Source organism: Haliaeetus leucocephalus, unplaced genomic scaffold (assembly GCF_000737465.1).
Source record: "Haliaeetus leucocephalus isolate CR32 unplaced genomic scaffold, Haliaeetus_leucocephalus-4.0 Scaffold373, whole genome shotgun sequence".
Classification (NCBI taxonomy): Eukaryota; Metazoa; Chordata; class Aves; order Accipitriformes; family Accipitridae; genus Haliaeetus; species Haliaeetus leucocephalus.
In genome coordinates this window covers 1920715-1992628 of record NW_010972809.1, presented here as the reverse complement: position 1 = coordinate 1992628, position 71914 = coordinate 1920715, and the positions used below count along the sequence as shown (strand labels likewise).

At 41.9% G+C, this 71914-nt stretch overlaps 1 protein-coding gene across 1 annotated transcript; it reads left to right on the top strand.

Annotated features, from left to right (window-relative positions):
- The first annotated feature begins 18575 nt into the window (after positions 1-18575).
- On the top strand, positions 18576-67120 carry RNF144B (ring finger protein 144B). The gene is made up of 8 exons (XM_010573160.1): positions 18576-18753; positions 35677-35865; positions 48983-49087; positions 57384-57444; positions 63002-63206; positions 64369-64513; positions 66246-66335; positions 66532-67120. Exons 2-8 carry the CDS (start codon positions 35701-35703, stop codon positions 66670-66672), a joined length of 912 nt encoding a protein of 303 aa, XP_010571462.1. The 5' UTR covers positions 18576-18753; positions 35677-35700; the 3' UTR covers positions 66673-67120.
- Positions 67121-71914: the final 4794 nt, after the last annotated feature.

The window sequence follows — 71914 nt, the reverse complement described above, 5'->3', positions numbered from 1 at the left end:
ACAGGCAGAGGGGTCCACTGTACCGAGGTCAGGGTGGGAGGAAAGGAGGGAAGGAGGAGAAGAAAACCTGCTATGGGCTCAAATCGTCCCTGAGGGCTCCTAAACCTTATCGCTCACTCAGAACCCTGTAACTCCTTGCTGGTACCCACTCCCTAGGGATATTCGGGAATCCCTCCAGACCTCTTTCAGGTCCTCGCCCTTACTCGCCTGCAGTCCAGTAACTTCACCACCCACCATAACCCCCCTCCTAGCACCTCCACCCCACCTATACCCCTGCTCTGCTGCTGTTCCCAAATTGCATATTGCTGGCCCAAGAATGAAGACAAAATTACTTAATTTCTTCTGATCCTCAGGGCAGTAACATTTAGTTTTGCCTGTCTGGCTGGGAAGCCTTGAAGTGATTCCATGGAGGATAGCATGTCTCTCTCTCCCTAAACACTGCTGATGTTATACCTGACAACTAGGAGAATCAACGTAATTTCAGTTTTCTTTGAGAATGAATGCATGGTCTGTGTTGAGTGTGTATGTGTAGTTGAGTTTGCGCTACACAAAATGAATTAGAGCTATGGACATTAGACTTCATTAAAATGTCTTCTGGACACTATATAGCTGAAGACATGTCCGGCTGCTATATTTCTACTTTTCATCACTGATGAAGCATGATGCATGTGGTGACTTAGATTAGAAAATGACAGGGTTGGATCTGTCTCAGCTGCTGCTTCTAGCTATCATAGAACCAAAATAGCATGGGCTGCAGCACAGTTCGTAAAGCTTGCAAAACACACTCGGCTAGTGAAAATGCCAGACAGGTATCAGATACTTCGGCAAGGAGAAGGTTCCTTTGCTATAATCAGCAGTTTATCCCATGAATGCAGTCTAGGATTTAAGGAGAGCCTGTGTTGGCACTGAGCTGAACAGACTGAATGCTCAGTGAAAAGAACATATCTTTAAAAATTATTTCAGTCTTCTGTGTCATGGTTAGTTATATTTGACTAGGCTTTTTTTGAATACAAAATAGAATACAAAATACTGTGATTTTGGAAAGCTTGAGCTCATTTGTTAACTTGCTAAGTTCTTGCTAGTGTGAATTAATATATCTACTTCCTACTTGAAAAAGCGTATTTTAATATTTTTAGCTTTTGCAATTCTAGATCTCAAGATCTAGAGTTTGATCTAGCAAGATTCAAATAATTGCTGAGAATTACAACATTTCAGGAGGAAGCTAAATTGTGCCAAATAGAGTCAGGAAAGATTAATGTATTTCACATTATTAGAAGATAAAGGCTTATGTTTAGAAGAGTCAAGTAATTCTAAAATGCTGACTTGTCTGAGGATAAATTATAAACTACTACCATTAGTTATCATTAAGATTGATACAGGACTCTCTGAAGGAGAGTATTTTTGTTCTGCATTACATAACTTCTGACACAAAAACTGCTTGTAGACAAGGAACATTCAGCAACATTTCTGTTAAAAACATTTTGAAAAAATAATTAAATGTATCATTTTGACATTTTGTAAATAATAAAAAAAATTATGCCACGCTTAATCGTCAACAACAAGCCAAAAACTAAAAGCACATTCAGAGCTCTGTCTTTCTGATGAAAGTAATTCATTGGGGACCTTAACAAATGTGGGGAGTCCTTTTTCATGTATAGTATTATTTGCCTTAATGCCTCTTTTCATTTAGAACAAGTTATGTTAATGGTGTCCTCCGAAGGCATGGCTTTTTCTAGAGGAAAAGGTAATGTGTTCCTGGGTTGTAGAGAGGGGATGAAAGAAAAGGAAGGGAAGAAAGCACTGTGCAGGCAGTGTGTTTGTGTTAGGCCCTGACTTCTAAGGCCAGAAGAAACTGGTGGTAACAGTCCAAACCCAATTCCCATAACTTTGTGTACCAATAGGGGTGGAAATGCTGAAGAGGTCTGTGGTTCTGTGGTTTTGATTAAGTTTATGAAATCCACAGATATCTACTAAGCCATATAAACAACAGTAATTAGTGCTAATCCCTTTTCATAGAAATGCAGCTTGTTGATAATCTAAGAAAGTAGGTGTTGGCCACTATACTCACAACTAAACACTTTTTGATGACAGATATATAGATATGTTTCTTTCTACCCATTATCTAAAGTTGGTGGCTCCCAGTTTTCAGCTGAGTAGTTTAGCTGGAAGTGGGAAATTTTATGTGGGTGGTGGTAAACAATAACCTTTCATCCAATGCAAGACATACAGGCACACTCTCTAAACCCAGCATTTCCACGACTGTGTCCCCATTTTTCCGCTCCTGCCTTTTATTTAATTTTCAATGGACAGCCTGTCCAAAGATTCCCAAAGACAGAATAGATCCTGTAGGCTTGCCCCCAACTATCCACGTTGGTTTTGCCGAGAGTCCATACTTTTTTGGATTGCGTGTTTCCTCCACAGAGCAAATTTTGCTTTAGGCTCCATGACGCAATTTAAAAACACAAATGCAAAAACTATTTGAGTGCTATTGAGCACTCTGTCATAACACAGCAGCCAAAACCATGTTAAATCTCTTGCTGATATCACCGTGATCTCTCGCAGCTAGAGGAAATAAAAAAACTTGCCACAAGCCCATCTTTTTTTGAGGAATCGCATAGTACATCCTGTTCTGTCATGCCGAGGCCTTTGTGTAGGTGGAAGATAGGGCTGAGGACATCAGTCTTAGGCAGCAGCACTAATATTTTTAGATGGCTTCTTAAAGGCTTCAATAAAATGCATAAAACTCAGCAACACACTTACTGGCTATTTTCTTTCCTTTGAGTTAACTGTGTAAATAAGCTTCCAAAAGCAGAAGTTGTGCGATGAAAAATAATTATACCGGGACATTTTTGAAAGATGAATTTTCTGATAACTCTGTCATGCTGCTGTGTTTCCTGAAAAGGACCGCCAAGCAGCATCCCAATAGCCTTTGGAGTAGACTAGATTTGTAGCTTCCAAAGAAAACATAGTGTGTACAACCACCCTGTCTATTCCTTTGTCCATCCATCTTCCTTCTAATGATGTTGGGACTCACTGCCCAACTTACAGTGGTTTCTGCCAGACTGGAGGAGACAGAGCTCAGGTATAATTCATTATCTTCAACTGTCACTGGTCACCCATCAGTGCAGACGTAGCACTAGGCTGGCAGTAGCTGGGTGGAAGAGGGAGGATGAGGGTGGTGATGGTGTGAAGAGGAGGTTGTAGAAGAATGATGTGGGAGGACACTTGGAAGGAGAGAGCTGCATGTGTGATGGAGAAGTTCAGGTATTGTGTGAGTAACAACTGCGACTGCTGTGAGGGAGCTTAGGGAATACAGCTGTGTTTCACTAAAGGGCTCAGGGACCATGTTACACTGTGGGTGCTAAACGTGGGACATAATTCCATAGGAAACCAGGCTTCGTTAGTCCTGCTGCTCCCAGGGTGACTTACAGAATGGTAGGCATGTTTCAACATATGGTGGTATTCTTAAGATACTAACAAAAGTTTCAATGAATGGCTCGATGACTGAGTGCTTTCTTTTGTTCCAAAGAAACATTTTCATTTCCACAGAAAATGGAATTATTGAGGGCCCGCTGTGTATAGAAAGCCTGTAATTTATTGGGGAGCTGCACTGGTAGGCATATCTAATCCATTGGCATTAGCATTGAATAGACAAAATGTTGAAAGCATACCTAAGCCCACTGGTGATATAAAAGCATCTACAGCTATAGATTTTTTTGTTTCTTGAGATTTATAGCTCACATATGTTTGCTATACAACAAACTAAATTCAACTGAATAATGTCACTGTAACTTAGAACTTTCTATTGACAGTATAAATCATGAGGCAAAGCTAGATTCCCTTTTATGTGCCTCTAGAATATTGATATAAAAATATAGCCTTCAGTGTTTATATTTCTTCACAATAGTTTAAAAGAAAGCACAGGCAGTAGTTTTACTGAAAGGGAGCTTTAAAATCAAGACTGGTAGGTAGTTGCATCAAAAGGGAATTTCAGAATCAAGCCTGGTATGCACCTGTGAAGAGCCACAATTTCAGAGGGGATGGAGAGAATCATCTTTGGTCCTTGTATGCAAGTCCTCTGCTGGTTCCCGGCAAATGAATTCAAAAGGATACTTTAACATTCGCAAATGTAGCTGTTCAACAACATTATACTGCACGTTGTAATATAGGGGAAAAGAGGAAGCTAAATAAAAGGAAGGCAGAAGGAGGGGTGAATGAGGCTTAGTGAGCAAGCTACAATCAGTCTGGCAAAAAAAGGTAAACTGGAGTTCAGTGCACTGTTTGGTGCTCTGGATCTCAAAGGCATTTATCCCGCAAGTGGGCAGTTGGGAATGCCAGTAACTTCCTCCTCCAGCAGTGGCTATCTGATTTCAGTTAACAAAGATCCTCATGAACCTGTTTGGTGGAGTCTGAAGAGATAATGTGTTAAACCCTGTGATATCTGGTCCTAATTGCCCATCTTTTCAGACATTATACCCCTTTTACACAGCAGCGTGTTTTTCTTCAGTCTCCTGATGCCAGACACTATCTAGTTATCACAACAGCTCTTAATTTGCACTTTCTCTTTAATGTTTTCTGGTTCTTTACTGTGATAGCTTTGACTAGGTAGTCTCCTATTTTATTGACTATTCCCCTTTTAAGTTAGGGTAAATATTAAATATGAACAGTGTTCTAAAGTATTCAGTATTTATTTTGTTCTTGAAGAGCCACTGAATAACTGGTCAAAGCTGCTTTTCAGGTGACATTAGCATGTTCATTTAACACTTTGGTCAGCAGCTTTTTGAAGGAGATGGGGTGCAGGAGCAAAGGGCTCTTTATTGCTTTTTCCCCCCTTGGAAAGCCTATTGAAAATTCCCACATACTGCTAGCGTGCATTAACAATTTTGCCTTTACAGAAGTTGAAAAGCTCATTAGCAACCATCGGATTTGTTTTGCGCCTGATAGTAAGACAAATAATGCAATTTTATAATCACAGTACGTAGCATATGTACTTGACTAAAGGTTGTCTAACAATCCAAATGTTGATAACATGCTGTGTGAGCCTTTTGACTTTCAGGCTAGACCCTGCAGTCAGCTGTTGCTAGTTTTACTGTAGTTTTATCCAACATGGGGCAATTTTCCTGAGAGGAAGTCTACAAATGTAGCACAGCCCAGAAAAGGCTGAAGAGCTGCAGGGAGCACAAGCGGACTGATCCAGTGTTCTTGTAGTGGGTGTCAGTATGGTGGGGAAAAAATAGAAAAAAGAAAAAAAGAGGAGAGCTTGTTCAGTTGGGGCTGGCTGTGAAAAAGACAAATTGTTCTAACTTGGAAAGAGGAGGTGGAACTGGAGGGGGGCTCTGGAGCCTGTGACACTTCTCAAAGGCAAAAAGCTTTCCCAGAGTCTAAAAACATGGCAAGACAATGCTCAAGAGGAGATCTGAGCTTTGGAGGAGTGGAGGACCCTTCTGCACACCTTAGGTTTCAGCTGCTCTGCCAGGTGGTACTGAGAATCTGCCACTTGACTGAAGGCAGGCTTGATAAAGGCAGTGTTCATGATGATTAAATGGCTCAAACGGACTTTGAAAAGGAGAAACGTATCTAGCCAAAGACTGGAGTATTTGATCCCTTGCTGATTGAGTTAGCAGGGTTTGGGGCTTTGTATCTGTGGAAAGGTGGAGCTTTGTGTGACTCTGCAAGGGGGCTGAGTTAGGGGATCAGTAACCTGTCTGCCTGGCCGCTGCCAGACAGAGAGACAGGCAGACAGATGGAAGCTTTCTAGAGCCTGGTCTCTGCATCTTTCTATGTCTGTGTTTCAGGAAGCAGATCCACACAGAGCTGCTCTTCCAGAATGGTCTGTGGAGCGCTGCTTGATTTCATGGCATTTAAACACTCTGCTTTGTTTCTAGCTCCTAACCAAGAGCTAATCCCTCCTAGAATAGTTTCTTCATATCATTTTTCAGGACAATCAGTTACCAAAGCTCCAATTACAAATGCCAGGGAAAGTTCCTTTCAGTTGTGAGTATCAGCAAAATGCTTCTTTTATTAAGGTGGCTCGCATTGCGGAGGAAGGCTAAACGGCAAAATACAGACTCTGCCAGAAACACCTCCGCAGTGAGGTGTTGGCAATACCTGTGACATGATTAAGCAAGTGGAGCACCCTGCTGATTACTAAAACAGGTTCTTCACAGACCTGTCTGAAACAGTGAGGATTTTTGAGGGGGAGAGGGCAAGTGGGGAAGGGGTCAGTGGCTGAACGGATAAAAGGTGAAAAAGGGGCAAAAATCTCCCAATAATTATGTTTTAGTTAATGCCATGCAGGAGCTGTCAGCTTTGTGGTAAAATAAGGTGACTGAAAAACGTTTGAGATCAACTGATGCAGAAGTGTTTCATGGGGCTCTTGGGTCCGGAAAAGCGTTCTGCCCAATTCATAAAATCTGCTTGAAAAAGCTTTTTTTTTTTTTTTTTTTTTAATTTTTTGAAGTGACAAAATGAGCAATTCTGGAAACAGTGAAAGGAAATGTGTGGTTTTGGTTGTTAGTGTTTCTCGGGCTTTAGGTGTTACCATCAACCACCCCGTGGCGGTGGCTGTGGCTGTTCAGCTGTGGCTGCCCAGTTCCTACGCTGGCCTGTAGCTCATGGCAAGTGCCCTCTCTCCCATAGCCCCCCAGCAGGGAGGGTTGCTGCTTCTCCTCTCTACCTTTCAGGTCCTCCACAGCTCATTGCTGCTCCCTTCTCTTCTGCCAACGTCAGCCTTGCTCATGTTGCTACGATCCTTTATGTGGCCCCTTCTGTAAAAAAAAGCACCTTGGCTTATTATTCATAAGGCAAACATTTTCTCTTCCTTCATCTTCTTCACTTCCTCTATGACTTCTACCTGTGGCTAGCCAACAGCGATGACTAGTTAATATTGATCAAGAATTGCAGTTATTTATTTTCTTGATGAGGGGGGAAGGAGGCTGAAAAAGAAATGTCAAATGTTTTGTATCATTTCATTGTGTACAAAGGTAGCTTGTATCTTCTTCCAGTCACACCTTTCCTGCCTTACTTTTCTTGTTTCACAACTCTTCCTTGTTCTCTCTGATTGCAGCTCAGGCTATGAGCTCTTTCTGACAGTGCAGCTTCCTGCGTGTTTGGGTGATGCCTTGCAGGGGGACCACGATTTGAAGTAGGGTACAGAAAATCCATGAGATAAAATGTAATGGTATTGGGCTGCTTACGTTAATTTAGCACATAGTCTCACAAAATACAGCCTCTTACCATTACTTCCATTTTAACAGTAGAAATGTTAGCAGTTAGGAATTGTCAAATACGTGTTAGCTAAAGGAGTTACCTTCTGATAATCCTATGCACACATTAATGACAAGCATAAAAATATCACGATCGTGCATATTACATTTCCAGTAAAACAGGAACTCAGATGTGTATACTAACAGAAAAACTGTTGGTTCAACGCATTTCACAAAGAAAGCCTTTAAGGCAAAAACAAAATCAAACACACTGGAGCGTGTTATATATTTCTACAGATACAAAAAATCATAAACTGCTGCCATATTCACAGTGGGATATTTGGGATTTTGCTGACTGAATGAAATAACTATTCTGAAGAAAAGGTGAAAAGAGTTAGACTTTTAGGGTAGATTTAGCCAGGTTTCAGACAGGTAGCACAGGGATGACCAGTCAGGTTTTAGGAACTGCCTGCCAAAGTCTTTGTGTGGCTGAGATAATAAGACATACATGGCATACGTTGAAGAGTCAAAGGGAAGACGGTGGGAAGTTGGAAGGAAGAATTCAGGGAGAGATTCAGAAATGAGAGGCATCAGTGGCCCCTCGTGATCCCATGGCTCCTCCACAGGCATTTAGTATTAAGCCTGTATTAGCATCTGGTATTCAAGTGGTTAGAGTGAGTGGGGCATTTACCTATTCTACCTTAACTAAGGCAAGATTGATTGAAATAAGCCACATGTAGACATTTTGTATTGTTTGAATGATCATTTATATTATCTTCCAAACAAATATAATCTAGTTCATCAGATCAGTGATGTTCACTAGAAAACTTTTTTTGTAGTGACTTAACTTTTCATTCTATTAATTCACTTCATGTTTCCCTGTTGAACTTCTATGTTTCTCTGCTTTGTGCCTGAATCCACCTAGCCTGGAAATGCGAGCCACTTTACAGTCTGTAACAAAGTATACAAGACACCTGCAGCACAAGTCAGTAAGGGTTTTTTTGTGGTGTTACAGATGATAAAATTAGTGTACTTTTCCAAGGTCAGAGGATGTTTGTGGCAAAGCCTAGAAAAAAAATCTAAATCTTGTATCTGTGCTGCAGGTATATTTTGTTAAGGAGGTGGAAAGCCTGTTGCAGAAGTCCTGAAGTTGGCTTTCCTTGGTCAAAACCAGAACATCAAATGAAATCTTTTCCTCTTTGCTTCTTATTGTGTATAATGAAACCGAAAGGTAACCACAAAACATAAATGTTTTACTTAGTCACAAGTCTGAAGAGTACCCAGTAGAGTGCACTGACTTTTGCTATGATTTTGTGAAGTGATCAGTCTAATCCTTAAAGGTTTTAGCTGAGTTAAGTCTTCTGCTTAACCGAATTTCTTAGGGAAATAGAGCTCATGTGGATTACACTGTTTGTCTGCTGGTACACTTGGCAACTTTTTGAACCATTGATGTAAAAAGGCAAGCAGCGCTCTACTATTGTACATTTTCTGGTAGCATCCAGTCAGAAAGCTAGCATCAAATATGAGGCTTACTAATCAGCATGCATGTGGGTCAATGCAAGACACAACTTGTGTTGCCCTTGGTCCAGGGGCACATTGTAAGCAATATCAGGGAGCTGGGGGTTATTGTTTTAGTAGCGTTAAGGCACACAAATCCTTAAAAACCAGGCTTCATTAGCTTTGCCGCTCACCTATTTCTTCACATACAAGTTTGGAGCATAAAATCTACCTAATTAATAAATCTTCATTCCTGAGGAAAACCATAGTTTACAGTACCTTCTGAATGAGGAAAGTAATTTTCTCATTGACTTTTTTCCAGCAACATGCCTGGAAACACTTGTACAACAATCAAACTCTTCATTATTTGAAATTCATCAGCATTTTGTAATCTTCCCATAGAATTTTCAATTGAAAAATAAAATTGTTTGGCAGTTGATGGTACAGAGACAGCAGAGACCTTCGTCATCAGTTTGGGGATACTCTAGCATGAGGGAATCTTAAACCTTGGTACAATGCCAGTAACACACTTTGGGGGTCTGGACAGGGTGATGGATGGGCCTCTTGGCCCATAATAGTATCCAAACTCAAAACATCATGGTATGTGAAGTGTTGCACATTTGGGTTATTAAATGTCAAAAGATTTATTGTGCACTTGTTGCCAGTTGAAGGAAGCTAAAGTAACTTCAGTGTTTCCTGGACAGACAATCAAAGAACTAAAGCTGATTCTTGGAATTTTTACTTCACCATCACTATCCTCATTCATGCCATACTCTGCTGTGTTTAGTGGAAATTAACTGCAGCAGAACATCCATCTAATTTCCTATAAAACATTAATTTTATTTATTCTTCCTACACGTTTTTCAGTTCCCTCCTCTCCCTCCTAATCCCATTGACAACAGAAGAAATGACACAAAAGATCAACTGTTGGCTTTATGTAAAATGTTGTTTCAAAATAGTGAGTCGCCAGAAAAAGATTTCCCACAGTCAACACACACACAAATATCCACTCAGGTCACAGACAAAAATGTTATCAATAAGGACAAAGGAAGTTGTTATTTTAGTTTTTAAACAGTCTTGATTCATGCTTCCTGTCATTTTGCTTGGGGGGAGAGAAATAACTATTCCTAAAAAAACAATTAAACAGAACTGCCAGAAACTCTTCAAATCCTTAAACCAATATGATTAGGAATAAAACCATAGTGGAAATAAGTTATCTTATCCTGTTGTCCAAATTCTGTTTCCATGGACAGCATTTGGGTGCTACATATCACATGATCTGATAATTTTTTTAATGCAAAGACAAGAAGCCATTATTGTAAACCCTGTTTCTGTGTCATATTCTGATGATCACCATATTTCAAAAGGATCTCAGGTGGAACTCCTTGGTACTTACCAAGCTGTGCTGGGTAATTTTTCTGAGGTTTGCTCAGTAGGAAGCAGTGTATTTGTTTCAGTTTCGACAGCCCGGAGAGGTGCTTCCTGGTGAGACGTTTGTGATCACCAAGAAGGATGCTGGAGATGCTACATGTCTGGATTCCGCCACTGAGTTTGCTCTCTGTGAGGCTACTGGGAAATGCCGTTTGTCATCTTTTTGGTTATGTTGCTCAAAAAGCCATGAAGTTATACAAAGCTAAAAGCTTATTTTGAGAGCTGGTATTAGAAATGAAAAAAATCAATTAGCAGAATTGAAATAGCTTTTCCTTTTTTTGTATGTTTTTCATGCAATGTTAGAAATATTCTGTAAATGTGTTTGATTTTTCTTCCCTTTCACTTGCTGCTTTGTCAGTACAGCAAATGTACTCTATGTATGAACCAAAAGCAGGGAGAGAGACAGGAGAGTGTTATGCTCAGTCCTTTCATGCTGTTAATTTCATATGCAAGAGAGTCAGATGGTTTCCCTGCCTTTGGCCCCTGTTCCTCCTTAAACTTCATGTTCTCTCATACCTCCTTGGCAGACTTCAAGATCCTGGAAGTTTCTTCCCATCTGCCTCCTGCAAGTGGGAGCTGACCTAACTTTGGTCATCTGGCAAGTGAGAGAGATGTCAGGACTTTTTCCATGCAAGTAGGCTAGTTGTTTCTACTCTTGTCTAAAGCTTCTTTTTCTTCTTCCACAATGCAGCATTTCCACTCCCTGTGACTTGGGAAATTGCCTTTTCCCCAGATTTGTAAATTGCAATCATGTAGACGGTTATCCTAAGGATAACGTAAGGAGCAATTCAGTTATTTACTCCTTGGCAGAGTTCACTGGGCACGTTTTCTTCACCTTGAATTCATATACGCTGGTCACAGAAAGATAGAACTCATGGAATCTATACAGGTTCAGAATTCACACTTCAAAGTTTGTTTATATCATACAATGCAAAGTGATTCTCTGTAGGAACAAATTTATTGATAAATTTTGCTCCTGACTGGTTTGTTTTGTCATATCCCAGGAAATGCACATGTATGTATAAAATAAAAAGTTGGAGGTTATACCTAAATCTGTTTAAATTTCTTCCTGACAAGTATAGGGTAGTTAAGTGGAGCCAGTGGATTTTCACAGATGAAGTTAAGCTTAACAAAAAGATGAGTTCAGTTGTCATTTCTTCAGTGACTGCAGATAGCAGTGAAGCAGAAAACACTATTTGCTTGGATTTTTAGCAGTGTTTGGGAAAGCAAAGGTTTTGGTATGCCTCTTGCCCTTCTGCCCCTGCTCAGTCTCATAAAACTCATGTTTCTTTTCCTAGAGATTGTCTCTGCCCAAATGGGTATACCTAGTTTTGTAAGAGACTTTTAAAAAATTACTAGGTTAAAAGCATGTATTTTTAATAAACTTAACTGGCACTTGAATGTAACACACAAAAGTAAACAACATGAAGTTAAAAATCCCCAAATTATTTCAGCACAACGAAATAAATCCTTACGTCACTTGCAGCAAGCAAGCAATCTGCTTGGTTTTGAGCTTCCACTATGCTAATTTTGGGATTGTTGAATTTAACAACCGCTTGCTAGGTAGTGTGTGTTAAAGATGTCCTTTCAAGCAGATTATTGTAATTGCTGTCTTCTCTGCTCTGAGCAGAGGAGGGGAAAAAAGTTTTATTGCTACCCTAACAAGGGACCGAATGTGGAGCAATCCTGAATTTTGTTACTACAGCTGTGATATGATAAGATGACTGCCAGCAAACAGTTGCATGCATTTTAATATGTTGCTTCTTCTCATCTGGGAAGTGGTATTGTGTCCTTGTTGGATGGTGCCACTGCAAAGGTGGCCAGCCTAAAACAGCAGGGAGAAGATAGGCTCGCTCAAACAGCCCTGCTGTGGCACGCCGAGAGGCTGACATCCTTAAAAGCTCTATTAGTTGAGATTATCTAACCACATAATTAAATTCCATGGGGAGAAAAGTGAATCTGGACAAACCTTTTCACATCTAATCTCACCATAAATGGGTGAGATGTAAACTAGGATAGAGAAAGGAGAATATAAAGATGAGGGGAACGGCGTGGGGAACCCTCCCTGGAAGTCGAGTGAGAAGAGGGGTGCAGGGAGAGAGGGGCAAGTTCTTAGTTTTCCTATATGGGTGTGTTTCAGTTCCAGCATTTCCCTGCATAAACAGTCCATTGGAGTAATCCATCTTGACTTGGAAATCATTTCTCAGCCTAAATTAATCAAAGGGTAAGACTGTGTCATACCTAAATACTAAAGAAAAGGTATGAATCAAAGGTATGCTTTAGCTCCATACCTTGGTCCTGCCCATCAGAGGTCTGTAGAAGTCCTGTTGTTGGCTTTTATAGCCATAAAATCAGGTGCCTCAATTCTATCTCATCTCTGACCTGCCCATCCCCGACTCCAGAAGGAATAGTTAAAAGAATAAGGTCTGGGCTGCAATGTATTATTAAGCCCCCCCCCCATTCTACTGTCTTTTAAGCCTGTAGATGGAGCCTCACCAGGCTAAGGCAAGGCCATCACCTAGGAGACTGGCTTGGGTTGGAAGGAATAAAGCTGTCTCTTAATATTACCAAAAAAGGGCAGTTAAGAGCTTGAGGCAGGACAGAAAAAGCAGTAGAAATGGAGAAGTGAAAACAGCATGCACATTTTTTTCTCATGACAAGGACAGGTTGGTGACCTCCTCTGTTACAGAGGAAGCTTCCTGTGTTGGCTGCCAGGATGGTTTTGTCCTCCCAGTTTTTAAACTGATGGTGATTCCGATGTCTGGAATCACTGCAATTCTAGGTACATTACCAAAACACTTGGTTAAAAGTCAACAGATTGTGTCACTTTGGGCACACAGTCAAAAGGAAAAAAGAATCTGTGCATAATTGAAAGTCTGTGCCATGCTCTGAAGCTAGCTGTGAGCACAGTTAATAGAAAATAAATTAATTTAACCAGGCCTTAAGTTTTCCCCATGCAATCTTTCTATACTTTTGTTAAAAATGTGTGCTTCCTTTTGGAGAGAGCAGGAGAGGAGGACAACTTCAGTGTCTCCTCTTTCATGTGTATGTAATATGTTCCCCTCAACGCTACTTTGTAAATTACTCGTTTCACAGCTAGAAATTCTCACCTGTTACCTGATCCTCAGAAGAACTGAGGGACTCCACATCTGTATGTGTTACACATGAACATGAGAGTGAGGCAAGCTGTCTGGTTTTATTTTATTTTTTTCCAGCAGTTCGTGAGGGGGTGCTGGTTTGGGGGAAGCTACGTGTGCTGCCCAGCCGGGGAACTGGACCTGCTTGCACAGGGTGGCCTCTGAGCCCAAGAGGTGCCCTGCATCTTCTGCTGCCGTGTCACTAGAAGCAGCGCCGGTGTCACGTCCTTGATGTTCCAGCCCTTCTTGCCATCCAGAGGGTTTGTGTCTGTGCTCGCCGTGTGCGCGGGGAGGGATGTGACTGCTTGGTGAACGGATGACCGACACGTCTCATGTCACAGGAGAAGGTCAAGGGGAAGGGTGACAGTAACCCGGCTCTTCCCTGCGTCTGAGCGCAAAGAGGTGGCTGAGGATGGGTCCTAGGCTGAGGATGTGGCGCTGGCTGCCCCTGGGCTGGGTGTTTGTCATTCAGTGGCAATTCATCAGCGTTTTACTTATGGCAGACTCATATAAACTCAGCTTCTTTTCTTTTTGCAGGCTGGTTCTTCACACACTTAGTGAACAGGAGTTAGCAGAAGTTAAAAACTGATGTAGAGCTGTTGCAGAGCTGTTCAGTTGCTGGTGGCAAAATGCCTGCTCCTGGTGGCATTACCAGTAGAGCTCTGCCACCAGCAGGGTTTCCTATGGGGGCAAATAAACTTTCTCTTAATGCTTCTGGGTCCCAAGAAGACAAGTTGCACTGGAACTCCAGTAATGTGCTGTCAAAGCCATCGGCCTTGATCTTTAAGCTGAGTTTTCTAAGCACCCCAAACCCAGCTACCCCACTGGGGTAGCAGGCTGTCTTCTCACTGTTTTCTGGTGAGGCTGTATGTTTTTTTCCTCTAGCAGTGCTCTGTATGGATGAAATACCAAAAGCTACTTTCCAGTATGTCAGGAAGTACTTCAAAGTATAAACACAGGAAAAAATATCTATGGGGACGAAATACAGAGCTTTATGGAAGCCATATGATCATGTTTTGTTTGGAGATGGTCTGCTGTGCCAACAAATTTTAATGAATATTGCATTTTGCCTTGTTCATAGAGCAGGATGAGTGTAAGTCACCTACCACTTTTCCTTGTGTCTGAGACAAATCTACGCACTTTGAGATCATAATGATTATAAATGTTCAGTAGGCGCTGTGCCACCCCACTCACTTTTTTCCTGTAAAATAAAAAGCTCTTTAGATTTGTACCTACTATTCTTTCAAAATAATTTAACTTGATTTATTTCACTCCAATGTAATACACCTTATAATAAAGTTTTACTGTGTTTTAATTAAAGGGAATAATGACGATTTCAAGCCTGATTTGTCAGCCAGTGACTTGCATACCAAGTCAGAATTGTAGAACAATAGGGTTATTTAAACAGGAAAAGATGTGATCCTGATTTTCTTGTAGCTATTCTGAGTAAAGCTTGTCTGCATGCAAAATAGTACACAGCTCTATATTTTTTGCACTTACATCTGATTTCTAGTGTTGTGTGATTATATAAATCACACATATATTGAACAGAGATTCCTTTTTTAAAATATTAGGTTTATGAAGGTACCACAAATGACTTTTGATGGTGTAGTCCCCCTTTAAAATAGTTCCCATTGAAGAAAACTATTCTTAGCCCGTGACATCAGGGGCGTCATACTTGCCACTTCAGATAATATATGTATACTCACTGTACAAAAACCCTTCCTGTTTTGTTTTCAGCATTGGTTATGTTACACATACACATTAGTATCTATTTTTGTTGTGAAACTGTCTCTCTTGCATATACAAATACTTTTTTTTTTTTCTTGCATAGGAAAAGGGATAATTTGCATGTACAGTAAGTAAAGGGGATAAAGACACATTTTTCTTACTTAGCTCTGGTTTTAGAAAGCCTGTTACAAAACCTGTTTTTATTTTGCAACTATGGATAGCAATTATTTTTCAGGATGTTTGTGTTTTATTAGTTGAAAACTGTGAATCAGGGTAGTGAAAATGTCTTTCTTCACAAGCTAATCCTAGTTCTTTCTGTAGAATTATAATGAAACTGTTTGTTAGTTATACACTAACTCTGTGTTTTCATTTGCTGTTAATGGTATTCTGTTTGTGGGATGTGAGAGATCTTTTCAGTGGTCATGCTGTTACCTTTTTACCCACCTACATCATAAATTAATTAGTAATTTTAGTTAATGCCAGAGTGGCTTAGTCACTTTGTATTTCAAGTAGCTGCAAGGATGACACAGCAATGTTAGTAATTAACTATGCCAACCTTTATTCTTATTCTGGCTAGTAACTCAACTAAAAATTCACGGTGGTGTTGCATTTTGGCATGTATCATCACAGAGGCTCAGCCATTCCACCAGCCCTAGAGTTAGAAAAGCGTCAGTTAAGAGTGTCCAAAAAATTAATTGGACCCTCTCAGTTTCATGCTTTATATCACTGTTATTGAAGAAGAAGGCAAATGGGGAGGGCTTAGCTTGTGCCTTGAATGGTATTGCGTGACATTCTGAACCTGTATTTTTTACTTATTTGTTGGCTTAAAAAGGAAATCAATCAATCTGGGTTAAGAGATTCAGGGATTTGAGCTGGGTAGCAATTTTAGCATGACTCATAACACTTCACAGAATTAGCTTGCCAAGAAGGTGTGCTTCTGTGAAACTATGAAGTACCTGGGCTCAAGGTATAGCCGGAAGAGAAATCATTTTGACAGAAGAGCTCGTAACAGTCCAGCTCATGCCTTTTGGTGATGGCAATGGAAAGAATCATCAGTATTGATCATCTCAAGTCCTTATAGCCTGTGCTCTTGCACAGTGCCACGTCACCTTCAGCTCCTCTTTGCTGCGGAGATCCTGGATAAGCACAGAAGTAGGAGCAGATACAGAAGTGAAGACAGAAGCAGGGGAATAGCCAGCTGTCCACAGAGCATCATTAAGTGATTGTCCTGCATGTAAATCCAGGGACCACAGTTTGGGATTTGATACTCTGGAAGTGGAGTGCTTGGAATGAGTACATCTTAACATTTTCCAGATAATTAAGTGTCTTGAGAAACATTCATGATGTTTCTCAGCAATTTTGTGATGTTTAAGGGAAATTAGTTTTGCTGTAAGCAGTTTTGCACATTTGTGCAGTCACATTATAACTTTCATGCATAGAGATACATAGTAGAAAACCAGATAAAAGCATCACGTGATGTTTGCAGCTGAAGTTTCCAGAATTTATCTGCATTTTAATGGCCTAATCTAGTTTTCTTAATTCAAAAGAACAGCCCCCCTAGATACAAGCTGGCCTCATCATTTATCTGAAGGAAAGATGATTAGCCTTTATTTGCAGTTTTTTCTCTTGACTGGTGGAGGCTACTGCAGTGAAGCTTGTTATTGTTTTATTGTGCCAGCAAGGAGTAAGTACCAAACCAGATGCTACTTTTGTTGCTTTGCTGCTGGCAGCTACCCTGCTCTACTTCTGGACCTATTGCCTTGCCATTTTCCCTACACCTGCATGAATGACTTGATTTCCTTCATCCTCTCTCTCTCGCCACTCTCCTCCTTGAGATCATTGTCCTTTTGCTGTTCAAGTGCTGTGGTGCTGATCACAGGAGCTGAGAGCAAGAAGATTTTTCTTGCTGCACTTCATCTGTGGCCTAACGAGTACCTGGGTGATGGAGGCAGAGTAGCAAAGGTAGCAGCTGCAGGAAGAAAATATAGGAGCTGGAACAGAGGGAGGGAGAAGAGAGGGGACGTAGTGGAAAGACAGTGATAGAGGCTTAAACTATTTCATACTAGAACAGAAGATGGAGGATAAAAATGTAACCACTGAAGCAGACTCCTTTTCTAATCATGAAGTTTGAAACAGAATTCCACATTTTCGCTACTGCTCTGCAGCCTCAAAAATAGCTCAGAGCCCCACGTGTTTCTTGAGTACTGTCTAGGATTGGTCACTGCTGAGGATAAAAGTCTGCTGCTGCTGGGAATTGCTCTACCAACTCAAGTGGCAAGGTCTGTGACATGGCTCTAGGTTGCCTAATCTTATTGTAATCCTATTGAGGAGTACTGCAGGGATCAATGTGATTCCACATGTTGGAACGCCTGTATTTTTTCTGGTTATTTCCCTCCCTCCCCAGATAGAAAATTATATGTAACACCCAATGTCAAATAGATTGATAAAGTTTGTACTTATTCCAAGGGGAAAAGACTACGTGATGATAATTCAAGCAAAGCTGTAATGCATAGGTGCAAAGAGGCTGAATTAAGGTTGCACGTGCTCTCTGCCTTTTCCTTAAATTAATCTGGTGCCATATAATTGTCTGAAAATAACTAAAAGCTCAGCTGTGGGCTTCTGTGCAGCCTGGAAGAAATGCCTATACATCCGTCTTCACAGAAAAGTACTGAAGGCAAAATGCCAGCAATAATTGCATGAAGTACAAAGTAAACTTATTTCATCGGAAAGAGAAAATTATAGATCAGCATCTATACTTTTTCTCCCTCTGTTTTCCTGCACCCCCTGGACTGAGATACATCTGTACTTCTTATCTGTGGGTGTGGTACATTTCCTACAGCAGGAAAAGTTCTTGAGGGTTTGGTGTCTTGTGGCACAATAATACCTTCTCCTGCTTCTTGGTTGGTGTGAATCACACCCGTAGGTTTTGAGTACGCAACTGCAGAATTTCCAGCCCCTCTTGCACACAAGCCCAGCTTAAAGAGTCAAAATTTAGTATTGGCACCGTCATCATTAAGCACTCGGATTTGAAATGACACTGATACTTTACTTGTGCATTTAGATTTTTTGCTCCCTTGCCCTCCAACGTGAAGAAATCACTTTGCTTTTAAATGACTTTTTTCACATGTGGAGATAAACAGAAGCCAGCAATATTTCAGACATCATCTGCCAGGAGGGCAGCTGCTACACAAACTGCTATCCCAAAACAGGTTAAATGGTAACTGGGAGGAGTGTCACATCTAATGCCTTGTCTCTTTCAGTTTTATCTTGCCAGGGCTCAGATGGGAGTTGTGATTAAAAGCAGCACAGATATCCAGATAAGAACGTAGGGTATGCGTTGGCTGGAAGCTGACAGGGTTTAAGTAATCACCTGCAGTTGAATTGAGGCTCGGATGGGAAGTAGGAAGTGCTGTACTCAAGCTTCCTGTATAAGTAAATGCAGCTTTCCCACAGCTACTGCATACAAGCTGTGACGTGCTTTTAAGATATAATGGCAGCATGCTCTTAATAGCAGGGAGGGGATGATTTATCAGAGTGGCAAAGGGGCTGGGAGACAAGTCCTGCTGCAGTCCTAAAAAGTGTACAGCTGTCAGATACCCGGAGAGGAGGAAGGGCGTGCGAGAGCAATCTGCCTCCGCTGCTGGTTGCGAGCTTTAGAGGTTTGTGACATCGTGGTTCTTGGGAATGCTGGAGTCTGAGTGCAGCTACTGAAAAGTCACACAGCTGGCAGTGAATGCTGCTTTCCTTTCAAGGTATGTTGGAATACAGCTTTCTGTCTGCTTTTTCCCCTTAAAAGCAAAGGATACCCTGAAAACAACAGAAAGCCAGCATTTGCTCCTGATGGAAGAAAGTAGAAAAGGCTTAGTTAAAAAAAAAGGTAAGAACTAGAATGATTAAAGAGCTAAAATAAATGTTATTTGTGGTTTGGCTAAAATCAAACTGTGTGGTGCTTAGAGCTGAGGCAAACAGAAATCTTGGAGTCCCGACTGTTAAAGGCACAGAAAATTAATTAGACATCAAGTACTTCCCAAAAGGGTGAAATTACTCTTGTCAATGTAACTTTTAAAGAAATATCTGTGTGAAGTGTTTGAAAATGCTGCAGTATTAGGACATATCTGTATGGAAAGCAGTTGCTAAGATGGCATACTGTCAGTCAATGTATCTGTTTTAGTTTAAATACAAGAACTCTGTTCATACTGAAAACACATCTGATTAAGCTGGAGGGAGCCCGAGTTTAAAATGCAGAGATTTCCTCCTGGTTTAAAGGCATTTCTTCTGCCACAGTCTTGTACAGCTGGTATCGGGAAGGAAAAATATGCTGATCTGTATTATAAGTGTTAATGTACACTTCTAATCTGTTCAGGGTTTAGGGTTATGTGGTTTATGTAAGCACATACTAAATATACAGTACATTTGTTTTCTAGTTTGCATTTTTAAATTTTTTTACACTAAGAGCAGAAAATTGCATTTTACTGATATGTTTGCACTGCTTTCTCAGCATAAGGCTTTATCAGTACAAAGCTGCTTCAGTAATGAAGATGTTTCAGTCTGACTTACTATAACGCTCTGTATTTTCTGTAATACAAAGGCATGCTGCTTCCTAAATGTATACAGGAATATCAAATGCCTTCCTTCAGAGAGCACTGTAAGTAGTAAAATATTTAGGATAACTATAGTTAAGGAAGCATTGCCGGGTGACTTCCCATCCTCTTGGTAAATAGACACTGCATGCTTTTAAGAAGTAAATTTTAGCAGAGATACAGGCCGTGACTGAAATGCCCCCATGCAGCTTTCCAACGAACTGTGAGCAGGCACAGGAACACGATATGTTTGGCTACCCTCAGTCTGAAGGGCAAGTGGTCTCAGTTAAGGGCAGGCACTGGGTTTGGGATGCCAATATTTCTGGAAACAGAAGTTTCAAAATCCTGTCCTTAAATATTTTCCTAAACAAATACATTGACCTGATTCTTGTCCTGTTTAGGACTCGTCTATGTCTGAATGTGAGTGAGTGTATGGGTTGTTGTCATAGCATGAAAGTGGCTGAAACCCTTCCCTCGGTGAACATAAGCCAAGTTGGAAAAAATACAGCACGTTGATAAGGGGATGGCTGCTGTTATGCTCCTGAAAGTAATGCTTTAGATTATGGATTGAGAGGAGTGTGTTTGCAGAGCGTCTAAAGCTGTGGTAAAGTGGGAGGCATTCCTTCAAAATAAACTGGAGCTATTCTGGAGCCAAGCCAGTATGATGAGAATCAGACTCCTTTTCTCCCATGCACCTTACTGTCCAATGGGGTTATTTAACACGAAGTGCTGTCTGCTTATACAAGGACACAGGAACCTTCATACACTTCATGTAGGAATAGCATTTGGCAACCTGGTATAGTTTCTGTTCCCCATGCTGAACTATAGCCTGCGTGCTCCTTGCTGATAGTCACAGTCTTCTTTCCCACAGATGGTGACATTTTGGTGATTTTGCTTGTGTGGTGGTATACTTTGGAGCAAAAGTTAATAATATAAATAGCAAACAATATGGAGTTGTTTCTCTCTAGCTAGGTTCTTGGATTACACTATATTCTCTAAATGCTTCATAAGTTTTGTAGAAATAAATAAACAGTGTTCAAGTAGTTATCTGGCCTTTCCCTTCTGGTGGAGAAGGAAAGTATGTACTTGTCCTTATTATCATCCTAAGTTTAAAATGTGACTGTGAGAAGAAGCAGCAAGTCACTTTACAGGAAAATAAGCAGCGCTAATACTTAACCCCGGTTCATTAGTATGCCTCTGATAATATCTATGGTATGAGTCTGAGCCCTGTGCCTGCAATCCACCTTGTCCAGACCTTCCAGTGACTTTCAGTGGTGAGACCCAGTGGAGTGTATTGCTCTGATGTGTAGCTCAAAAAACTGCTGTAGACTTGCTGTCCCTCTTCTTTGAGTGGGGAGTTTTCTTGAATGTGTCTGAAACTACACAGTGCCTACAGATTGTATGTATCAGATCCATAAATATCTCCTGGGCTAGTAGTACCATGACATCTGAGACCGTAATTATAGCTCTGGGCCCATGGATGTCACAAGCGCATGTGAACAAAATACTGTGGCAGGCTGCTGGTGTCGCTGTGAACTGAGTCCATCGGACCTCCTTGTACATACCAAAGCAGACATTGCCTTCAGCTTCATGAGGCTGAAAATGGTTCTGGATCTGTCCTCTTCCCGTGCGTGCTTGCCAGGAGGTAGGTACAGTTCCCTCCCCTCCCTCTGGCTTCCCATGCCAAAGCCCAGCTCTGTCTAATGCACTTCACAAATTCTCTTCATTACCCAACAGCCAGGAATAACCTTACATTCATTCCATCTCAAAATTAGTCTTCTTTTTGTTTGTGAAGGTGAATATTGAACCAAACAAAAAAGAACAGGTCCAGAGGGAAAGACAGCAATGATACTAAGCTCAGCCTCTAGTATTTTGTATTTCTGCTGAAGCACAGCTGAGCTCCAGTGCTAGACTATGAGCCTTCTCACTTGACAGAGAGAAATACAGGTCTGAGGGCCATCGTACACTGCAAATTTACCCAGTCTTGGACAAATATTTACAGAGATGCTCGTGCCAAATAACTTTGTGCTGATCAGTAAGAAAATAGTGTTCGGTAATCTTTCTCTGTGTCTCTTGTAAATGGTTTTGACTCAGTGGGAACTGAGTGGGCATTATGTTCATAAAGTAGATCATTGCTAGCAGATACTAAAACACTCATAAAAAAAAAAGATAGCATCTCAAATTACAAAGGACCTCATCCTTCACTTCCTGCTGAAGTGGGACTTTTCCAACTCCTAGTCTTCCAGGGAGGAGCAGAGGTGCTGAGGGGAAATTTCTAGGCTTGAGAGCACAACTAGGTTAACGGCATTGCAAACACACTTTCAGATAAAAAATGTAGCTATATAAAACACATTTTGTTGATGCAGTCTCCTGGATCTCTTTGTATGTATTGATACTTGCACACAATGACATGTTCCCCGTTTCTGGTTCCTCTTACTCTATTTTAATAAAGAAAAATTATTGTGGGTTGCCCAAGACCTGGGTGGTTTTTCACGGTATTTCCAGGGGAATCTGCTCAGCCTCCAAGGGAAAATCCATAATCCGTAATTAGAAATGCCATCAGCTTACTTGATTCTTTGAATGTCCTTGGTGCCTGCAAGTACAGTTTTGGCTTCAGTGGAGTTTGAGCTGCTCGACTACGGGATCTACAGGCATCCTTGTGGCTCGTGTTTCCAAGCAGGTCAGTATCTCTGGAGTCCCAAAGCCAGCCAGCACTGGCCACAGCGATTTGGGCCATGTGAATCTGGCTCCTGCTGGAGAACTGTTAACCTCTCTGAAGTAAGGCAGTCTCAGACATGCTGTAGTGAAGGGACTGTTTGTATAAATTATGTTTATATAAAACCTAATGAGAAATTCTGTACCTGTCTGACAGACTTCAAAGACCATAAATAAGGGCAATTGGGTGAGTCAGAGTGGGCTCCAGAATTGGGACTTGATAAGGTGTATTTTCTGGTGTTGGTCTGGAGCTGTTAGCAGTGAAGATGGTGAAGTCAAGACGTGCTGTTCGTGAAAGCTATAGCCAGCATATTACTGTGGAAAAGTCCAGCTTGTGAATGTGAGTTTGTGCACACTAGAACACATCCCCTGCATGGGGTTTCTTCCTGTGCACTGGAGCTTGTTGTAGACACAACCATTCTACCTGCTTTTTGTCTGAAGGAGAGACGGGAGATGCTGATTAGGAGACAGAGTACAAAATTACTTTTTACTAGAAGAAAAAAAATACCATTTTACCGTCATGATCATGTTTCTCCCTTTTAATTGAGAATGTCAGTATTTGTGTCTGTTGCAAGCTTTTCTGCCTTTCACTTTGCTGTAATAACGAGGAGAGGAGGGAAAGCATATGACATGAGTCATTACTCAAAGAGTGGACGCTTGTCTGGGTGTCTAACAGAAGCTTTGATATTCATGTTTGGTTATACAAACTATTGTATCTTCAGACTGCCAGGGAGTAAATGTGCAGAACTGAAAATTTTTATGGGCTTTATATGTTTGCAAAAAGGAAAACAAATTGCAACGGAAGAGCTGTATCTCTGTGTTCAGGGCATGAAATGGGTCCTTCAAGGCTGCGGCTACTTATGCTTTTATGTACTATATGCTGCTGTGGCTTAGGGGTCAATTCCCTGCTCATGTATATATAGCTGCAAATCATTCAAAATTGCGTGCTCTAAACCCTAAACCCTATGTACATAGAAGGAAAAACACATTTCATGACAGCTAGTATGTAGGCGAATCATTTGCATGCAAAGAAAGTTCCAGGTTTAAGAAGAAGCTGTGACGTACAGGCTGACACTGGTTATGTCAGCAATAGATGGAAAAGTTCATGTGTTCTCCCTGTGCTTAATTTTGGAAGCATTCTGATGGGAGAAGGTGGGGAGATGATAAAGGAAAACAAGCTGGTCTTACCCCCTTCAAAAAAAGAAGGTTACAAAAATGTAGTCAGTGGGGAAAACAGGCTGATCCTGTGTGCTATTTACCATTGCACTCACTTGGAGCTTTTTCACAGCAGTGGACCCTCGGCTAACCACTGCTCTTGGAACCCTTCCCAATGGGGTTTTCCCATTATAGGGCTAAGATAACATCCACAGGGCCAGCAATAACTTGCTTGCTGAAGTTTTGCACAATGGAGAGGATGCAATCTTGCACCCATCTGACCTCTTCACAGTTACACTGATGGGTTTGGTGGTGGGGAATCTCCATCACAGTCTCCGGGGAGGATTTGTGGGAAAGGCAATCATGCCCTTTGCCTGGAGTGGAGTAAAAGCCACATATATGTATATATAATTTATCCAATACTACTTTAAGGACATGTATTTTTTGGATTGGTCAATGTTTTTATTGCAAATACCCAAGCAGTGTACATGGCTTGACCGGTTTCAACCCCCTTGTTGACTTAACTTCCCACATTTTAAGAGGATGGGCCAACAAATGAAGGAAACATGTAGTTGTGGGGAAAGGAGTAGAGAAGGAGTCGAGAATTCTTGCCATAGCTCCTTTTCCTAATTCTTAACAGCCAGGGCAAAATGCCTATTTGAGGGGCATTAGTTGTCGTGGTCATAATTAAAAGACCAGCTAGCAGAAAGATATCCTTAGAAAGGTTTCTGTAAGATTGTCACCCTATAGTATAGTTAGTCTATGAGTTCCTTCAGTGCTGTGTTCTAGATACTAATTTTTCTGAGTGTTTGGGAGGTGGGGCAGCTTCTTTCAACTGCTCCTAGTTGCTTATCTTTGCACACATAAGCAGGTCCATTGGAGCCATTGGAAACCCTCCCATTGGCAGGGCTTCGACTTCATGGCTAAGATCATGTAGACACCAGCCAGTTGTTAACAGATACTAAGGCACATGAGGCTGAAATCTTGTATGTTTACAGGTTGCTGTTCTCTGAAATTATTTCTGTAATGAAGGTTGAAATTTGGAACTGAAGGGAGGGGATGATGAATGCAAACTTCTAACTGCATTTGATGTACGCTTCTGGTTTATTATATGTCTTGCAGTATCATCCGGATTTGTAAGTAGTTGCATCGAGCACCTGAGAAACTGTGTTCCCTGTGCTTGACACTGTACAGGCAAAAATCTTCTGTCAGCGCTTAGAGCCTGAAACACAGAGACAGAAAGTGGATGCAGAAAGTCAGGTGGGAGAGGGCAGGGCAGCAGTGAGATGACAACATTGCGTTGCGTGACAGACAGTGTCATCAGCCGAGATGCTGCAAAGCTTTTTTACTCAAGTTTAAGAAAATGTCATATTTGTCTTATATAGTTAGTAAGATGCAGAACAAAACAGATCATGCTCTGTTTATTTATAAAAGTAGGAATATATAGGTGATTTAAAAATATGTAGCTGTTAGTGAAGAGCATAAGACTAATTGTAGTTGAAGCTATTATTGTTATTCCAGCACAGTTTGCAACTTCTGTTCAGTAGCATGTACGTGAAGCCTGTCAGAGGTTAGAGACGCCCCATAGTCACGTCCTGATTGATGGGGTGGGCACCGTGGGGCTCCTCCGTGCTGGGGCAGCAGGCAATGTCGAAAGAATCGCCTGCAGCAGACGCCCTCCCAGGAGCCGTCCCCCTCCCAGGAGCCACCTCCCAGCATGCTGGGCTCATTGCGCTTCCCATGTGTGGGCTGGAAAAGAGGGAGAGCAAATGTGGATATTGAGAGGACAAGCAGAGGGAAGCTCAGTTAGGGGATTGTTACTGGAGTTTACTTCTCTTTTTTACCTCTGCAGATCTGGCCAGAGGTGGGACTCATTCAGTGCTCTGTCCTTTCCTCATCTCCGGTTGCAGCTGACTTTGGTAGGGCTTATTCAGGGACTGGCAGAGGAGTGGTTCGGGGATACACTCTGATTAGTTTAATAACCAGTTGTGAGAAGCAGTAGTAGTTATTTCAGTAAATGCATGTGTTCAGTTCCAAAACAACCTGCTCACGTCCGGATCCAAACCTCTGCTATCGCTTCTTAATGACTGTATTGTTTCTTGTCAAACTCCAACATAGTCATTAGCTATTCACGTTGTTTTCTTAATGGAAAACGCCTATATTGGTGGTAGTGACTTCCCCAAGGTCTGATCTTCAGAGTTGACTCCCAGTCTTTGATGTACTGAATGTCATTGTAGCTAAGACGTGAAAGTTACCACTGGGTAGTGTGTCCCCCCCCTCGCTTTCTAAGTCATCAAGAGTTATTTGGATCAAGGGCAGTTTTCAATGTTTTACCTGTTTTATCTTGGTTACCTTGCACAGCGTGTTTCTTCTATAATAATGGGCAGCATATTCGACTGTGAGATTAGATAGGGGCAAATTAGAACATTATACTTATTAGTTTTATTCACTGAGCAGTCAGACAAAAATTGTTATAAAAGGAAAATGAACTTACTCTTTGATTCCTGTTGATGTAAATCTAAGCTTGTGTGAAAGTGCTTTTCAATGCTTGTAGTGAACAAAGACTGTAGGACCATAATCTTGCAGGTTTGCCATTTTCTTGGCCTGACGAAATGACAGGGATGTTAAAGGTGTCATCTTATTGCAAGCACTGAAAAAAACATTTCTCAGATCATCCCTTATAAAAATAAATACCTAAATATGTGTTAATTTTTTTCACTAGATGGTGTTCAGTAACTTTTTTTAGTATATGGTGTTTTTGCAGAATTCAGTGGAAGATCAATTTCATTGTTTCAGTCAGCTGAGTTCTTCTTTGGCTTCTGGCAAACTCTGCACTCTTCCCTTGGCCCTAAGAAGTTTCTTGCTGTCACTTTTGAGGCCTGGCTTTGTGTCACGTCTCCACTTGCCTTGACCTGCTTGCCTTGCAGTCAGGACACTGCTTGCTCCAAACGCAGCACTGGCTGCTCTGAAAAAGGAGCCATGTCCAGCCTGAGGAGCCCAACAGCCCAGTTAGTTTCTTCTTAGAAGAAGCGTACATGCAATGAACAAACAGATCAAGTTGGTCTCTCTGTCAAATAACATTCCATTGCTTTCACTTTAACAATGCATGTTTACAAATATCTTCTAAAAATCCTTGTGTTAGAACAGGCCAATGTCACAAATATCTTCTGAACATGCCCTATCTAAACTGTACACATTCCAGCTCAAGGAGTTAACATATCCCAAGGTTTCGTTATCTGATTAACAAAAATAAACTTTTTTTTCTGTGTCAAAGGCGAATTATTACATCTGACTTCCTATTCCTGTTTCAGCTGAGACAGCTAGCCAAGTTATCAACCTGTTTGACCTCCCAAAAACTCAATTCCTTTTTACTTAGTAAATGCTACAGTTACCAAAAGGTTTCGTGTGGACAGAGAGGAAGACCGATCATTTGCTTTTGTCATTAATGTCACGAAGAGTGTGTTTTTATTTAATAGTAGTATATTACCTCTCGTCAACAGGAAGTTAAAAGTAAAGTGCACCAAACTAGTTTGGCTGGGAATTCCTTGTAGCTTAGCATTAACAGATGTTGTATAGTGTCATTAAGAATAGGGGATGTTATTTAGATAAGCTTTAGAGTCTAATCTTAGACCTGGTAACCAATACTTGGAATTCCACTTGGTATAATTTTGTTGTTTTGATGTGTTTTGGAAATATTTGGAAATGTTTGATGCCAAAATACACAAGTTCTGTTGTCTGGCTGCACTTTGCCTGTTTCACTGCATTTTGTGCTGATCAACTTTCTTTAGCTCTGTGACTGCCAGGGTGAACATAAAACTTTAGGGGAATCCTGCTAGGGACCAGACGTATCACCCTGGCCTGCTGCCTGTGGCTGACGCCATTACGCTGCTCAGGCAGAGTAAGTGTGACACATTGGGGTCCTCCCGAACTTGATGCCCACAGGCCTGCCCAGGACTCACATCCACTTGGTCCTGGTGCCGGGAGCTATGGCTTTCCAGCCTGGCGGTGTTGACAGAGCTGTGTCCTGAACTTTGGTATGTCCTAGTTCAAGAGCAGTGCCATGAGAAGTGAGTGAAGGTGGTGGCTTCTGCGATGCGACGGTCTGACCTCGTTCCATGTAGAAGGGCTTACTCCCTTTCTCATGGATTCAATTAATACTGCCATTTTGTGGCTCCTGTCAGTATTGAAAAGAAACGAAGACCATGTTTTGATTATGCATTTCAGCTTAGTAACAGGCTCCATTATTCCTTTTTCAGTCTTCATGTTTTTATCTTTAAGTGATCAGAAAGTGCTTCTTCTAGCTGCCTGTCAGCTGGGAGTAGCAGCATTTATTTCACCATTAGCTATTAGATTCCCTTTTCTTCGACTCCCCAGCTTTTTAGCAATGGGAGGGGGAAAAGCCCACATTTTTCCCCTTGCTTATTCTAAAGCAGTATTGCAAGGAAACACATAAAGGATTCCCACAACTGCAGTCACATCTGTTTTGGAAAAAAAAAAAAGTGGTTTGTTATATTCAATTAATATCCATGGTCTTCTTGCAAAGAAACTCCCCAAAGACATATTGATGTAGGGTTGCTAGAAGTTACTGTAAAGAACTGGTGTTTTAAAATCTCAAAGTTATTCATACCTCATAGTATTACAGTACAGTAGAGGTATTACCTGACAAGTGTACTCTCAAAGACTTGTGGAGACTGATTTACATGTGCTCTAATGGTGTTTTGATTTATTAGAATGATTTGAAATTATTTGGTGCATGTGAGATTTGGGAAGCTGTTCAATGTGTGTTTTAGGCATCCTAAATTGCTGGTATAAAAATGCCTGGCAGAAAGCTGGATGATATTCTTAATTAGTGCAGTCTGTCCCTTACATTTTTTTTTGTGCAAGAGGCTTCCCACTCACTACATTCCTTTCAAAGTATTTGATATATTTATTTTTTGGTTGCTAGCATGATATGAAAATACTCCATACAGCCAGTGCTTCTTGAACAGCAGCTCAAGGGCTCTTTTTTTTTTTTTTTTTTTGCCCGGCATTCCAATGAAAACAAGTGAGAGAAATTGCCTTCAGTGTGTTCTCATGTACCAGACAGCATGTTTACTTAGGCTGCTTGTTCTTTAAAGAAGTTTTCATAAAATAAAAATTTTACCGTGCAGAAAGCTGTCATAAAATATTATACATCTGACTTTTCTTAAGCCCTGCTCAAAGAGAACACATATTGTAATACTTTTATTCTCTCTAATACTTCGTCTTGGTAGTATATTATGGTAATCCAGAAATGGGTTTTCCTTGTACATGCATGTAATCAAGTGCTTGCTGTATTAAGTCAGAGATGTAAAACAGTAATTCTGAATATATTAAAAAATGTATTTAAAATTAGACCTTCTATTTGCAGATCTGGTTGCTTTTTTTTGACACCACAATTTCAGGAAATCTAAGTAGTTGTTTAACTTGTTAATAATCTCATTGCAATAAAGCAAGATATTCAGGCTTTGATACTCAGGAGCCCTTAAACATATGATTAAATGTCCTTCTTGAAGATGAAGGCTTTCCTGAATTGGAGTTTTAATCATACGTTTTACAGCCTTAGTGAATCACTGCTTGATAAGTAATGCTGTATGGACTAGATAGGTAGCTCTGTGTAGGCAGTGCATATCAAAAGGAGGAGAAATTAATGCATTGTGGTTTAGTGGTCAGTCTATTAGACCACAGAAGTACTGGTGCGCTTGATTCAGACTAATTCTCTGTGCAGAGCTGTTGAGGTTAAAAGAGCTGCCTTAGAAGTGAATTTTGAATAACATTGTCTTGAGAGAGTTGGGACAGCTAAGGACTTGTAACCAAAACTGGTAATGATGGGGTTTTGCTGAAATTGATAGAAATGTGGTTTCTGACAGCTGTCTTCACATGTCCTAATTTCATAGTTCAGTTTATATCTTCTATGATCTGACCCCCTTATCTTAATACCACTCTATTTTTTAAATCTTTCTATAATTATTCTTTTTTGCCAAGGGCCTGATTTTTAGCATTGGTTTTGAACACTTGTATTTTTCAGTAGTTTTCTTTTTCTATTTTATTTTGAAGGGGGGAACCTTAGTTACAGCAAACAACAGAATCCTGAGCTGAACGATGTCAAAACAGGTTTTCGTATGGCATTGAAGTAATTTCGTAATGGGTGGAGTACTTAAAAAATCTCTAGGGCATAAGAAACAATTACAGTGCTTGCAAATGTTTCTTCAGGGAAGTTCAGTGAGTACCTGGGACACTAAGTAGGAGCTTAGCACAGGTGCTGTGTGTTCGTTCTGACACTAAAATGTTTTTTGTAAACTGGGAAGTGCGATGTTATGTGTTAGACCCACACGTGACCTCTTTACGATGCCACTGTGTGTGTGCAAGTCCACGCCTGGGTGCTGGTTTATGGCAAGACTGGGGGGTACTGGGGTCGAGGGGACTGTCGGGGCTCAGCCTGCCCCACAGAACGGGCTCAGGCACACGCCAGCCCGCGGGGAAAAACACATAAAGGACCCTTTTTATTCCGTGAATGTTTCCTGGAGCAACTTGTCTCATGTTTGTACATTTCTTGACTCCTTTAAACTCCAAATTGAGCTAAAAGCGTACAGCTCTACTAGCTTCAGCAGAATTGTTTGTAAACACAAGGCTTGAAGTAGCTTCTCCAAGAACTCTGTTGTTGCTTTTGGATGCAGCATGTGAAAAATGAAAGGATGACTTACAGTGCTGAATATAATCCATTCATTCTCTTCCAGCTTCAGTGCAGAAGGCTTTCATGATTTTATGTGATGTTTCCAAGTGGTGAAAGTCACATTCAGATACGTTTTTTTAACTAAGTACAGTGACTTGATTGCAGGCAAACAGACAATGTCCTTCTGATGTTGTAGCTCAGACTGTCTGGCTTGTTTGCTCTATCTCATATACAGAGTAACTTCTGTTCTTTGAGCCTGGTATTCTTGGTTTGAGGCAGCTGGGCAGACTCAAGTGAGCCTTTGTGTGATTGTAACAAGGATGTTACCTTACAATGCATGCTCACAGGGAAAGTTTCAGCTCTAGGTTGCATCAATTTTTAACACCTTTATGGAGCTGTGGTGGCTTGACCTTGGCTGGCTACCAGACACCCACCCAGTTGCTCTCTCCCACTTCAGGACACTAATACCAAGATTTGCAAGGGGTACCCGTCTAGAAGCCAGCACTGCAGATATTTGCTGTTAGGAAGTCGTTTTCTAAGCCAGACACCGGACACTGTGGTGTCAGGAGGCCCTGAAGGCAGACAAGTTCTGTACTCCTTCCTCCAGTGCTTTTGTTGTGTTTTTCATATTTCGCTCAAGACCTCCACTGCTTTTGTGTTAGTGTTTCTGCTCGTACTTATCCTTCTGACCCCCCAAGCCCTTCTCTTTCTGCTTTGAGCACACTCTAGTGTTTTCTTGCTTATGGATAGTGTTGAGACATTTCAGTGCTACGTGAAAGCACAAAGCTTTGTTGTCTCCCAGAGAAAAAGCAAAATTGGTTGCAGGCAGATGAACGAAATGGAAACGTTGACAGGTCTGAGCGCTCAGCAAACTCTGGTCCTGGTGACTGTGCAGTTTATGCCCTCCTAGGACTGACCCCATATAGCTCACTCACATTCATTCAGACTGTCTGGTCATGCCTTATCCTGTGGCATCAACACCATTAGTGTGAGAGCCAGGGAAGGATGAGTCTTCCCAACAGTTCTTCTTCCTTATAAGATGGGCAGCATACCCCTTGAGGAAATACGTCCCATTTCCTGGAAATTCTGTGCAATGTAAAAGGAGTATGATCTGTATTTGTGTGTGTGTGTGTGTGCATGTTCATGGCTGATAGAAGTATGTAAAAACACTTGGATCTTTACAGTTCATGAGTGTTTATGCACACTGGGGCCAGTTTGAGCCTTCCTCGTCACCCATTTGCACTGGTGCAGAGCTTAGTTTATTATGTTCCTCCAGGTTATATGTCCCTGAGATATGTTTATCCTTATTCCACAACATCTCATGGAGCCTTTGTTGCTGTTCAGTGGAGGTTTTTGTGAAGAGTTATGTGCTGTATTCCAGTTTCAGTGATACATTTCTTGCTTTATTTGGGATTCTATCCTAAATGGGTCATTTGTGTTTGTGAGCATGAAAGGGAAGATCTTAGTGCTTAGAAATGTATTTTTTTATATACGAGGGTCTGGTTTTTTCAGGGACTTTCTATTTATTTTTATTTCAGGTGACTTTTATTAATATAAGCAAATATGGAATGGTGTTTTCCTCTTTGTCCCCAACTCATTCTTCAGTGATTCCCTCTTCCCCTGCACAACACATATCTTAGGTGTTTTGTTTTCAACTTAAACTGTTGCCAACTCACTTGTAATTACAGAAGGAATTTTAAGCTGCTGTAAAGAGAGCTAATGGATGTATAATTAACTAATGACAGTTTGTGGGACTAAGCCTAGCAAAGTGAAAGCCATAAAAATTTGGAGCAACTGAGGTGGAACTTCACAGCTTCTCTGCAGTGTTTGGAAAAGTCAGTTCTCCCAGGGTAGTAAAGTTGGGGAGATGGTTTGAGAGCTTGGGAGAGGACAATATATCTTGAAATGTGCGGAAAGAACAGGAGGAGTAGAGGGTAAGAGCAGGAGGAAGACATGTGTCCTTCTCTCCCCATCATTTCCACCATCTGATCTGATCATGGGGATGAACTTCCTCCGCAGGCCTGATTTCTCTTCGGAGCCCAGTTGCCACTGGATGGGGCTACCCTTTCCTGTAACCATTAACTCTTCCCCACTGCATGCTTCCCTTGGCAGCAGTAGAAGTCACAATTCTGGCGAGCAGAAGCAGAGACCAGCTGGTTGGGTTGCTCTGGGAAAAGGAGCAGTCCGTGCAGGCCATGCATCCTCTCTCTCTCTGATGGACAGGTTTTCGGGTACTAACAGGATGGCTGTGCCTCTGCCAGCCTGACCTGGAGGGCCGCTTACGGACAAGCTGGACCCTTATGGAGCACGGAGGGAGTGCTGCTGCCGGTAGCCGTGGTGCCTCCTCCAGGCAGCTGTCTCTATTCAGGTTCCCATCCTTTTCGCTTCATTTGCTGAACCCCGCCAGGGTTAATGAGGCTGCGGTGAGATGAGCCAGCCCGGGCTGTGTGGGGGCTGGATCCTCTGGTCTGCCAGGTTTGCTTGGTGTTGTCTGCTGGAGATTTCCAGAGGGTGCTCTGCTCGTTCTAGGTTTAGATGCCCCGCTCTGGCATCTTGGTGTGAGGGAAGGAAGAGTGCGGGGACGGGGGGGGACAGGGAGCAAAACTGAATTTAACCTACAAACAGTCTTCAGGGACAAGGGTGCCTGCGATATCATAACAAGTCCCCACGGCCATCACACTGTGGCATCTGATTGCTAGTAGGGCAGAGCGGTTAATCAGGAGCCTACTCTTCACTGTGGCAGTCTTTCTTGCTATCACACTGAGAGCCAGATTTAGGCCATCTAAAATTAGCCCCTAGCCCTAAACCTCAGTCATAAACCTGAGTCTTTCTACTGCTGCCTTAATAAAAGCATGCAGTGTTATAACCCTTTTGGTTATAAAAAGAACACTGACTTTGGAAACAGCTGTATCCGTTTTATATCCATTCCCACATCTTGAAATATTCCTTTGTACATCTCTCCTCTTAACATTGCTACCTTTTACCGTGTAAATGAAGAAATGTCAGATCCATGCAGCGTGGGGGTGAGTAGCTTACCTGTACAGATGCAGCTGCTGTTGAAAAGCACACCTGAGTAAATGTGTTACAATTCCCCTAAATACTGAGATAACGTCTAGCGCATTTTAAATAACAGGTAGTTCTTGATCTGTTGTAGCATTTCCAGTGACTCACTGTTCCCCCCTCCTCCGCCCTCCCTGTTGCAGTAATTACAGAAGAGTATTGCAGTTCCTGACTCAGAGGGAGGCTTCCTTCCAGGGCTTCCGCCCATGCTGGAGCTCCAGCTCTGCAGCCGTATGGAGCAAATTGTGGGGACCATCATGGTAGCAGGCGGGGACTGCGCCAAGAATAATGCAGGCACGGCATATGTTTTGAACTAGCGATAGCAAGCCATTAAAGGGAGAGTTTGCTTTGGATTCGTGGCCGGGAATTTGGTTGCCAGAATCTTGGCTATGTCTCTAAAACTGGATGCTTACAGGAAGGGCATCCCAAGGGACGCGTCTGGTGGCTTCTCTCTCAGGCTAGGCTAGGAAACTGCAAAGTGTAAAAATCAAAAGGGGTAAGTGTGCTCCCACCCAGATTTGTTGTGGTTCCATGGCTTTTGAAGAGGAAGTGTCTTCCTGCGGTCCCGTGGGAGCACAGAGCAGGAGGGTCAGGGGACAGACCTGGGGATGGGGCTCGGCTGTGCGTCAGGTTGTGAGGTGGGAGCTGTGGGATGAGGTTTCACGTGTGCTGACCCCTCGCGCTCCATGGACACCATCATTTCTTCCTCTCAGGAGGAATTCAGCAGGTAGTGCAAGCTGGCACGTCGTGTACTCGCTGACTGGCTGCAGCTGGCCTGGCCGCTCCGGGAGCAGCAGAACGGCAGCAGTGACACGCTGCCAAATCTGACCTGACAGCCCTGCCACGAGGACGCTCAGGACTGGGGGGGAGGCAAGCAGAGGTGGACCAAAGGGCTCGAGTCTCCCGTTTGCCTTGTGAGCCGTTAGATCTGGCAGGCACACGGACAGGTCTTGATCGTCTGTTGTTTTCATGTTCGTGCCGCCTCCATTCGTGATTCAGCTTTTTAGATTTAGCAGAGCTGCACTCGTACTTGGCACTGGTGCAAGCAGCTGTGTGCAGCTGGCCACCAGACCTCTGCTTCTAAGAAATGTGTCTGAAGGTCTTCTTGCCATCAGCTAAGTGTATTCATAAGCAGAACTGTGCAAGTTGAGCCAAGTTTCTTGGAGATGGGAATAGATTCTTCTGTGCCTTAAATGCTGCACTGAACCCCGCTGTCTATTTTGAGGTGAATAAAATCTGCAAATTTGCTTTCCATTGTTTTAGCTTAAGCATGAGGAAATTCTCTTTAATTTCTCTTTCAGTGTTACTGTGTAAGAATGAGGGTCCTGAAATTTTTTATGGCTATGGTGCAGTGTTTTCAAATGCTTAGGTCAGAAAACATTACATGTGAGCACAGTATTTCCATCTGTTGCTTCTCAAAGGATAGAAATTTCATCCCCAAGTACTGCTGTGACATAATGCGTGGTAGAAGCATGGCTCTTCTGAGCATCTCCTTGTCAAAGTGCTAGTGCACTTAGTTCATGGTTCACAAACCTCAGTGCCTAAGAGCCCTAGGAAACAGAAGAGCTGGTTGCTAGTGAGTGGGATGGACAAAAGCTACAGACCTGAGCAGGCAGCTCTCTGGCATAGTCAAGGCAATGCAGAAAAGAGGACTGCACGTGGAATACTCTTACGAGCTTGGATTTAAGCTCCAGCCCCATATGAAGTAGGACATGCAATCTGAAACCCTTTCCTGGGTTTAGATGCCTTTGCCACCTCTCTTGCGATGGACTGCTATCTCAGTGACAACCCACAAAGAAGGTGGAGTTCATGGTACCCACCAATTATGTCACAGGCTAAACGTTTGAAGTGCTTGCCTAGGAAGTAGGAATCTGTGCTTGCTGTCGCACTGCCCAGGAAAGCTCCCGAGCCACCAGCTGGAATGGAAAGTGGGAATGGAGACACCCATTGAAACGGTGTGGGTGCAATGAAGACTGAGGGTTTCATAGGGATGGGAGGGGAATGACTCTGCAACTCGTTTGAGGGGGCACAGTGATACATGTATATATGTACTTATGAACACAGTTTACTTTTTTAATTAAAAATTCATTGTCCCAAGTCAGATCTCTGCTCGTAGGACTTTGGTGAGGGCTCTGACCACTATACTATTGCATATAACATAGGTAATGTCTCATCTGTGTGAGTTTTAGTTTGTTTGTTTTTTAATATGATGATAAGTGGCCTGACAGGTGCTTTGTGCCAGCAAGGTGAATGTTCTCTGAGAATCCAACCCAGGTCAGGCCTTTCGAGGTGGTGGGCTCTCAGGCACCTACTTTGTAAATTTTGAATGGCCTGAAGTGTGAGATTGGCATCAAGATGCTAAAGTAGTATATTTGGGTGTGCAGGTGCTTTTATGGATCTGAGCTGTAAATTCTCGGGTCAGTGAGAAGCTACATGGCTTGTGGGATGTTTCAGCTCTTGATTTCTCTTTTCAGGCTGAGCAGACAATTAATGATTGAATGGGCTCTGCTGGGAAGGCTTGTCCTCACACCATGACAGCTGATGAGTCAGAAGCTGGAGAGTTAGCTCTGGAGCCCCTGCTCACTTGCAAGCTATGTCTCTGTGAATATTCCCTGGATAAGATGACCACTCTTCAGGAATGCAGCTGCATCTTTTGTACATCGGTAAGGCCTAGCAGTGCCTTTACGTTACAGAGCGGGGTAATGGGAGACAGAACTGTGAGATGGCATTGCTTGTCCTGTATGAGAAGCGTGTGTTATCCATGCTGATAGGAGATGCTTTCCTAAAGAGCATTTGGTGTTAGTGTGTCTTTATTTAAAAGAATGACTCTGTCATTCTGCTTTTGATAATTCATAACTCTAACAGATAAATAATAATAAATCACAGTAGAAAATGGGAAAAAAGATGCATTTTAAGACTGTCAGAGAACATACACAGTCTACATGCAATCTCAGTATTTATTTTTCTGAAGCAAAATCTTGAAATGTCATGGGATAACTGTGAGATTTTGTTTCCCCTTTATAATTTTCTGAGTACTCAGAGACCTTTTAAGTCTTGTACATAATTTTTAAGAGCATGAACCTTGGCCTAATGAGCCTTTGCATCTGCAGTTTGTGCTGCAGAGATGTTGCCCAAGTCATGAATTGCCTATAGTTGTAAGTGAGGACTTTCTGTCCTGCAAATTCAGATCAAATAAAGCTGGTGGAAGTGATAAAGGTGGAGGTTGAGTGAGCTGCTAAAAGCCCTACAGATACTAGTATTCTTCTGGTCTCTTTGTCAGCATGGAAAAATGGACCCAGTTTCTCTGGCGATAGTGACTTTGGTGTACGTGACTAATGGATTTTGGAAACAGGTCAGAAGCCACTGGAGGGATGTTGTGTTTTTTAAGTCCAGAATAAATGTGCTTGGTTTTATTTTTTAACAATAAATTGTGGATAAGCATCAAGCAAGTACGTTTAAGTTTTGCCCTTTAATGTTTGAACTCATGGAAGAAATCTGATATTTGTGAAGTCAGCTTGAGTGAGAGTATCTTCATTTCCTCTGAATTCAGGGTAGTTTAAATAGGATAAGAATCTAGCTGTGTGTTTCAAGAAACTAGGATAAGGTTGATTAATATGCATTTTCAGCCTGAACTTCATGACGTTTGTTTTCCATACTGACTTCCACAAAATATTTCCATATTTTAGTTTGTAACAAAAGTTTTCAGAGAACATACCTAACAGGTAGGTATGAAGATATTACTTTAAATTAAAAAAATTCGGAGAAGTTGATACCTTTACAGTGGTCCCACTTTTCTCCAAGAATTCAGTAACTCTGATTTAGTATCATTAATAGCACGTTAACCTCAGTGTTAGCTGGGCAAAGTAACCCTTTCACCCCTGGGGAATGGAGGACTGCTGAGGACTGTGCCAGGCAGAGCTGGGCTATCCACTCCTTCGGGGCACTGGCTAAAGGGAGAGGTCGGTGACAGCTGGGGAAGTTGCTGTCCCCACTTGTCCCCTGTTGGTGCCGCAGCTGCCACCCCATACATACACCCCTTACCTGGCCGGTAGTGGGAAGACCATCTCCTCTGAGCTTGGCTCTGCAGTGCCACGACAGCGAAGTGGAGAGTACAGTCACAGTTGTTTGGCATCTGTGCAAACTTTGCTGACTTTGTCTAAATCAAGAGCCAGCCATGAGTGAGTGCTGACTGCAGCTGGGAGAAGCCTTTAGACATGCTCTATTTATTTCAGCGGGTGTAATATGTCTCGATTGTGCTTATGCTCCATGTCTACCCTTTGTCTGGCTGTTGTTGCCTGTGTCTGAACATCGTCCCGATGGATGTGTATGGGCTGTCGCAACAGAGACTTAGATCTTGCATCTTATAACAAAGGAGACTCTGGAAAGTTTTAACCAGCCTATATGGCTTTCTGTCTTGAATCCAGAGCAGTTTCTGGGAGACCATAATGAGTTGCACCTTTGGGCAGCCTCCAAAGAGCAGTGTCAGAAGCACCTTGCCACAGAGTGCCTCAGTGCCAGGGCTTGCATGGGGGATTGCTCGGGGCACAGCCTGCAGTAGCTGCACTGGTATGCAATGCCCTAAATTTCCTCCCAACCATGCCAGGGCTTCTACCTTCACACTACCCTTAAGACAGATATTGGGGTAAGAATGTCAACGGTGAGCTATGGGATTCAGCCCATATCAGTTTTTCAGCTAGCAATGCTTTCAGCTTGTATAGCTTATTCTTATTTTCTGTCGCTAAGATTAATTATATAGATCCAAGACTAGTATTAAATTTGAAATAGAAAAGGGTTTGACATGGGCATAATAGGTTCTGCTCTACTAAGGTGAAACTGTTAGTTTTGTTAATTTTTTGTTCTATTACACATACTACATGTGTGAGGGGTTGGTTTTTTTGCAAACTGTAATGACGATTCTGCATCTATGATTGTTTTTCACTACAGCATTTTTGGCTGTGGAAATAATTGGAAATTGTTACTATTTAGGCATCTGCAGGGGCGAGCTTATGTCTCCTTTTCAGTTGTAGCCTGTAAAACCAAGGAATTTAAATGAATTAGAATTGTGTGCACCTATTTTTTCATCTTAGAAACTCTTGTAATAAACATTATACCTCATAAAAGCTGTATTCTAGCCAAAGTAAGTAAACTGTGTTTAAGAAGGTGTATGTTTGCATTTTGGTGGAATGTTGCTAGTAAGACAGGAATTTTTCAAATAGCTATAAACATTTTTACTCTTTCTGTTCAGAGAAGAAAAAGCAGATGGCTTGCAGAACATGCTAGCCATCTTACTTGGTAGCCCAGTCAGGTCTGAAGAGGCATTAGCCTTGTATTTCTTAACATTTGTTGCACCTAAGACTTCACTGAAATGTGAGGTAAAGCACACATTTACACATCCCAAGAATTTGGAAATGACTATAGTGTACCTGATGGTTTGGTTTTATTGTGTTGGACTATATTAGTTTCGAATGAAAGTCTGATTTCTGAAGAGGGTTGGGCAGAGATGTGAGGTACATTTTATCTGCAAAAGTTTTACAGGACTGCACTTTATATTATTCAGGTCATTTCCTATAGCAATAAAACCTTTGCGGAGTGCCATGCTGTGGTGCACACTCTTACATATATATATTCAGCAATATATGTATTGCTTGAGCTGCATGGTTTTATGCTACTTGCCCCACTCCCTAAAGGGGAGGGGATCTCCTCTGTTCCTGATACTACTTATCTTAGGTTTTGTCTTGCCAGTCATCCTTCTTGTATATTTGGTGGGATGTCCTTCCTATCTGCAGTCCCTTGTGCTTACCTTGTTGCCTTGCAACTTTTTCTTCCTTGGATGTGCCCATGTGCAACTACACAGGTTTTTGCCCCTGTGGTGGTCACATCGCTCACGTATGTGTGTAAAATACTTACACACTGTGTGTGGGTACACCATCACAGTGTTACAAAATACAGTATTTTAGTGGATTTATATCTGGGTCCAAAGAAACTAATATTAATTACATCCTGATAGATACAAAATTATATTTTGAATATTACGCTTATTTCTAGTCAATATTCTTACATGTTTGTGTCCTTTGCTCTTCTTCTTCCTCCTCCAGATAGCTCCAGTGGTGCCTCACTCAGGCAAGAGTCAGGAGTGCTCTGGCAGGGTAGTGCCAGAAATGGACAGGCTGACCTCCCTGCTTTGCCTTTGGAGGGGGCACCGGGTGTTGCCCATGCTTTGGTGCTCATTAGACTGGCTGGAAAGTGTATGTCTTGGAGACTCCCGCCTTTTCAAAACCTGGCTGAAACTGGGAAAGCAGCTGGGAGAGACGATGAGTGGTGTGATCGCATGTACCTCGCTTCCTCTTGCTAGAAATGCCCTGGTAGCTGGCACAGCGTGAATTACCCTTTGGAAGCAGTAGTGAGGAGTGCAGGAGTAGCAGTAATACTGGAAATACTAAGGGCCCTATGGAAGACTCAGTGCGAGTCTGTAGCCTGTAAGCAGTCATGGAGGTGAGGTTTTACCAGGTGTGCTAAGATTGCCCTGGTGGCAGTGATGACGGAAGAGAACCAGTGGAGTGCTGTTACAGAAAATGTGGTTTTGGGGGTCAGTAAAAAAGCTGGTGTCAGCTTCTTCCCTGCACGCCACTTCTGTTTGTTTTTGTCTTTTCTCTTTTTCCCCCTCCTCCTAAGCATTTCAGAGTCCTGATGAGAGCCAGGTGAGCAATAAATGGCATTGCTGCTATTTACATCAAGCAGCAGCTTATATCTGTCTTGTGTGTTATTTACTGGAAGAGGGTTGGAGATGCCTAAGACAACATGTAACAAACTGAAAACAGAAGATACTTTCATATATTTGCTTCTGTGTTGTCAGCACATGTTTATGCAGACCTAGCATGATTCACCCTTCTTTTTTTCCAAGCAAATTCTTTGTTGATTCTTGTACTTCTGAGAAGCGTGTGAGGTAACTGAGTTACAAAACGCACAAAACAAATATCATGATGATCCACCTGTTTGTTATTTTGGTGCGCACAATGCTGTCTAAATGAGATTAAACTTCACGCAACCTTGGAAGGAGAACTCAAGTGTGCGATGTTGAATAGAAGCACAGGTAGCTTCTGTGCTGTCTTGGCTATTTTACAGGTAGAAGGTGATCCAAAGGCATTTGGGAGACCAAGATTTTCCACTGTAGCTATGTGACAGCAAGGCCAGGGCTAGACATGGGCAAAAAAGGCTCTTTTGCTGCTGTTGACAGCCTGGTGCTCTGGGCAGCTGCCTGCCTGGCAAGTCAGGGCCTTGGGAGGCTGCAGCCTCCGAGAGAGGGGCTTGCATGCTGCTGCCAGCTACTTTTGCTAGAGGGGAAGACGAAACCCTTCCAGAAATAGGAGTTTGTCTGTTGCCCTTCACCAGCAGGACACACTAAGACTCCTCTGCTTTCCTTCATCTTTTTAAGAGCAGCTGTGCATTGCCCTGCCTCCTTTGGGTGGCTAAATATTGACGTTTTGCCCTTAGTGCTGTGAAGCCTCAGATTGCTTGTACATGGGAGCACTGGAGAACTGGAGACAAACTGATGTGAAGGATCAGCATCAACAGCAAAAAGCGTGGGCAGAAGAGCCTGAGAGCAGAGGAGACCAAGTAGATCAAAGGCAAGGAGGAGACAGATGACAAAGAGCGTGGGATGCCTGCTAAATGGAGCAAATGTACATGAATACTCCAGTGAAAGACTACTTAGTAAAACGTATAAGTAGGGGAAGATTTGGATTTGCCTTCATCTAGCCAACACTGGGGTTTAGTATTTCTTCTGTTTCTTGGTGCTAATTTTCAAGAAGGGGTTTTGTCTCCTCTTCTTCCTCCTCTTTCTCCCATCCTAGGAGACACCTGCATGTGCTCACAGCTGCACCAGAAAACTACCTTCTCCCCTTCCTAAATAGACCTTGTGCTGCAATGCCCCACTTACTTTATATAAAGCTCACCTTAGGTTGTTTTCTGCTTCCACCCACAGACAGCAAGCTGTCAAGTTTTGACATTTTGGATTCTTTTTTCCCAGCTTAACCTTTGAAATGTTTCAGAATACCTTTGTTTTAAAGTTACAAAAAAGAAAATGCCCACACCTGCTAATATTGGCAGTGAACACATAGCACTTTTATAGTAATTTAGATGGTTTAAGAACTTCTTACATGCATTTCTGTGCAGAGTCACACCAAAGGCAGAGTTAGTAGGGGTACTAAAAGAGCACAAATGTACCCATTGCCTATTGATGGATGCTGCTATTCAGGAAGAGGGGCTACATGTTTCTGAAGTCAGTAGAGTTGGCAGCATCTGGATGGTGGCCAAGGGAAGACAGGTGAGGAAGAGGGAGCTAACATGTTTAATGACAGCACCGCATCGGTGAAGTTGGTGTTATCTCCATTTAACAAATGAAGAAACAGCTGTGAAGTAACTTGTCAATGCCTCAGAGTGCCACATTAACTGAGCCAGCCTGTGACATAAGCCTCATGGTCATGTCTGTTTTGTAGCTGTTGGTGAGGCCAGGTTTGGCCTGACACAGATTCATTTGCAAGAGAAATGGTAGTCACACCTGGTTTGGTTTTGGGAAGGGTGAGTTTCTCTGGTCCTGTTCTTTGGTCCTTTTCTGTTTGGTGGTACCACTTCATGGCAATGATTACCAGGAACCTATCCTGACTTTTATGAAAGGCTGCCAGGATGTAGCAGGCCACGTGTAAATTGGTTTTAGACTGTGTATCTGAGCAGAATCTAGCACCATTGGTGGTAGATCTTTTGAAACAAAGCTGATGACAGTGTATTTCTCAGATATGCCTGAAAGATCCCCTAAAAATAGGCTTGTGGAGCAGCGGTAGGCCATTATATTCTGGTCCGTTGTCATGTTTGCTTGATGTTTTCACTTGGTCATGACAAAATAAAATGTTTGTCAGTGATGTTATTCCTCCCCTTCTACTGAGCCACAAGATGACTGTATGTCATTTGAGGCTGAAGGGGCATTTTTTCACTTTCTTTCAAGCATCTTTCTCAATAAGGCTCTTACATGGCCTTATCTTCTATCCATCTGAAAGCAACTTCATTTATCACTGCATCTGGTCCTTAGCAGTTAAAATATAGATTGGGCAATACAAATGCATGTTTCATTGGACTTTTGTTTTTCACTTTAAACCATGCCTATCATAAGTTTATGTCTAACAAATTAATAAATGGCTATTTCTGTGGTGTCCTTTTTAAAAACTCTCTTTAATTGGAAAAGCCTCACATTTTTTTCCAAGTGAAGTGCAGATGCCTCCAAGCTAATTGCCAATAGATTTGATTCATCTAGTTTTAAGACCTGTTGAGAAATACTGGAGAGATTCCAGGAGTTTAGTTACCACACTTTGAAAGCAACTGGCCCCTTTTTAGAGATTGAACATGCATAAGTGCAGATGTCATGACAATGATGAACATATTGCTAAATGTTATGTAGATCTGTCATAAACACTATGAGTACTGTTTGGGGGGGGTTGTATATTTGAGTACACAATTGATTAAGTGCTGAGTGGATCAGGTGGTTAAATTTAGAGTTCTGACAAGAACTGTCTTACTGAACTCAGTAATACTACATATTCCATTTAAAACTACATGACTACTACGTTGTCTTGTGTATGCACTGAAGAACAGGTAACATTTGTAAATGATAAGAAAGAAATGAAAGTTATGTCTTACTGAATCAAAAGTACATAAACACTGCCCAGAACTGAAATGAAAACTAAATGCCTATCTGTTGATTTGTTCTGAATCATAAGACACTCTGGAATGCAATCTGAAAAGTTGTTTTCTCTCCATATACAGTCTTTTTTTTCTTCACTCCTCCAAATTTTGAGTTTATAAAAAGGCTAAGGCTAAAAAAACCCCAAACCCAAGCCAATACAGTTTTGAGGACAAATCTGGAAGAGAGATTTAACATTTTAAATCAGTCTTGAGGATTTTAAGATGAAAACCTGAGGTTTTCTTAATTTTTCTGAAATTGAAATTGTCTCCAAGTTATACATTAGTAGAAAAGACCTTCTTGTTTTGGCAAGATGCCTTCAATCATTTCTTGCATTTTCATCTTTAATGTACATGATGCCCTTGTACGGGTTAAGAAATACTGTAGATCCGTTTTTTTCCCTTTCTGCAATTTAATTAAAGACAAATACCCTTACTTATCCTGTATCAACTGCTGCACAGTGGCTATCAGCAATATCTGTATATTTGACAGGAAAATAGGCCAGTGCTTTCCGTTCCTTTCTTCTTCCTAGCCATCCCTCCGTGTTTCTTAATAAAACTACCTGTTCAGTTTTGTCAAATTACATATGTGGTTTCTTTTTATGCTTTTGCATCCAAACCAATGAGGCTGCATTTAGGGAGCTGAAGAGCTGCATGCAGATGGGAGATGAGCAAGGTAATGGAACATATCAAGGTACTTGAAAAAGCAGTATGTAGGAATGACTGAGGTCCATCTTTTGTCTCTGGTATGGAGATTATCTGAAAATGGCTTTGAACAGAAACATAAGATTTCACAGTGAGAGGGATATCTAGTGCCTTTGTCACATCATTACCTAGCAACATAATACTGAAATTATACTTTGAACTCATTCTTATGTTAAAATGCAGAACTGTTACGGTCCCTTTGCAGATTAGATACATTGCCAAACAGTATTGGTCAGTGCATTAAAAATCCCCTCTGTACAATGTACTTTGGGGGAAAAAAAGTTGAAGTTAGAGCAGCGTGTAGAAGTGTTGAAATGAAAAATCCATGAATAGCCTGAACAGAATTTTGTATTCCTGGGGCTCGCAGCTGACCGTAGAAAACACTTCTGAAGATTAGAGGAAGTGTTTATTACTGAAGAAGGAATTTTTTATGTTATTAGTTTGTGCATTCCTGGATTGGGCTTTTCGGTGCTTTTTTAAAGATTCTTCCCTCATGTTACAACATACACTTTCAACAAAGCCTTAGCTCCAGGAGGGGAGTGTGTACTTGGGACATATGTAAATATTTGGCTAAATCGTAATCTTTCTTATGAGTCCTGCAAGATAAAAAAGAAATGCATTTATGTTGCATGATAATTTGATCCAGGTACTTTACAGGCCTTAACTTACTTGTGAGTAGCATTTTGTGAAGTAGGTAAATTGATACTGACCTTATTTTATTAAATAGAGGAAGGTGATGGCCTGAAAGACAAAAGCAGCATAAGAGGAAAAAAATTCTTGCCCCAAAATGCTTAGACAGCAAATTATTTGAAAAAGGTGTCATTATACTTTATGAATCTCAGGCAGAGAAAAATTACTTGTAGTACTCTTTCCACTGAAGTTGACAGTAGTCCAGCAGGAGCAAAACATGCTTGGCAAAGTTAGTTCAGCACCAAAGCCTTCTGTTAGGTGTACTGAGTTTTACTGGTGGAATTACATTATCACATTTGAATTGATCCCTCTTGCTTGATTGCATCAGGATTTTGTTGTGTATCCCAGAACTCTCATATGTACATGGTATAGTTGCTCAGTGGGGAAAATCTGAGTAAACTGAATGTAACTGATTAGGGTACGCTTGCAGGTATGGAAGTTAAAATTCCTTGTGTTGGTGTCTACCATTTATTTGAGGGGTGAACGTAACGGAGCCAAACATCCAACTTCATCTGTAGTCAGTAGGATTCAAACCTGTTCAGCAAGACCTCAGCAGATTTTTAGTCTGTTGCCTCAACCACTCTGCCTTGACTATGTGATGCATTCGTGGAAACCTCACTGTGCTGGTAGGAGGAGGGTCACTGCGGATGACTTGCTCTGGCCATGGAGGGTAAGACGATGGGGTGACTGTCACTGTAAGCCACAGGTCCTGTGGTGTGGCCTCTCCAGCTGCTGACTGCTCTCACCGCGCTGCAGGAAATTGGTGGGCGAGTGTAGCCCAAGGGTGTTGAGGCCTGGTGATTTCTTGGATGTCAAGATTAAGATCCTTTCAAGGAACTCTAATACCACAGAAGGCTGAGTATCTTGATCTTACCTTTGCTTTGTAGAGCAATTAAGTAGCATATGTAGTGCGTGCAGTTTTCCTAACTGAGATACTGCTGATTTTTTTAGACAAAATGCACAAAGTCTTACCATTTTATGTCTGTATAATGTATTCTCCATAGTGTGGGAGGACATACTGCTGAGAAGGTCAGTCATGACTTATTATATAGACATTGAATCCTCTTTTCATCACATTTGCAGCTTGTACATCTTTTCAGATACTTCTATTTGCCACTTTTCAAGTAAGTAGCTAAATTAGTAGCTGATCTGTAGTTGATAGTAAAACCCCTCTAAAACCAGTCTGTTAAAGTGAAGGCATATTTTAAAATTTTAGTGATTTTCCACTGTGTCTTCTTTGCTCCTAACTTGTGAAAGAGGGAGCAAGAAGTTCACATATTCATTCATGTACAGACTTGGGTAAAAAGCGTAATCCTTCGGTGGTACATGTTAAATGCTTCCTTCGAGTTTCCCAGCACCTTTGAGTCCTTCCATCAGCTTCCTGATTTGCACCCGCAGCAACTTCTCCAAATGCAGAAAATCAAGGCAAAAGATATAATAACTATAAAAACTATTTAACAGGGAGGTTTTCTCTGAAACGTTTGAAGATCCATGGCACTGCACAGCCCTATTATAAAATCTGTCCCAAGTCACCCTCTGAAAGCACAGCACCCTCTAAAAATATCACAAAAGGCTCCAGTTGCTCACCTATCTTCGCCTATAACCAGGCAGTGAGCTAGAAGAGAAGGAGAGTCCAGATGCATTAGCAATCCTCAGAAACCTCTGCTCTCCTGGCTTGGTACCCCTAATGATTTAGATACTGCATATTGAAACTGATTGCAAAATCCATACTGTGGATCGAAGCGCCTTAAGAGCTTCATGCCCATCCTTGCACGGAAGGGTAATTGTCAGTGCTCTGAGCTTCTGTCCTGGAAATCTAAATTAAGAACAAGCCTCTGGGATGCTGCTAGGCCTGCAGTAACTTCTCAGGCTTTGTCCTCCCTCTGTAACCAGCTGACCTGAGCTGCCCCCAGAATACAAATCCACTGTACCATGCTGTCAAAACAAATTACTAACTATCAGGCAGCACCACAGAGGAGACAGAAGCCAGGATCTTAGCGAAAGTAAAAGGTTGCTCTCCCATGCTTGCTGAGGAATTAAGGCAAACTAAATGCTTTGGTGGGAGGGAAGCATTCCCCCTTCCCCAAATGCTTCCCTGACAGTTCATCCAGAAAGTAATCAGGTCTCCCATGAGGAGAGGGAGTGAGATGTAAGGAGGCTCTGCTGGAGCATCACCCAGGGATCAAAGAAGTGCACCCAACACACTGCAGCGCATGCTGGCTTTGGGGAAGGGGCTCAGAGGGCAGAATTTTCTGTTTGCATCGTTGCTGGTAGAGGCTGGGTGCAGGCACGAACCAGGGAGGAAATTTGTGCAGGGAGTGAGCACTTGATAACCCCGTTTCGCTTGTGATACGGGCTGAAGCATGTGGGTAATGCCAGGTGCTTAATGAATGTGGGGCTGCAGGAACAGGTCACCCACAGTCCTCATCTGTATCAGTAATGGCACTGGGAGTCACCCTGGGCTCTGGGGACACTTTTTTTGGCTTTCCCTGTGTCACGTGCTGCCACTGCCCAGACCGTGGTGGCAGCAGATGTGGGCAGGACCCCGGCAGCTCTGGTGTCTCTGGGGTACCGGCTCCCAGGCACCACCGTGGTTACGTACCTGCTTCTGCTCACTGCTCTGTGGAGGAGCTGCATGTACTAGTGGGGTGATTGGATCCGGTGGTTAAACTGACTTTTTACAAGCACTGTGCCTAGATGCCTTTGGGAGAGGTGGGCGAGGAGATGGGACAAGGCACTGATACTGCTGTTTGAATAATAAAAGAATAGTTCCTGGTTAAGTCTGGCTGATATTCCCCAAGAAGCTAATATTGCCTTCAGTTACTGACATGATTTCTTTTTTGCTCTTCACCTGTGAGCATTTCCCTCACCTCCCACATACTGCTTGCACCATCAATTCCTTACAGGCTGCTCTACTGCTTTCCTATAGGGGTGTGTGCTGGATCTGAATCCATTAGTGCTTAATGAGCTAGATATTTAAAGCTACCATTTAGGTTGTACCCCTACATTCTTCTAAATGAATACACTTCAAATATTTGCAAATCAAAAGTGAGCTCATTTAAAATGACACTAAGTTAAGCTGATTCTACTTGCTTGAACTAATATCTCTGTATAGTTCCTCAGAATTAACCAAAACATGTGGATGTGGACGTTTCAGTAGAGAGACAGACAGAATAATAAGGAAACCTCATTTCCATTTGTAAAAGTCCTAATTATCCTGACATTTCAGAGGGTACCAGTTTTCCAATAAAAATACAAATGAGGAAATTTCTTTTCAGAGCACAACATGCAAGGCCTTCTCAGAACAGTCCAAACTAACACCGACTTGAATGTTAAATGCCTGTAAATACTGGAAGAACAGTTTTTGAAGAGTCTTGGGGCTTTAACCCGAGGTGATGCTCTGAAAGGCTGTGATTTCCCCATAACCCACCTAGTAGCTTTTGAACCCAGTGCTGTTCCAGAAGTTGGCAGAGACAGAGGTTTCAAAGACCTTATGCTTTGACTTGTTTCTTGAAAACTGATGGGGCAATAAGGGAAGAAGCCAGCAGTACTGAGGAGGAGAGGTTTATCACGTGGGCGTGAAATACAAATCTGGAGGGAACAAAGCTGCATTAGTCCTGCTGCTTGTAAAATATGTTGGTTTTAATTTACAATAAACTATGCAAGTTGATACCAAAATCTGCCAGAAAGCCATGTTTTGTTACTTTGTTAACAGTGATTTGCAATTTACTGTATGCTTTGTCATTATTTTGAGGAGACTTGGTTGCTTTGTTTGATTTAGAAATGAGCTCACTGACTTAACCTGTGCAGTTTGGAGATACAATTCAAGCACAGTTCTTTGGGCCATTGCACCAGTTTTATGCCATGATTTTATTGAAGACTCTATAATATGTGTTAAAAAGACAAGCTGAGTATATTTGGAACTGGCATGCCAAATAAAATGTGGGGAGAACAGAGGGCTTTTTTTCCTTGGAGGAGGGAGGCCTGGCATTTTTGTGTAATGAACCAATTTGGAAACATTCAGGAGGTGGTCTTCATGCTGGAAATGGACTTTGAACTCCTGCTTAATAGACTAGAGGCTGGTGATAAATCATGGTAAACCATGGAAATTGCCTGATCTGGGGAGGGGGAAGAACTGGTAGCTCTACATCTTCTAGGGCTGATTATAACCTCCTATCCAGGTTATAAACCCTCTTCCCCTTTTATGCAGCTGAGAACAGTAGTCTCTTTCTTGTAAATGAAGTCTCCTACAATGGAGACTGCTGGCTGAGAGTCTGAATTAAGAACACAGAAGGAAAGACAAAAGAGCGAAGCCTGTTTAATTAGGATGAAAGATACTCCCCCCTCCTAAATCTTCCAATCCCAGTTTAGCAGAGCATAAGGGTTGTTAGTGCTGAAAGGTCTGACTTGCTGACTTGGGTAAACGCAATGCTTGGCAGATGAAGTCATGCATAATTAATTGGTCTTTGTTGCATTCTTTCCAATGTAATGACTTGTAGCATTCATGCTTGTAATAATTGATGTTTTCTGTGTGCTGGAGCTTCAGGACAGCCAATTAAGGCAGTGGAGGTGGTAGCTGTGCAGCATCTCTAGCATCTGTGTGTTACCAACATGTGGGCTATAACTTTTTTTTTTCTTTTCTTTACTTGTTTCTAGTGCCTAAAACAGTACATGCAGCTGGCAATTCAAGAAGGCTGTGGTTCTCCTATCACATGTCCAGACATGGTATGCTTGAACCATGGGACCCTACAAGAAGCAGAGGTATCAAGACTTTTTCTTTCTCTTTTTTTTAACATAACCCCCCCCCCCAACTTCTTTATCTACATAATAAATATGATCATACACTTTTTCCTCCCTTTAATTACCTTTAATGAGCTTTTGGCAAGAAGCCTGACTGACAAGAGGAACTAGAAACAAACAGATGTTTTTCAAGGGTTTTGCTCATTTTTCCCTCCCTCTGTGCCTTCAGGAAAGGCTTACTTGGCATCCAGACAACCTCTGAATTTCCCATGCAGGTGACTTAACCAGAGTACCCTGTATCCCAGAATTGCTAAGCCTCCATTAGCACTATCAGTTAAATCAGGTTTGATTTGACTGCAAACACTGAAATTCTTGTGCCTCTCTTAACTCAAGGACTCAAACTGGCGGTACACAAGGCCAGAATTTCCTCGTGTATGTTTATATTGGGCTGCAGCAACCAATTTGCAGTCCAATATAAACACACAGGACTCTGTATAGTTATATGGAAAGAAAGGTATCTGCACAGCACTGGGTGGAAGTAGGTCTTAAGAGATGCAAAAAGTGTCTTCATTCCCAAGGCAGGTATGGGAGAGATTGAGAGCTCAGAAGCTAAATGAGGTTTAGGCAGAGCTGTTTGCACATCTGGCACGTGCACAATCTCCCACAGTAACTGGAGGGTTCAGTTTGAAAGTTGGAGGAGGAGAAACTGGAGCTAAGATGTGTGCCTCAGACCTTCTTGCACCGCTGGGGACAACGGGGTTCAAGGGGGCTGTAGATGGCCCCTACCACACTGCCTGGTGGCCTCCCAGCAATGCTTAAGCAGCCTCCTGCCTGACATAGAGCTGGTGTAGAGTTTCTGAATTGGGCTTAGCTCCAAACCCATGACACAGGGAAGAGCTGTTGGCAGTGTGGCTGGAACCCTCATACGTGCCAGCTGTTCTGTGCATCTAGAAGGCCATGGAAAACTGTGGGCAAATGTGATGTTGCCCTGCAGCTGTTCTTGCTTGCTTGCTTTGTGAGCCAGGTAGGTCCCTGCTGGGCCTGAGAACACAAGCAGGAAAAAAAACAAACCAGGAAAAAAAGGTGGCTAAGGGATTTTGTCTGGTTTTGTGCATTCCCTCTGCATTTGTTTGCAGGGATAAAATCAAGGAGAATCAGATCTCCATCCCTGAACTGAAGAAAAGCAGTTTATCTTCTGGTTTCCCTTGAGCCCTATGAATACAGATGACAACTGTGGTAGAAGTATATAATCCTATTCAAATGCAATCAGTGGCAGTGCAATTCCCAATACCACGAATGCCTTTTTCTCCAGAAAAAATCAGGATCTCCTCTCCAGTATACATTTGAAATGCCGTGCTTAGCTGAATCAGGGCCTGGGAGTTGCAGTTATGTTTGTTACAGCATGCAAGCATCTGGTGGAGCTTTTCTTTGGCTGAATCCAGCTACTGTGGAAAGTAGCCAGCTGTTTCCCTTCCTCCTTTCTTCTGCATAGATACAGAGAGGGTGAAGCAATGTCCCTCCCACTCATCGCACCAGATTGAAGGCAACTAGCCTTTACTGAAAATGAATTTTTTAAGGAAAACTAACAAATGGTAGGAAGAATTCTGCTCTGTTAAGCTAGGTTTATGATGCTATAGGAATTAGAGAGATGTATTTCCCCTTAGTAAAGCACAATGACACTCCAGGGCATGTATTAATGGACCATTAGCTTAATCCTTGGGTGTTTTTTGGGCTGAAGGCAGAATGACTAAACAGCCCAAATGTGCATTAGTGTCCCGTGGATGAATGAATGTTCTGATGCTCCGTTTTGGTGATGCACTTGAAACACCTTCTGCTTGAAAAGCAAACAGGCCGCCAACCTTGTTAAAATGAACTGCTCATATATTTTACCAAATACCTATTTCTTTAAGGAAGACTGCCCCCCCCCCAAACCCCCAGGAACAATAATCTGTTAATAATCTGAAAGATTAGTATGTAAACTACAGATTATGTATGAGCACTCTGTATTCTTTTTTCTTCACTATAAAGGTGTTCCATGTGAAAATGTGACCTTTAAAAGCTATTATTTAAAAACCAGAACTTTATTCAGATGGTAGAGAATGTGCTTAAATATGGCTATTGTTTGGCCTAGAAGTACTATTTAGAATTACAGTTTATTCATTACACACTCTGAAACTCCTGGTGTAAAAGTACGAGCCTTCTCACCTCTGGAGGGCTGGATGTTTGGTATCTGGCAGGAAAAGGTTCCTCACCAGGACAGTGCCATGAGGAATGACGTGTTGCCGGTGCTGGGGGGAAATTGGTCTTTTTTCACTCCCATGTTAGCATCAGGGTTTTGAAAAAGTGTATTTTTCATGTCATGTCCATTTCAGACTCTGCTGTGACTGACATTTACCAGGTACCATTACAGTTTGTAGAAAAAATAGGAGTTCAAACTGTCTTTGTGATGGACATGGTGTTAAATTGATTCCTATACTTTGGACTAAATTGTGTCTAATTATGTTAGCTACTGCGGTTGTTTTGTTTGCTTTTTAAATGCCTTTTGCCCTAGCCCGCTCAAAGAAGATAAGGTGAACTTAGGCATAATTTGAAGTGAAGGAAAGCCTTTTCATTGACTTCAGTGCATTTTGGATTGGGCTCTCTTCAATAAGGAAACTGAACAATTAATAATAAAGCTTATAAGCAATTTATAACACCTTATAGCTATGAAAGTTCCTCTACTTCCCTCTCTCAAGGTCCTTATTCAAGGTGTGTAACATTTCTTCACTGCTTTCCGCTGACGTGTTTGTCTTCATTGTGAATTAAATCTGTTGTATCTTCTCGGTAAAATTCTTCAAAGTTTATCTAGTTTGGTACTAAATTATGAGAGCCTTTTCACAGCTCTTGCCTTGATTCTGAGACACGTGCTTCTTGTGTTGCTTTCGGGGGGTGGAGGGAGCGAAAAACTCTGGTTAACATTTTAAACAGGGAATAGAATTTCTTCTTGTATGGCTCATGAAGAAATGAGCAAGTGGGAATAGCAGGAATGTGTCTCTCTAAAACAGTTGAATGTTTCATTAGTGTTTGTGGAGTAAACTGCTTATTCATAGAGTATAGGAGATGTTTGGACTTAAGGCTTTACTTTTGGTCTTTGTGTCTCTCTGGACCTCAGAAGAAAATGTTCCAGGTTTTTGTTCTTAAAAAACTTAAAATGAAAACTCATTTGAACTAGAAAATTGTACTTTTCAGTACTTTGAAAATATGTTTTCAGAAACCCCTCTGTTTGCATTTGGTTTTTGTTTTTTTTTTTTTTACTTTAACAAAACCTAGTTGAAACTGGTACGTTTCCCAGCATTTTTTTTGTTTTGACAAATAGTGCATTCAAACAGAAGGAATTGTTCCACTGGAGTGCTTGAAGTCAAGTGCAATCCTAGGTCCTATCTTGACCTGGTACATCAAGATAGCAGTTGCTTGTAGTATAGCTGGTTTTAAGTAGAAATAAATGGGTGTTAGTGGTGGGAAGGCAATGGTTTTAGCTACAGACTTTCAAATAGCTGGTTACACAAAGAAAAGGGAAGTTTAAAGGCAATCTCATTAAACAAGATGTTTGTCTTTTCAAGCTCTAATAGTACAATAAACAAAGATGATTTGGATTCCTTCCTGGAAACAGAAGGTAGGAGGAACATCTTATGTTAACGCAGTTGTCTTCAACCATGCAGACTTCTTCTGTCTCGAATATTCCTGTCTCTCTTGGGAATTTGCTCCATTGATTTAATTGGATAAGTTAATATACCTAATCTAAATAAGGGGTAATTTATCATGGTTTGAAATGGTTTTACATGGTGCAAATCCAGTCACCAGTGTAAGCTATGAATCAGGGTAAGTCTCAACTGCATACAGGGATTTCTAATGCAATACACACTTGGATAATGTCTAGGGGATTGTGCTTTGCTATTTCTGATTCCTGTATTGTTTTGAAGCTTGTAACACTGATGCCAATGATCCATGTATACATAATCCGATTTGGATTAAAACCATGCAGCAGGCACTAAAGAAGATACTGATTTGGGCTCTCCTTTTGCCTCTTAAGTTTGACAAGGAGAATCACCCCTTTGCATGCAGTGTAGATGGTGCTTATTGTCTCTCTGTCTGTGTAAATCCATGATCTACACCGATGCTAACTTGACAGAGGGTTGTCAGTGCTTCATAAAGCGATGCTGAAATGGGACAGTGACCCAGATCTTAGAATTCTTAACGGTGTTATATTCCATACATAGCTGAACAAAAATACCATTGGGAGTCAGTTTAAAATACCAGTTTTATTTTTAATTTGAAAATTGGTTTACATTTTGCTAGGGGCAATTGAAATGGTAAAATGAGGAGGAAGGTGAGAAAATGTTGCAGGCCGACCTAGCTTTTTCAGGGTCAATATTAAAATTTTTGTTCTTCTTATTTACTCATTTTTTAATAAGTCCAAGGGGAGCAAATGAGAGAGTCTTAATTTTGTTTTTATTTGTCACTAAATAAGAGAAGAGCTCCTTAATGGAGAAAATGAATAATTTAGTATTTCATGATGACTCTAGTGAGCATGGTAGCTGATGAAGAAAGGTGTGGGTGTAATTTCTAAAAATAAAGAGATTGAACTCCCATATCCCTTTCAAAAGCAAGCCACAGCCCAAGTTAAAACTATTTTGCACTCCTTGCAAAACTAGACAGTGCCTCTGTGAGTGGGACTTTTGCAGAGGTGGGCAATGCAACCCTTTGCAAGCGGCTGTTGCTGCTGCCAGTACAGGATCTGCCCTTGTTGCATATCTGCTAAAGCGAGAAAGGGAGAAGCACTTGTCCTGGTGAACTGCCCTCCCTCAGCATTATCGAGGTTTGATTCATACGGGTGTGAAAGGAAGTAAGATCTATTCAGTTTTCTTGATTGCCTCTTTGCATGTCCCTTGAAAGCCTGAGAATAGGTGGAGTAGTGATTTTCCCTTTCCACTGTGGTAGCCAGTGTTTAAAAACAGGGGAGTTGTTCTTCCTTGGCTCCTGGTTGCTGCACTGCCCAGGTTACAAGGAACAGGCTGCCCCTGTGTAAACTGAACCCAATTACTTCAAGCCCTTTCATTTTTCTTCCTTTGCTCTTTTGTCTCACATAGTAACAGCACCCCCAGTTATCATATCACGTTGGGCGATCTTTTTGTACACTTGGCAAGGGTCCAGCTGGAGCCTTTTGTGGTAGGGAACCTTCAAAATTTTGCTTTTTTCCATAGATGTTTTTACTTCAAGTGAAAGCTGCTGTTCTTAACGAGAGCTCTTATGTGTTCTTGTGCTCTATAACAAGATTATTTTAGCTGCAGACGTTGCTTACAGGGTATAGAAAACCAGAAAACTTAGTTCGTCTCCCAGCAGCCTGATACATCAACAATAAATGTCTTTTCAGGAGAGGAGAGTCCTTGCCTCTCATTTTCTTCATAGGTTTTTATTGTAACCTTAACCCAGTCTTAAAAAAAAAAACCTACAACCCCGAAACTTGTCCTGTAGCATTTCTTGCTGCATTGAATAATTTCACAGCCTAGAATAAGAAACGTCTGCTTTCTGACGTGCTCATGGTCTTTCTCTTTTGGCCCTTTGCCATCTGCCAGGTTGCCGGTTTGCTTCCTCCCTAGGTCTCCATCCTCTGCCCGGCCCGGGGGTGTGTGCGGGTGTGCAGCAGAGGAATGTTTGGGATGGACTCCTGGGTGGGGATGGAGAAGTTGTACGAAGACGAACATTTAGACTCTGATGCCAAGTAGGAGATAAACACCTAATCCCCTTGCCATGCTTATGGCTGTCCTTCTCGATTAATCATACATGAGATTAAAAGTTCACTGAGGAAAGGATTTGCTGGGTTTTGGGGCGACCTGATACTCACGTTTCTTTTTTTTTTCAATTGAGTTTGCACGTACAGCTTTGACGTGGGACACTGAATTCAGGCAGCAGCAGGTTGTGCGTTCCTTTCCTCGTGCCTAAAGATACTACATCTGTGAGAGGCTTCAGCTCAGCACCCCTCAGGTTGACCTCCATGCGGGTGCTATCAGGAGCTGGTCTTTCAAAGCCTGGGGGAGTCAGTGGCAGAGGTGACGGGCTGCCTGTGTTCAACGCCCCGAGCTGCGTGCGGGGAGAGGGGAGCTGAGCTGTGAAGAGGGTACGTAGGAAGAAGAGTGGGGCTGGGTGAAACCAGTAGGGAAGGCTGGCATGGTAAGATCAGGTTTTCAATGGGAGAAAAGGAAGCTTTCAGCACTGACTATGCTTCCTGTTGAAATCTGCAATAAAACTCCTACTCTGCTCCCACTGTAATCAAAAAGGACAATTTTTAATACATGGGAAATTCTGGGCTCAATAGAACTGCTCTTGAAAAACTGTTTGTTAAAAGCAAAAGCAAGCACAGAAAGACCCCAGACAACTAAACAATTCACTCAAGTGGCTCTTACAGCATTGAGACTTGCTATTTTAATTTATGTCGTAATGAAGGAAAATTTAAAGTAGTTGCCAATGCTTACCCAGCTAGAGAAAAGCAGATGACTCTTTTTGTTTTCCAAACTCTATTTAGAATTGAAGCTGCCCTGGGGAGGAGTGGGCAATACTGAAATGATGTGTCTTGTGGGTTTTATATAGCTTTGTTGGTTAGCTTCATTCTTTGCTGAAGCTGCTGAACTTCACACTTTTTTCCCCATTTGATTAAGTTACCATTTGTTTTCCAAGAGTGTTTCAGCTGACTTCTGATCAATAGGTGAAGAGTTTCCCAGGAGGCTCTCTGTGTCTTACAGTCATATTAATGTAATATTGTTTAGCCATGCAAATACTTCCCTGTTAAAAATAGTCTACACCCTGAATTCAGAAACTGAATGAGAGCAGTACTTTGACCCAGGGCTGACTTACTAGACTAAGAATATGCTTTGTAAAGATTTGTTGGTGTTTCCCATTTTGATATTAAATCTTTTGATTTCTTCAACTCAAAGTCTTTTAAGCATCTTTGAACACTTAAATCTTGACATGAGTTGGATTATTTTTTGTATGACATTGGTTTAGGTCAAATAAGTGATCCAAACATCCAATTCAAAATGCAATTTTAATTCCAATTGATTTGAGATCTCAATAAAGCAATTTCATATTTTATAATATACACATGGATATATTTGTTTCTTTTTTCCCATCTACGAAAGCAAATGTATTCACAGCATGATATTGAATATATATTGAATTTTTTTTTGTATTTCTTCTCACAAGTGCCTTGTCACACAACCCAGGATAGCAAAGGCCAGTGTCTGCTTCACTGAGGGCAAAAATTTGCCTTTTACAATAATCTGAAGGACTGTGGTGGGAAACTGGATGTGAGGGTTGAGAGCCCTTCACTTTGAAGCTGTCAGTTCTACGCTGTCTCACAGTGCTTCAAATGATCAGGTCTTGTATCAATATTGGTCTAAATTTATTTTCAGTAAAAGAGAAAGACATTTTCAGTGCTGGTACAGTATTACAAATGGATCAAATAAAGAGAATGATCTCAGATTCTGAGTCCAACAAACGTGGCTCCTGAAGTGTCTGTGAAGTTTCTTTTGAACCCCTCCTTACCCTGTATGCAGGTTTGCTTATTAGTTTTAAATAGGGTTCTTGGTTTTCTTACGTAGACTGTTAATTGGAGATTAGAGCATTTAGCCTTTTAGGCTGCTAGTTTAATTATGGTAATGTGTAAAATGTATCAGCAAAGCCTGTTTGTGTATGCCAACTAAATTTGTTAACTTCAGTCCAGTTCCCAGTGGTCTGGTGCATGTCTAAGGCAAATTCCAACAGGAATGGCATTAACTGTCTCAGCCCCAAACCCATGAAATGAATAAAAAATGGAAACCAGACTAGCTTTTAAGTTCCTGAGAGCTATGTGACCCCTGCCATTAAGACTGGGAGACATGAATGAGAAACCTTTCATTTGAGTTGTATTCTTGTGCATGAACAACATGCTGCAGTCTCCAAGGCTGGCAAGCTGTCACCCTTCGTTACATTAAACCAACAAGAAATAAAACTGAGAAGCCTGAAGTAAATGCAGAATCCAGAGAGAAGGCTTTCCTATGCATGGTAAGAAAGGCGTGGGCTGAACTACTGGACTGTGTAGCTGAAAAACGAGAGGTCAAGAACTACTTTACATTTTGGAGAAGGAAGTCAAGGTATGGAGGAGCGTGGTGGTGAAAGTAACCAGGAAAAGAAGGTGGATTTGAAAGCCAGCTCAGGACAGCAGGCGTGTAGAACAGAGTGCTTATTAATTTTTTTCAAGTCTGTGTTTCTAATGCTTTTTCTGTGTGTTTGTTTCTCATTTCAGATTGCATGTTTGGTGCCTGTTGACCAGTTTCAGTTATACAAGAGGCTGAAGTTTGAACGAGGTGCGAACCTTTTGGTTTCTATTACCTTCCTTTTTAAGTGTCAGTGGAGGCAGCAGTATTAGACACTGCAAAGACAAAGCCTGTTGGGTGAGTTCAGGAAGAGACAGAGAAGATGTCTTTGTTGTGAAATAGTTTAAGAGCAATCACTAGGTCTGACTGTGCTCCACAGACAAATTTGAAATTATTTCAGTGGAGCAGAATCAACAGAGTGGCATCTTACTGAAATACCACGCTTTTACTCAAGCTTATGGACAACACTCTCAGATTGCGTGCCTGAGGCTCCACCGTTCTTCCTGCAGCATGCTCATCTTGGGTCCTTGAGATGCTGGTTGTACTAGTAGAACTAGACAAGGAGCTAGAGGCTGGTGCAGGGTGCACATGGTCCTTTTGTACATCCACAGGGATCTTCAGAACTTCTGAGGGAGACAGTGTGATGGGGATTTTTGCAAACATCCCTGCAAGAGAGCTTTTCTAATGTAGAAGTCTCATGTGTGTTCATCTAGTATATTTTGGTTTTTCCTGAGGGATAATTGGACCCCTCATTACTGAGTAAGGCCTATTAGTAAAGAAGTTTGAAACTGAAGGTCTTACTGGGGCCAAGCTTTCCTATGCCAGAGGTCAGCCTTCTGCCTCAGGAGATGGTTCCTTGCCAAGGCTGAAGAAGAAACTTGCTAGTCAGAGAGATGAGGTCCCATGCTGGTTTTAAAGACTGACACCAACTTGAAAGTCTCAGCTGGAAGTTGCAGCGTTTTTCAAAGAACTCACTCTGTGGTAGCTTGCAGGGTAGTGTATCTGGGACTGACCTGTCCTGACTCTGCCTGTTTTCAAACTTCCCTTGAAAGACTGTATTTGTGTTCTTGCTTTGCATGCATGCCTAGATGCAGATGGATTGGGAATGTGTGTGAAAATGCAGAGGTTCATAAAAGTTAGGCACAGTAATGCACTTGATAAGATGGTCAGATTGAAGAATATATGGGGTTTTACAGAATCTCATCTGGTATGAGTCACAGTGAATGACCACGAAGTATAAAAACTGCAAAATGAGTATACCCAAGTATGCCTCAGAGTTCATGGAGAGATGCAGATTGTAGCTATGATTTGCAGGCACTCAGGCCAAAAAAGAAAAAAAATCCCAAACCCTGGTTTCATTTTTTATTTCTCTCTCCTATTTTACCTTCTTGTCATTTATCATTCATTCCTTAGGAAGTCCCTCCAGTTCATAAACCAAGCAGTGGCTTGTCTACAACCCTAGACAGTGGAAATCAGAGCTTGTTAAATGACCATATTAAAGGGTTACAAAAGAGAGACATCTTGCAATACATTAATCTGTTCTATGTAAAACCTTTTTTTTAACTCAGGACTGTGAAACTAATGGTTTCCCGGTATCTCTTCCTCTCTAACCAGCCAGAGCTGAACTCATGATCTTTTGTCCAAATCCCTGTAACATCTCCTTTTTTTTTTTACACTGCCTCCCACGCTCAGAATCCTGAAACTTGTCTGTATTTTAAATATTCCTTCCCTTTTCTTTCTTGCCTAAGTCTGACAAATCCTCATCCACCTCCACTACCTCTCTTCATTATGTTTCTAAGATCTGTCCTTTCTCCTTTATGATGAATAAAACTGGCATCCAAGCAGCAGGCTTAAACATAGCCTTTTTGCCTTGCCTACTGGCCCCAGCAATAAATCCAGCTTACTGGTGCCTGGGAACAACGATTCCTGCTAACTAAAGCTCTGACCTGGACACCAGCACTAATCCCAACCCTGGCCAAGACCTTTTGCCTATCCTGGATTTAGCACTGCCCCCAAGGCTGGCCTTTTTGGACTCATCAGTTGGACTTGGCTTATTAGCTTCTGCTGGCCTGAAGCTCTGTTCTCAGACCTGACCCTAACCTGGCAAAGCCTGCCTGCTCTGACCAAGGCAATGCTGGCCTGACAGTCTTTTTCTGAAACTAGCAATAAACCTTGCTGATGGCACCTGCTGGGGCCGAATTCTGACCCAGAATCTGCCTGGGGACTCCCAGCAGCTGAGATCTGTTGTGTGCCTTGTGTCTGTGTCAGCTTTAGTGCGACGTAGCCTTTTTCAAACCTAGCATTATGAAAAACCCAGGCTGCTACTGCCTAACTCTGCCCTCTCCTCCCTTAAAATAGGCAGGTACTAGGGTGTCCTTCATGACTTTTGCTCTGATCAACAAAGCCCTTTATTCAAACCCTTCAGCTTCCTATATTTACACCCTTCTTCTCTCAGCTTTATTCTGCTGAGATATGGGCTCTTTGCTTCAGCACCCCCTTTGCTTTACTAGAAATAAATAACCAGCTTCTTGGGTAAGTTGAAAGACTTTCTCTTGCTCTGTAGTCTTTGCTTACCAGTCTTCAAGTGATTGGTAAAGCAAATGCTTCTCACTCTTCCAGACGTTTTCCATCATGAGATGAATTTTGAGGAAAATCTTGAAGACCTGAAGAAGGACTTAGACATCCAAAAGCTATTTTCCCCATCCCCCATCTGTGCTAGCTATTTTATTAAAATAGATTTCCTCTCCATGTCCCTGTTTTTTAAAAAAATGGGCAAATAATATTGAGTGAAAAAGTAGTGAGAAGTAATTGGCATACAATTGTGTATCTATAGACACTTGCTTAGTTAAATAAGGAATGCAGTGAAAATATGCTATTCTCTTGTGGGTTTTGTGTTCATAGAATGCAAATGTTTTCAGGCTTAAAACCAAGCTTTCTTACATATCTGTAACTTCTCTGCATCCAGTCAGGACCTAGCCACAGAGCTTCCGTGCAGCATATTTTAATAGAAGAAACAGGAATTGCTCTGTCTGTTTAGGATGGGGTTGATGTGGTTGTCAGAAGTAATGAAATAGAGGAATAGGATGTGGTTAGGACATATGCATTATATTTCTATTTCTGTGACAATTGCCCAATAGGCTGAGTGGTAGATGATGAGAACCTCCACTTTATGCTGGACCAAAAAGTAATCCATTTTAAAAGGAGATGTTCCTAATATTCTGTGAAAGGCATTGGCTCATCCTTTCAGTGAGTACCTCCGCTGAGCCAGAAATTTTCCTTTCTTCAGGGTGCTGCATTTCCCCCATCTGTCTCCCACATCTCACCTGCTTGTTCACATGTTTTGTGAGAACTGGCCAGATCCATGCCCAGTACTGGCAATGTTCCGGAAGGCTTTCCTCCTGAGAGTGGAAGAAGTGTGGCTGAACTGGCTGTGGGGAAGCAGGGGAAAGGCTCGGGAGAGAAATGGCCCTAACCAAAAGATGGAGCAGCTTGTCAGAGCAATATGATAGCCTCTTTCCTTTTTTTGGCTGCTCCTTTTAATTTTTTTTCTGTTTTCACTTGTACTCCATGGTTAACCAAACAGTATGAGACAGCATGGATTGCAAAATGCCATCTGTAGGTTCTTTGTAAAATGGAGGAAGTGGGAGAGGAGGGAATTTCATCTCATGCATTACATCTTACTGCAACAAATTTGTAAAAATCAGTAAGATTTATAACCCAACTCCCGTCGTCCCAATGATGTCAAAACCAGACATTCTGTCTTTCATCCAAAAAAAGGGTAGGAGACTTTAGATATCCAAAGTTGAGTGTGTTAAGCAGGTATCTGCAGGAACTGCATTTTATTTCATTTTAAAGCTGTTTATCAACAGAAAGCATACACAACCTATTGTGTGAAGACTTAAATGCAATTGTCAGTATTAGGCCACGGTCTTATCCAGTTCAGTGTTTCTTTTAAGAGTCACCAAAGGAAGCTACAGAAATAATGATTTCTCAGTCAGGACACTACTTTTTAAAACTATATAAAAATGTAAAATGCCTTGTACTGCCCATCCATGTCTCCCTCTTCTCCCCACAAATGAAGCTGCAAACTATTTTGTTCTGGCTTTCATTGAGTAGAAAGCAAAATGATTGCTTATTTTGGGGGGCAAAGGAAGCACGTGTAAGAGAATAAGAGGAAAGAATGTAACTAGATTCATGAAGTGGCTGGAGGTAGATGGTAGAGGTGTTTTGCTGGCACTGCCTAAATTATACATGACAGCCTTTGCCATGGATGTAGAAATTCTCCACGTCTTTCAGAGGACTCTGACACAGACTTAAAAATTACCTGAAGTCAGAGCATTGTGTACCTGTGTGTCCTGCAGCCAGCAGAGAGGATGATCATCCTTACATGGTCCCTCACTGTAAGTGTCCTGGACAAATGGGAGGGAGGTCTGTCTTTAAACAAACTGGAAGTTTTCAAGGTGAACAGAGAGGTTTGGCATGCTGGAAGAGAGCTGAGTTTCTAGTGCACGTTAGGTTATGATGTTTCTGAGGTGTCCTTCTCCCCAGGTGTTCATGTATGTGTATCTAAATGCTTGAGATCTTGAGGAAGAATTTTACTTCTTTGAACACATTTCTAGTTGTACAGTTTCTGCTTTCTGGGTATCTGGACACTGAACCGATAACACTGCTTTTCATGTTGACTGGAGCATCTGCTAGATATCCATCCACCAGCCCCCTTCACTGTGGGCTACCAGCAACCTCCTGCAGAGGGGCAGTGCAGGCAGGAGGCTGTGCATAGGAGGAAGTGCCTTCAGTTATTTCAGCAAAATTCATCAGAGAACATATGTGTGGGGCCCTTGTGCAGCCTTTTGTTTCAAGCAGGACAATATTTTATCTGCTGGAGGTACAGAAAAACAGTGTAATGGCTTTTGACATCTCACTTTCAGGGATTTCCACCTGTTCCTGAGACATCCCCTCCAGCTATTTATTTTCAGTGGTGGTACCAGAGAGCTCCCAAGGAAGGAGGAGAGGCAGATAGCTCCTGCAGGCACAACAGCCCTTTTCTGAGGAGGCTCTGCAGGGTGGGAGTGTTTGGCTGTACCTCATGGACTTGAGTCAGTAGGAAGCGCACACAGAATGGGCACCCCTAACAGTGAACGTGTTTCAGCTGGGTTTCTGTTGCACCCCCAAATTCCTTGCATAAAGGTTGGGGAATGAGAGGAAGGATCAACATTTATCCATTCTCTGCCATGCGGTGACGTCTGTAACTCAGTGCCTCCACCCCAACTCTTACCTTGACTATTGTTGTAATCTGATACCTGAGAAATAATGATCACATAATAAAGGGAATATTAATCGGAGTTTGTAGATACAGGGGAATAAATAAGGCATGGAAAGTGACTTGACCTTAATTTAATGATAGTCCTTCTGCTATTTACGTGAAAGTTACTGCATGGCTTGCACATGTGAAAGACCTGGAATGGCCTAATGTCACAAGACATGCGCTTCTCAGCAAGCAGCACTTATGTTCGTCTTTTGTCCCTCCCTGTAAAGGCAAAGAACACGTCCCATGTCGTGTATTGCCATTCTCATGATGCTTCCAGTGCAACTGCCTTAGCAGAGCACAACTGCGGACCTGCCTAAAGAAGAGGACTAGGCCTGAATGCCCATGGGCATGGGCACGGAGGGCTTCAGCTTTCCCACCCAGACACAGAATTGGGTCTTGTGTCACTGGAATGAGAAGGGGACTCTGTAAAGCTTTATTTTTCTCTCTGTTACGTTTCAGAAGTCCACTTGGACCCCCAGAGGACATGGTGCCCTGCAGCTGACTGCCAAACGGTGTGCCATATTGCGCCGAGCAAGTCAGGAGCGCCGGTGCCAGTGGAGTGCCCGGCTTGCCACCTGGCCTTCTGCTCCTCTTGCAAGGAGGCATGGCACCCACAGCGCCTATGCCAGGAAAACCAAACTACTCCAGTACCAACTGAGCAGGGGTAAGAGGGGAACCCACGGAGGCAACATGGTCTTTCAGTTCCTTTTGGCACAGGGTGCTAGCTCTGTGCCTCATATTAGTTTCATGGACTGGCTTCCTTCTAACATCTCCGGTGCATCTGTGAGACTTTCCATCTCTCCTGCTGTTTCCTAAACATAATTCCAGTCTAAATATTAGTTTAAATGATACCTTTGTTTTTTTAAATACTTATTATTAATATTGATTGGGTACTTCCCAAACTTGTGATGCCACTGACAATTCTGACGGGTGAAGCCCTTCAGGGCTTCGAATCTTCCTAAAGGCTTTGTTTGCCTGCTAGAATTATGATTTGTGCCCATACAAAAAATCCAATACAGTAATACTCCGGGATCCAAACTTTGCTTATACTATGATTAAGAAATCACCCCTGCTTAATATTTATAGGATCTCTGCATAGCCAAATCTTAACTCTTACACGGAGTGGGTGTAAAAAGTCCCGTTTGGTGTGAGAAATCTGGTTTATGCTCATTTTGCATAGGTGTAAACAACCTACAGATAAGGTTACATAAAGCATTAATCTACAGAAAGAAAACACTTGTGTTTAAATTATATAATGTCCATCTTTGTTTTCAGAATCAGATTAAGCTCAGTCATGTGTGTTCAAAGTTTTCTATAATTTTTTGCAAGAAATGAAAGACTTACTTAAAATCTAAGCATTCTGCTTGCTAGAGACTTCATCAAGTAGGAGTTGCCAAAGCACTCTCACCATAATTTTTCTTCTCCAGGTTTGATCTTTGGCTTTGGTGGAGTTTAAGGCTATGTTGCTCAGGCAGGGACAGTGCTGTAAATTGCATAATCCAGTCCTATTAAATGAATGGTGCAAGCTGTCTTACACAGTGGTATTTTTTAATGCTATAGGTGATACATTTGTGGGTACAGTGAGTGTTGGTTTTATATAGCATAGAAGACCAAGGGAATAGAGTTTCACTTTTACGTGATCTTACACCTAGTAGTGAGTATACTCCAGTGTATTGTACTGGATATAACAAGCTTCACACATTAAGTGCATTAAGACAACAACATCAGATGCTCTCTAAAATAAACACCTACACATTAGGCAGTGGAGCTGAATATCAACAGTAATTACGTTCACATTTCACATTAATATTTCCCTTTTCTTCTAGATCACTTATTGGAACGGGGACAGAGGCACCAATTAAGCAGTGCCCAGTCTGTCGGATCTATATTGAGCGAAACGAGGGCTGTGCTCAGATGATGTGCAAGAACTGCAAGCACACGTTTTGCTGGTACTGTCTACAGAACTTGGATGTAAGTGCTGCAGAAAAAGACAGCTAGATAAGAGTAACGGGGTTGGGATTAGTCTGAGGCCCCGTACAAGCTCTCCACCAACTTGTTGATATCCTAGTGTACGTCTTGGCTCAATTCAGCTTCTAACTTCATTTCTTTCTTCTCATTCATCCAGTGCTTTTATTTGTATCAACATTCTTTTTCTATAAAGGGTTATAGCCATGTCTGTGGGTCCCACGCTAGTTTTTTGAGGGAAATGGGACAAACTGGTTGCTCTCTGGAGGTCCATTCCAGCACTACCTTTCTCTGATTCCCTCTTCCAGTGCAGTAAAGATAGTTTGGTTGAGAGCCAGGAAGTAAGTGTCTTCTACCTGCTCCAACTGCAAGGGTCACAGCCTGTCCAAAAAATGGTATGGTACTGCGTGAAGGGTGTTGTTTTATGGGCAGGTGTGTTAAGAGCTCATATGGACTAGGTCTCCTTTACTAGTCCATCTCTAGTGCCATGTTTGCTGAAGAGAATGATTAGTTAGTACGCTTGAGGATAAAAATGTTGGATTATGAACATGGAGTAGTGCAGGAAGTGCAGGTTGCTAGTTATTTCTCAAGTGATACCAACTAGTCTCAACTCATATCGACTTCAAGCTTCCTAGCAGGATTAAGAGCACAGGAAGTAATGTGCTTGTGTATATGACAGCTTCCCTTTTTGGCACAGTCATCAGTAACAACTGTGGGAGTGTGAAAAGGACTTTACCAGCACTTGAAATAAAATGTTACATGCTACATGGCTTTTCTTTTCTTCTTTTTGGTATTCCACAGCCAGCAAACAATGAGACTTCCTCATTCTTCATCCTTCCTTTTCTCAGCATGCTAAACAGGTTTCGCTTAGCGATACGTCCTGTTTCTGTGTGTGTGAGCCTGCTTTTTCAACATGAGTCTTACCGTTTGCCTCAGAGTACATAGAGTACACAATGATTGCTTAACACCGTGCTGAGCTGGAAGACTGTCAGATTCTCACAGACTCTGCAGACATGCCCTTACCAAGTTTTCGTCAGTTCAAAGGAGGAAGAAAAAAGAAACTGTAGCTGTGTGATTCAAATGTAGTTTTTCTAAATATGCAGGGTTACAGGAGCTCCAGGTGTAGATGAAGGTAATACCTGCAGAGCCAAAGAGTAGGGCTGAAAAAAGAAGAGAGGAACCAGCATCAGGTTACAGTGCAGGTGGCTAAGGGAGGATAATGCAGAGCGTTAGTCACCTTCTGAAGAAAAAATGGATAATTTAATAAGTATTACTGGGAAAAGAGAAAGGAAACAGGGATTTCCTACTTTTTAGATTTTCCTGTTAAGCCTAGGAAGAAAATTACTATAAAGTGTAGGTACAGCAGGAGACCAGACAGTAGAGGTACCTCAGGAAGATGATCGCTCAGATTGCTAGCTTTCAGAAATATCTGTTGTTTACAGACCCCTTTATCATCACCAAATTACAGACTAGGTAACTGTGCAATAGGTGCAACGCTTATGCTTTTTAAAAGTGGTGGAGGAAGGACACTATACAACAGCTCAGGTCCGAAATACACCACACTTTTTTGGAACTGCAAGAAGTTTCTCTAGATAATTATTTGGAAGACAGATGAACTTGAGTGCTGGCAGCTGGTTATTTTAAAGCAGTGGCAGGAAAGTTGTTTTTCCAGTCCAGTCTTGAACCTCTCCCCGCAGTACTGTAACCTGCTCTTACAGCTTCTCCTTTTGTTTTTCAGAATGATATCTTCTTAAGACATTACGACAGAGGCCCTTGCAGAAACAAGCTGGGCCACTCGCGGGCTTCGGTGATGTGGAACAGAACACAGGTGCGTTCCTAGTCGGCTGAGCAGAGCTCTCATGCATGCATGAAGCAAAGAGATTTTACCCTTCAGTGAAGGACCAAGATGACTGTTTTCATGTTTTCATCTATTTTTTGTGACCTATGCTGTGCTTATGCATGCAGACATGTATTTTATGTTCCATATTAGCTAAATACATATTTTTCCCCACCATGTCTTTCAGGTTGTGGGGATCCTCGTTGGACTAGGTATCATAGCATTGGTGACCTCTCCCTTGCTGCTTGTGGCATCTCCATGCATTATCTGCTGCATTTGCAAATCTTGCCGAAGCAAAAAGAAAAAACACAGCCCGCCAACAACCTAAAACTCTGTGTCTGTTTGAGCCTCCATCTGTACAGCATATGTATGTGAGAAAGCACAATGGTTGTATTTTGGTGCCATACCTACCAAATAATACTCCCTTTTTTGCCAATTCTTGGGATAAGTGCCTATTCTTTACAGGCTACTCTATCACTAACAAATCCCAGTGTGGGAAAAGTCTAGATAATTCTGCAGTACATATGGTATAAGGTTTTGTTTTATAAAAGGAAAATGGCACACCGTTCAGTAGTTCATACCCTTAAATATGAGCCACCTTTTGAGACTGCTAGAACTTTACCATCTTCCGTCAGCTGAACATGACTTGATCCTGCAGTACTACTCTGCAGACCCAGTCATTACTGTCATGCTTTCTGTCGGCTCTTGGTGACATTCAGATTTCTGAGAAAATTTGGGGTATTTTATGAAAGGGGGAGAGGGAAAAGCCTGATGAAGTTCTTCTGCCTGCTAGCTTGTGTCCCGTTAAAGGTAACAAACTGTTAAGAAAATATATTTGACAGTTTCCTGTCAACTGGCTGCCATGGCATTTCTTTCAGCATTGAAATCAATTTGATTTATACCATTGATCTCAATTACAGAAGTAAAACCCAACAAATCTATTTAAAACTAAGATAGGGTTCTCTTTTGAGAGACTGGACTACCTTGAGAAAGCTGTTATTTTTTCAGATCAAACATGACATATCTACCTTGAAATATTAGGCGTATGCATATTTCCCTGCCTTTTGTCAGTAACATGGGTGTAGTAAACTCACCATGAAGCTAATATTTTAAGAAAGGCCATGCTACAGCTCCTATTTTGTGCACGGTATTGGCGTCTTGGTTGTGCATATATAGAGTGGCCGCATGTGCGTGCATATACCGAGTGCATAATGGACAGTTAATTTTCTACAGTATATTTTTTCAACAGTTTACATGGGGTGGCAGCAAGAACCCTGTCAAAAACTGACTCAGACCAGGCTAAGCCAAACCCTCCTTTAAACCTTATGGACCTGTTGAAGTGAATAGTTGAGAAATGCTGTGTAAACGTAAGCTCCATCCATTGGTGGGTATTTCTTCTGTCCCGCTCAAGGTTAACAAACTCTGTTACCAATAATTTTAAGTTACTCTGAATCTGAAAGGCTGTCATTTAATGAACCCTTCATTTTAATTTGGTGCCTCACCACCAAACTGATTCAGACCCTGGTATCAGTTACATCTGTGTAAGTTCACTGAAACCTCGCTGAAGAGCTGGAGTTACTCCAGGCTCTGCTCCCTGGAGTTTATTTCCTTAATGGCTGGTGCTCCTCACAACCCTGGCCGGTGGCGGCTTTTGTTCTGAACTCCCGTCTGTGCATTTTATATCTGTGGGAATTGATACGAGTTTGCACTATATAATCCGTTGTAATTCCAAACCCCTTTCGATAAGGGCTGCAAGGTTTAAATGAGATGCCCAGGCTGAGCATCATGTCGGGCTCACGCTCTGCCGGTCTGCCCTTCTCCGTGCACACAGTGCGAGGCACCCGAAGAGTGCTGCGAAGAGCGTCTTTGCTATTGCGTTTGGCCGAGCCTCAGGAACTTTGCCTTCTTGGCAGCCATAAATGTGACCTTTTTTTTGTTTAACTTCGCTCTCTGCTTACTGTAACAGAAGTGGTAGATGTTCTTATTTTAAGAAAGTGTAGTCTGTTGAGCAGACTAGCAGGGACAAAGGCCTTAAATGATATTATCTGTTTTACTTTTTAATTGATTTCTTTCATAAATACTGTCTGACTTTGCTACCAGTTATGACTGGAGGGCAGGCAGTGCTCACCAGTGTGAAAGGCTATATTTATTCTCCATCCACAGCTTCGAAGGGAAGCAGAAAGGTAGTCAGTACGTTCTAAATACAGAGTGCAATGCAGGCAACTGCCATTTATAATAAATAGAGAATGTTTTTTTGTATGTGTTTTCTTTAAAAGCGGTAATGGTAGTTAGTGCTTGGGGGTACTTGTGACAGATTAAGGTGTCCAGCCCTTGGCTTTGCACTATTTTTCTACCTATGTTTTTATGGCACTACTGTCATTTCCATTTTATTTATGAACTTGCAACTGAGAGTCTTACTTTAACGAAGCCTCAAGGACAAAGATATAGGAGCTGTACAGTCTCTTTAACCATAACCAGCGTTGCAATGTACCAATATCCTTTGCATGTTAAAATTTGTGGGGTTTTCATGTTTTGTGGTCTTACCTATGTTCAATGCACCTTCTGCTAGCCTGGTTTATTTCCTTGTCCTCTTCCTCTTTCCCTTGTCCTGTTTTTGCTAAAATGCCTAATGGAGTGAAGGTGTCTCATGTTTTTTTCATTAATACTGCTGTGTTAATGAAACTGCCAAGTTCTTCCCTCTGTTAAAGAAATGCAACTGAAGGCAGTTGTCTTGCCCAGAAGACACTAATGGACACAAGGTCACCATTTGTATTGTAATACCAATTTGACCTTTTCCGGTTCCTTAAATGTTGTCTAAAGTTAATGCAGACCTCTCCATAGAGTGGGAATTTGTTTAAATGATTCGAAGGATAGTATTTTATAAAAACATTGCACATGTGCATACCTGTAAAGTCTGGGAAGACAACACTATTCAGTTTATTTTTAACTCCTCAGTTTGAGTGTAAGGTAGCTCCTTTCAGACGCTAATTCCTACAGAGCAGAAGGAAGGTGTGCCTTTTCCATGTGCACATTTTATTGCCGATGCCAGGTTAGGTGCCTGGTGGGGGTACCAAAAGCGGTAGAATTTCAGTATGCAGGTGTTAGCGCAACCTGACAACCAGAATGCCAGTCCAGGCATCAAAGGAGCCTGCATGCAGATTGGTAGCAGCGGCCCAGGCTTTAGTTGGGGGTCTTTACCTAAAAGCTGGATAAGGAGAGTGTGAGCTCCAGGCATGCCTTTGGCTGTGTAGATGGAACAAATTGACCAAGAAAGAAGCTCTAGAGATACTTTGGAGCTTAAAATAGAAGTCTTGTGAAGATTCTTTTCTTTAAAAGGCTATGACCAGTGCGCCATGTGTCCTGGCTTTTCATTGCAGGGGGATACTTGAGCACGTGCATTAAGTAGTCCCTGACCTGGCCAGCTCATGCGGCCACGCTAACTCTGCCGAGTGGAGCTGTACCTGTGCTGAAGTGCTGGGAGCAGTTGGGCCCTGTTGCCTTGTTTTCCAGAAGGCAGCTATTTTGCGCCAACTGGTCCTGCTCCCAGAGTTTCCAGAGAACCATTTTAGCGACAATCTTTTTACAGTGTTAGTTTTGGGTTTTGTTTTAGGGGTTTTTTTTAACTTTATAAGAAAAATTAAAGTCACTTTGTAAGAGACTGATTGCAAGCATGACAAATAATATTAACAGAAATTATGAGGAAAGAAAAACGGGACTCCCACTAATTGTGACTCTTCTAAATCAATGTAGCTGTAAATCCACCCTCTTGAACTCCACCTGTGTGATGCGGTGCATGTTTGTACCAGGCTTCACCCCTCTTACCATCTCTCTCTTCTTTCCCCTATGGCTGGTGTGTGGGTGGCACCCAGGGGAGAGCTCAGGGCTGTGGCAGGGCAGGGTACTGTGCCGGAGCTGGGGTCTACGGCACACCACCCACCCTGGCTCCATCACCCATTTGCCCTGGGGCCTTTAACCCCTGAGAGAGACCTTGGGGGTTTTAGGCTGCTTACGTTACATTGATAGTGTCCACAGACGTCTGTCTCCCTTGGAGAACGAAAGTGGCAACTACAGTATTCCCTCTGAACTGGGGGCATTTAGCCCTTCTGAAAATTGGGCTCTAGATGGTTAAAGGTCAGATCCTGAGATTAAAGACCAGTGCTGCAAATCTGGATTTTTACTGCAGTTGGCCACACATCTCCATGGCCACATCTCTCATTGTAATTTCCCAGCAGTCACTGGAGCTGTGTCAAATACAGCTGAGGATCCAGCTCAGCATCTCATGTCCTTTTGTTAGAATGAGGATGATAATACCTGCTTCCAAAACCACCTGTTAATTAAAATATTTGTCATGCTATAGCATAAGTACTTCCCTGCAGTATTTATTCTAGAACTATGGGAGATGGTCAATGCTACCATTCAGTAACTGATGATTTATTAATGGTGCGTGGGGTTACTTACCCCAAAGAAGGGCATGAGGGGTAACAGTAGTTAATGTTTCTACGTGCTTTAATGATGCTAAATGCTACTTACTGTTGTCTGTCCAGTAACATAGCATAAAGTCCAAAGATAAGTTTAAAATGTACATAATTTTTACTTGAATGAACTAAGAGAAACTGGATATTACCTTCATATTTGCTAGAAGATATACAGTTGGACAGAAATCAACTGCATTTCCACAATGGGACGATGAAATCAACTTTTGGCTGCTCTGTTCTCTGGTACCACAGCAAGTGGTTGTGTTGTAGTGCCTGCCACTTTAAAAATTTGGTAGCGGTTTTGCACTGTAATCTCCTTCTCCCAGTCACTCTCATCTTTCTCAAACAAATTCCTTTTAAGATCATATTTTTCATCTTCTATCTCAGGCCAAAGATTCTTAGAGTGAAATTAGTAGATTTCTTTGTATGAGGATAAAAACCTTCCAACAGTTTTCTCACAGGTTTTAATAAGAAATTTGATGCTGAGATAAATGACCAAAGATAGAAATTCCAAACTTGGCTTGTTCAGAAAAACTCATTCAGACTGAAGAAGTTGTCCTGGAAGACCTAAATAAGGACTGCTTTGTTAGAGCTTAGGTAAAGGAGCCCTACAGCTTTTGAGCTTCACAGGAGAGATGCTTGTATTGTTGAGCAGACTTTTTTGGAAGTGTGCTGGGAAGAAAAATCTACATCCTATATACATATTTTTACTACATAAATCAAAAAATCTTCTCTTGTATGTCTTCATATTTTAGGGGTACAAACCCACTGGAGGCTTTCTAAGGCATACTTATACAGTAAGATAATTTTAAAAGTACAATAAAACAGTTGAACAGAGTGTGCTAGTTATAAAACAGTTGTAAGACATCTCTCACAGGAGTGTGTAGGATCAGACCCTAATTTATGTGGCTGGCAATAAAGATGTGAAAATTTACCTCTCTTGGAATAGTGAGAGTTGATTGTTCTGTGGTCTGCTGGAAGGTGAACTTACTCCTAAGATTCTGGGAAAGTTCAGTCTAATTTTAATATGTCCTCTAGTTAGTAAAAGTAATGAAGTGGGAGCTGAGTGGTTTTGCTGAACAGGAAGCCCAAAGG

What these genes read in the sequence shown, in the direction of transcription:
- RNF144B (XM_010573160.1), top strand. Translation starts at nt 35,701, where the DNA reads ATGGGCTCTGCTGGGAAGGCTTGTCCTCACACCATGACAGCTGATGAG. An exon ending in GCTGCATCTTTTGTACATCG is followed by an intron (nt 35,866 to 48,982) that starts GTAAGGCCTAGC and finishes ACTTGTTTCTAG; the next exon opens with TGCCTAAAACAGTACATGCA. An exon ending in GGACCCTACAAGAAGCAGAG is followed by an intron (nt 49,088 to 57,383) that starts GTATCAAGACTT and finishes TTCTCATTTCAG; the next exon opens with ATTGCATGTTTGGTGCCTGT.